The 70,162-nt window shown below is 40.2% G+C and overlaps 1 pseudogene; it reads left to right on the top strand.

The window, feature by feature from the left end:
• The first annotated feature begins 18,463 nt into the window (after window positions 1–18,463).
• LOC125483228 lies at window positions 18,464–18,583 on the top strand (annotated as a pseudogene).
• Window positions 18,584–70,162: the final 51,579 nt, after the last annotated feature.

Below are 70,162 nucleotides of genomic sequence, written 5' to 3'. Positions count from 1 at the left end.
ACCTACCAACCCAATCTACAGGGCAAGGTGTCTTACTTGCAGGTGTTCAGTAACTCTGAAGAGCGTGTTTCTCAGAGACAGTCACACACTTCCATGACAGGCTTTGTCAGGTGATAGCCTCTAAACGTGCGGGTGGCCACACAATGCCTCAAGAACTGCTGTGACACTGTAGCCTTTGCCTCCAGCTCATTCCAGACAGCTTGTGATCACCCTGCCTAAAGCCCATCATTGCATTAATGTTTTCACAGATGCTATGTTCAAACCCATGAATTCATCTCCTTCACATTTGGCAAGTCAAGTCAAGTGGAAAGAACCAGAGGCTTAACATCCCTGGCTAGAGATTTAAGGATAACTTTTTACACCCACCCATTTTTTAGTTAAAGCCCCATCTGGTCAGCCAAGGTCTGATAAACAGGAAAAGCTGTCACTTCATCCATGTCCAGAATGTGAGCAATCATAATCAGTGATCCATGTACATTATCCAGGCAGGAACCACAACAGATAACCTTAGAATATCTAAGGTTGTCAGGGATATTCCAATGGGTGGATGGCTGCTCAGCAATAGAAAAGTGTATTTGTAAAGGAGATGGCTACTGACATCAAGATATAATCAATGGCTCAGGCTCTATCCATGCATTGGTCAGGAACATGATTTTTGTTGTCTCGAAAGATCAGGTGACATTTGGCAACATGTACCTGAGAGACTGTCACCGATGTTATCTGCTGTACACTGCACAATAAAGAGGATAAAGTCACAATAATGTTACGAGACCATAGGGCTTCTTTCTCAGTCAAGAGATGGCTGCTAGTGGTTTCACTTGATGGTCACCATGCCTCAGGCAAGGGAAGAGGTTGAAAAATGAGTCCTTCATGGTAACCTCAACTGGTACAGGAATGGTACAAGAATTCAGTGTTGTTAGAATCACTCTCCTTTGCAGATCAGATGTCAAGCTAACTGGGCTAGCCAACCCTCCAAAAAGAGAAGAGAAGGTCTGGCAGAGTAGATTTTCTAGAAATATCTCCTCTAATCCAATGAGGACTTTAAAGAAGGGGGAGCCTTGCCAGCCAAGTATATATGCCAGTCTGTGGTGTGCCTAGATTGCCTGTTGACATGGAAATCCCTTGCAATGCAAAGGTTCCAGTTGTAAGCTGAACAGCCTCTTCCTGGGTCTTGGGCACCTTTGACTGTTATCTCCTGTCATCAATACCCAGGGCCATGTGAAAACAAAAAAAGTGACTCACCAGGCAACGTGGAGCAAAGAGGCAATTATGAACATAAACGTCCAAAATGCAACTGAAAATCCAATTCAACTTTGTCAGGTCAGCCATAGATTGTACACATATACAACTAGGGCACCATGTTAAAATTACATGTGTACACAAGTGCCAAAACAATGTTAGGGAGAGAACAATTGTATAGGCACATGTGACTACTGTGGACTTTGCTTGATTCTTTTCTGGGGGTTGTATTGATGTTAGTCTCACCTACCACCCCCTCACTGCCTGCTGTTCTGGAGATGGCTGCTGACCCAACAGCTCATTTTCTGGCATGACTTTGTCAGTTGCTCTTTGGTTCCCCGAGACTGAGGGCTACTTCTAATCTGACACTGACACAGAAGCAACTATGCCAATATCAGAGGGCAGGAGGAAAGACGGTCCCTAGCAGCAGTGTTGTGAAAGGTGTCTCCCTCAATGATGTCAACTCATACAGTGCCATTAAGTCCATTATACTCCCCCTGCTTTCCCAGAAGCTGTAACTCCAGACTCCCTGTCCATCCATTACCCTGAGCTCAGAGGCACGGTGATGGAATGCAGGTCAAAGTGCTTAGCCAGTGTTTCATCGATGAGCTGCTGGGACTGATATTCTAAGGCAGTTGTCAGCCTCTCCATGCACTCAGTAAAGCAGGTGACTGCAGTGCTCATGACCAGGATGAACTCTCCTGGTATCTCTGCCAGAGAGTGTAGCTCCTTTGGTATTTCCGCTACATTTCCACTTACCTTTCACTGGACATCCAGCAATTGCTCCATGAGGGGTGACTCCAGCATCTTGTCTTCCATCTGGAGCACAGCATCCAGGTCTTCCCCAGCACTCCAAGTTCCAGAGGCCTGCACTGCCTCAACCGCTGACAACTGTGCTGAAAACTGCTCTTGCAGAAGTAGATTGCTCACAACAAAACCATACATACCCATTGTGGAATGTCTATCTGCACTAACATTAGGTGCAAAGCAAGGCTGTGACATTGTCCTGTCTGAGGCTTTAGCTTCCTGAGAGGATACAATTAATCCCTCAGGGCTATTGCCTGCAACTGCCAATGTTGGGGAAGCAGAAAGGAGCAAGAATGGCACCTTCTGCATTTGAGTTGAATTTATAGTGGTAGGTTTCCTCAAAGTAAACACTAACAATAGAGATGGTAACCAGTGCTTGGACTTTAGTCCTTCAATGGAGACACCTTCAAATTCAGCAAGCCTCCAAAAAGCCACAAAAACCATCAATGTCAGCTTTGTCAGATTCCAGAATCATCCCTAACTCAACATCTTTGGCATAGTTTGCAGGAATTACACTTTTATTTGTAAGTTGAAAAGCACCTCCCCCACAACTCAACCACCTTTTACTTCTATCACCCTTTCAATATACAAATCCCAGAATGTTATGCTGCTAGTCTTGTCCTTTTCTCACCCAAGTTTCTAATAGCTACAACATCATTACAGATCTTGGATTAATACACAAGTTCATCTGCCTTACCAGTCATACTGCATGTATTAAAACAAATGCACTTCAGATTGCCAGTCCTGCTATGCTCAGTAATTTCCCCATGTCTCTTAGTCTTACTGGCCTTGGTCATTTTACTGCTGACCTACTTCTTTTGGGTGGAGGTGAAGGGTGTGCCACCTCCCCCACTACACTAGTTTAAACCCTCCTGAGTAACACTAGCAAAGTTCACTGCCAGGATATTGGTGCTGGTCCAATTTAGGTGCAATGCATCCTTCTTCTGCAGGTTCCACCTGCCCTGGAAGACATACCTACCATCCATATACCTGAAGCCCTCCTTCCTGAGATTACAACACTAAAACCAAAGCATTTTATACATAGATAAAAGGAGCAAGAGGGTAGTGAGAGAAAGGGTAGGTCCACTTAAGGACAGAGAGAATTGGAGTGGGGCTGGAGGAAGTGGGTGAGGCCCTTAACAAATATTTTGCTTTAGTATTCACAAAAGGAGACATGGTGGATGATGAGGCTTGGGAGAGGTAGTTGCTATTCTAGGGAATGTCAATGTAAAAATGGAGCAGGCTTTGGGTTTTTTTGAAAACATTTTGATCAATAAGTTTCTATGACCTGAAATTTATCCAAAATGCTGAGGGAGTTGATGAGGAAATTGCTGGGGGATTGTATGAAATCTTTGTATCCTCTTTAGGTACAGGAGAAATCCCAGAGGACTGGAGAATAGCCAATGTTGTTTCTTTGTTTAAGAAGGGCAACAGGGATAATCCAGGAAATTATAGACTGATGAGCCTTACATCAATGTTAGGGAAACATCAGTAATAGGCAGCATGGCTTTGTTGGGGGCGGTGGGAGAAAAGGTGGTGTCTCAAACTTGGTTGAATGTTTTGAAGAAGTGACAAAGATGATTAGGGAGGGTGGGGCATTAGATGTTGTCTATACAGACTTTAGCAAGGCCTCTAACAAGATCCTTCATGGTAGGCTGATATAAAAGGCAAAATCAAATGGTATCCATAAGGAGCTGGCAAGATGGATAAAGCCTGGGATGAAGACTGGGGGAGCTGTGGATATTGAAGTGGATTGCCAGGATACAGCAGGATGTAGATAGGCTAAGAGACTTGGGTACAGAAATGGCTGATGGAGTTTAATCTGGACAAATGCAGGGTCATACAGGCCCTTTGGCCTACAATGTTGTGCCGAACTTTTACCCTAAACTTAAGGTCTATCTAACCTCCACCCCTAGCTTATACTACTATCCATATGCCTATCTAATAGCTGCATAAATTCCCCTAATGAGGCCGATTCCACTACCCTCTCCTGCAATGCATTCCACGCCCCTACCACTCTGATGTCTCCCCTATATCTACCTCCACTCACTTTAAAACTATGCCCCCTCGTAATAGCTACCTCCACTCTAGGAAAAATATACTTTGAGTGATCTAATGCAGGAGAGAACTGTACAGGAAGAGGCAGAACCCTTAGTAGCATCAACATGTAGAGGGATTTAGGTGTACAGGTGCCCAAAGTGGCAACACGAATGGATCATATGGTCAAGAAGGCAGATAGCATGCTTGCCTTCATGAATAGGGGATATTGCATCTGTATAGAAGCTTAGTTAGGCCCCATCTGGAATATTATGTACAGTTCTGGTCACCACACTACTAGAAGGATGCAGAGGCTTTGGAGAGGGTACTAAAAGGTTTACCAGGATGTCACCTGGTTTGGAAGGTATTGGTTATAAAGGAGAAAATGGACAAACTTGGTTTGTTTTCACTTAACATCAAAAAGGATAAGGAGCAACCTGATAGAAGCATACAAAATTACGAGAGGCAAGGATAGTCAGAGTCTTTTTCCCCCAATGTTGAAATGTTAATTACTAGGGAACATGGGATTAAGGTAAAAGCAGCTAAGTTTAAAGGAGATGTGAGATGCAGGTTATTATTTTAAAACACAGAGGGTGGTAATTGCTTGGAATGCATTCCTAGAAGAGGTAGTGCCGGTGGAAGCAATCGTCATGCTAAAGAAGCATCTTGAAAAGATGTGTGAATAGGCAGGAAACAAAGGAATGCAGACCACGTAGCCGCAAGAGGTTTGTAATTTAGAAATGCACCATGTGTCACCACAGACTTGGTGGTCCAAAGGGCCTGTTCCTGTGCTGTACTGTTCTTTGTTCTACAGGATATTGTTGCAAAAGTCAGTCACTGTATGGAAAATGTAAAATGCATCAAATAACAAGCTGCAAAGTTGTGAACTTCAGTGACAGTGTTTAATTCTAAGTTCTGTCTCAAAAGGAAATTTACATTTGTCCATCACTCATGGGAATACTATACCGCTAATTATTACTTTGAAATGCGTGGGGGAAGAAAGACAGATGGAGGTTCTTAAAATGAACTTCCTCTTAGAGCTTCCTAATTATCAATCAATGTTTAAAACACCAGTGACACATTCAGGCTCATGATTATAGTTTATCAATATCTAATCATCATGACTCTCAGATTTTGAAGACAGACACAGCAGTACTGCATAAGTGCTTCTTCCCAGATTAATTCTTGGAATAAGAATTCCACTGCAAGCAAACAATGTTGCAGTTGCCCACCTCCTCCCAATTTCAATTGGCTTTCTCTATCCAGTGTAATCTTGAATATCTACATGGTTTCATCCTCAACCATGATTACTGGAGCCAAGTTCACATATGCAACATTCAAAATAATCCTCCTGTCTGAAATTTCCTAAAACTTAAGTTATACATCTGGGAGGTTTAAAATGTACAGAATTCATGGCTTGAAATCATCCAGCAGGATATTTTAGCTTTTGCAGCAAATGAAATGTGATAAAAGAAACTGGGAGTGGCATTGAAGAATCTAACACAGATTTATCATAATTAACTCTTATATAGAAGCATTATATTAATATCTAAAGGCGTCTAACTGCCCGTGCAAACATTAAACTTATAGTTCACAAAAAGCAACACAGCCCTGGTTGGATGTTATGCTTCAAGTGATCCCAAGGTAAAATGGAGATTTGATCCAGTTCTCTGTGTGAAGACAGTTCAAAGCCACAGCATCATAATCTCAAGCATGGTGGAGCTGACATGCACTAGTGGATGCTCTAGTTCCTTTCCCTCCAATAGCTGATCGGGACTATCTCCTGCTTTTGCCACCATTGAATGGCATGTGTCAGAAGGATTTCCAAGCCAATATCTGACTTGTTTGGCCATGTTATGAAAACATCATCCTTGATCATCAAGTCCTAGAATGGGACTGTACTTGAAGCTTCAGTCTCAGAGACAGGCATAGTAGGTACTCATTGCACCATAAAACCTTCTACTTGTGAAGTGCCTCACCTAATATGGATTTGTTTTTCCATGCTGGTCACCTTTTGAGATAGAAAGTTGCTGCAATGAAGCATATTGAAAGCCATAATACCCTTCCTAATGTGAGAAATTTAATACCAACAATAGATTTTATTGTAGGGGTCAGTTAGCCAGACTATTTGTTCATGATACAGAATAATAGTATATTTCAAGTCCCACAATGGCCAAGGTGACTGTGAAGGACTGACCTTCTCAACTTCTCCCCTTGCCTGAGGTAAAGCAACTCTCAGATTAAAATCACCATCAAGTCATCTCCCTAAAGACAGGGCAGCCCTATGCACTCTTAGCACATTCATCCTGGCCTGCCTTTGACATTACTTTGAAAGTGATCCAGAAGGTTTCTGCCCATGTCTTAATTTACAGCAAATTGTGTTTACCCATAACCACGGCTTCCATTGACCAATGTGAGGTCTGAACATAGATTTTAAAATCCTTACCTTTTCTTTACATCCTTCTAGGGCATTGCCATCTCTGTAAAATTCTTCAGCTATATAAAACTTCCCAGATCTCTGCACTTCCCCCAGTTCTGGTTTCTTGCATATTTCCAAATTTGATCATTCCACAATTAGTGGTCATGTCTTCAGCTGCATTTATAACAGCAATGACAACATAATTGCCAACTAATTATGTCAATAGTTGTGCTACCTTCACCCATTGGTATCATAAACCTACCTTATCAAACTTATTATCAATTTAAAACCTCAATTAAGAAAAGTTTCTGATCATTAAAGGAAAGTAGTCATCGTTACCAGCTATAAAATGAGTCCTACAATAAAATGTCCTCCCCAGCATTGTTAAATTAGATAAATCTCAGTGTAGAATAAATTTATAGGCAGAGTAAAACAACCTTTTTAAAGATTACCAAAATCAACACTTAGAATCCTTACTTAAGAATTCTAGGAAACTGTCATCTAGATGTGGGCTTGTGAGGATATAGATACAAGACTCCAACTCTTATAATTGCATATGAATATTAATTACAAGAATCAAATCTAACTTACATTGTTATAATGAAAACTGCAAGATACACTATCGAAGACAGCTACAACAATTATTCCACTTTAAATTTATTCACAAGATTTAAATCCACCTTAAAAACCTTTTAGATATACATGTGCTAAAGTTTATACTTCAATCTAATATGCTTTCCTTAGAGATTTTTTGTCTCAATCTTCAAAGGGAGAATTATCTTAAAACTCAACCTTGTCTGCCTCCCTGTTTGCATGCGTGTGCATGTTGCCCTTTTAAACTTGTGGTCTGTCCCTGAGGCAGAAAGAGAGAGGGTTTCATTGCGCACTGTATTCCATCATTACCAAGGTCTTATTATTTGTTCAAAGCTGGCAATTTTTTGAATTCTTACAAGTCATTGTTTGTCTGTTTTCTATTTTACAGGTGTTTGGCAATTTTCCAACAGGAATTCTCCAAGGTTCCTGAAAGACGTATCCTTTTCTACAATGTATTCCCAGTTGTTTTTCAGCACCTGGACAAATTCTTTATAGAATGCATTTCTTTTCCATGAATTCCAATTAATTAAATTAATGGTTTAATTTCTTCACTAAACTAGCCACCTTCTTTACACTTATAAGACAATAAATATATAATAGCTATCCTAACAGTTGTACCTGGTACCAACTTGTGGTTGAGGTAGGATGCTGTCATGCTGGTCCAAGAGACTGTTCAATAGTCTGTAGTAGAGGATGATCCCTCCAGCTTGCTGTGCTATTTAATATCGCAACTGATCTGATTATGGCCTCAATTGTATATTTCTGTCTAGCCTTGATAATCTCTGACTCCCTTATTTGTCAGGAATCTATCTTCCTTTGTTTCCACTTCCTTTGCAACAGCATCCACAGCTGCTTCAGTTTTGACTTATCTTCATTTGCTCCACAAACTCTGAGAAATAGAGTTGCAAAAACCCAAGACCCTCAGAGAAAACAAAAATCTCCTCATTTCTGTTTTCGAATAATAGAGTTATAGAGATCTACAACACAGTAAAAGGCCCTTCAGCCCATTGTGCTTGTGCCGGTCAAAAGCAACCATCTAACTATTCTAATCCCACTTTCTGGCACTTGGCCGAGAGCCTTGCATGTCTAGTCATCACAAGTGTACATCTAAATATGTTAAGAGGATTTCTACCTCTATTATCCTTACAGACAGTGAGTTCCAGATTCCCGACACCTTCTGAGTTAAAAGGTTTTCCTCACATCTCTCCTAAACTTCAGCCCCTTACTTTAAAGCTATTCCCCCTGGTCATTGATTCTTTTGCCAAAGACAAAAATTTCTTCCTGTCTATCCTGCCTAAGTCCCCATAATTTCATACATTTAAATCATGTCCCCTCTCAATCTCCTCTGCTCTAATGAAAACAGCCCAGACTATCCAATTTTTCTTCATAATTAAAACAGTTCAACCCATGCAATATCCTAGTAAATCTCCTACACACCCCCTCCTGTGCTATCACATCCCTTCTGTAATGTGGATTCTAGAACTGCACACAAAAATCTAGCTGTGCCCTAACCAATGCTTTATACTGTTTCAGCGTAGCCTCTATGTCTTGACTAATAAAGGCAAAAATACTGTATCTATGGAATTCACTGCCACAGAAGGCTATGGAGGCCATGTCATTGAGTATATTTAAGATGGAGATAGACAGGTTCTTGATTGTCAAGGGGATCAAGGGTTACTGGGACAATGGGGTTGAGAAAATTATCAGCCATGACTGAATGGTGGAACAGACTCGATGGGCTGAATGGCCTAACTTCTGCTCCTATATCTTATGGTCTTATGCTTTCTTCACCACATTACCTATCTATCCTGATACCTTGATGCACCAGTGTGCATGCACACCAAGGTCCCTCTAATCTGCTTCCCAACATCCTACCATTCATCATGTATTCCCTGCTTTATTTGTCCTGCCCAAATGTATCACCTCACATTTCTCTGGATTGAATGGGAGGCCCCCTTATTTTTAAATTGTGTCCCCTAGTTCTAATTTCTCCTCAATGAGAAACATCGCTTCAACATCCATCCTGTCAAGTCACCTCAGGATCTGAAATGTCTCCACATGGTCACCTTACAATTTTCTAAACATGAAATAGTACAAGTCCAACTTGTCCAACATTGTCTAATAAAATAAGTTGTTTATGATCAATGGCACCCCCAGGATATTAATACTTGCTGTATCCAATTTTCTTTTTAAACTTACTACTGATTCTGACAGTGCATTTTAGTTATAACTCATTGCATAAATATCTTCCTCATCCCTGTGGTTCTTTTTTAGTCATAGAATCATGGACAGGATTTTTTATTTCACTCGGGTTCCCACAGCCTCCAACAAAAGTAAGTGGAGAATCTGGCATATTTTGGCAGCTTGCCCTGTAGCCACTTAATACTGGAGGACCGTGAGTTGGATCAAGTCAAGACATCTGCTCATATCAGTGAGGAAGAACAATCTCCAATGCCACTGTGAACAGTTTTCACTGCTGGTACTGCCGCCAGGTCACTGTAGAAATATTCACTGGTGCTGCACAGAGAGTTACATTGGGCACATTCTTAGCAGGGCAAGGCTAGGAGGCACTGGTGGGGAAGAAGAACAGGTTAAGGAAAGAAGGTGAAAGAGTAGTGTTGAGAGGCTTCTATGGGACACAGGAGCCTGGAAGTAGGTCAGCCCCATCCCCTGCCAATAGCAGGAGTATGACCTGGCGAACATCAAACTTGGCTCCAAATTCTACAGACTTTGGGAAAAAATGCAGCAGACAAGGAAAAGGCTTCTACAAGCTTATTAATTAAGCACTTGTGAGGCTCATTTGTACCGAGGGACGTTCTGCTACCTGGCACATCTCCACCATCTGTAAAATTGCAGTGGGGTTATGGGACATGGTAACTGTTGAGAAAAACACATGTGACATTACATTCATTTGTATGCTTGCTGCTGGCCTGACAAACTGCACCTGGGGAACATAAGATTATGCCTAGAGGGGTCATACACAGCTGAGTAAGAGGTTGTTTACCCCATTGATTAATGGGAACTCACTATGGGCTATTCAACATACTCTTAGCCTCAGAGGTTTATGTTCCTTAAATGCCCATTGCAGTTTTCTTTCGACATTTTTCAACATCCAGTTTCCAACTTCCTCTTATCCAGTGTAAACCAGGTCATAACCATTTGCTGTGGGAAATCATTACGTTACTCATGTATCTCTCACCCAAACTTTAAACCTATGTCCTTCACTCTTGTAACATCAGCTAGTGAGAATAGATTGTGTCCCTTATCTAAACATGTTCAGACACCTCTACACCTAAACATCTCTACTATATCTCCCCTCTATCTCTTTCATTCTGAGGAGAAGACCAGTTCCTCAACCTAAACATGCTGCTAAAATTCCTCATCCCTGGAACCATTCTGGTAAATCTCCCCAATATCATCTCAAGGACCTTCACACCCTTTATAAAGGAACCAGAACTGGATACAGTACTTCAATTGTGGCTTGTGAAGAGTTTCATAAAGCTTCAAGGGAACTTCTTCACTCTTGTCCTCAATTTCTCTATTAGTCAATTTTCAACCTGTGATTTATCCACATTTCCAAGTGGAAACATTTGCTGTTTATTTACTCAGCCAAAGCACTTGCTTGAAAATAAACTTCTGTTTCCTAATGGAAAACTTACAATACAATAGCAGTTGTTGCATCATGATCTGTACTGGTGCACAATATAAATAGATTGTTGACACTATCCTCCTTTATACTGGGATCATTAAACTGTTTTGTTTTAGGGAGGTATAGTAAAACAGTTGCAGTCAGAATCTTGCTTAATCTCGATGTAGTCTATTGCATGAAAGCAACTAGTACAAATTACATTGATACATAGACAATTCTATACACACTAGTGGGAGATCCAGACAGTCTGTCTCCTTCGAGTCCCAAGATGTTCTGCCTTCCCACTCAAATTCAAAAGACATCATACTGTGTGGAACTTAATGCAGGCTTTAGGATGAACCCTTTCAGAAACATCATCTTACACAAGAGTAGCACTCAGGAAAACTGAATTGGAAAATAAAAGAAAAGAAATAGGATGTAACAAAATAGAAAAAGCGCAATAAAAGCTGCAAGGCAATAAAAGAGGAAAGAAAGGAGTTTGGAGGGAGTAGTGGAAGTTGTTAATTCCTAATCTGTGTGCCTCATGACTAATTCTTCTCACATTTAGTAATTTATAAACTCACACTTAGCATGAATTCAGGAAAGCCTGGTTATATTGATTCCTTGAAAAATGTAAATTCATTTGAATCTCGGAGAAAGCTATCCACAACGTTTGGAATCCTTTCGAGACGAACTGTTTTGAAACCAGCCATGGGGCTGGGTGAGTAAAGAAGGGAAGCCAGTTCATGCCTCCTCACCCAGGAACCTCAAGTTTGGGGTATCTCCCCTCCAACTGTAATATTGTTTAAGGGAAAGCCATGCCAGAACATTACTTTCGACTAATATCTGAAGAAACCATTTTGGACAGACCTTCTGTTCAAGTTAAATATTGTGACTTTGATGGATATTGTTCCATTAGGAATCATTATATGTGCACATGTGAATGGCTGACCCCTGGATATTTTATGAGCACTCTGTTAGCTTAGCACAATTTTTTTGATATTGATAAAAGAATTAATCAATAAAGACAGACCACTTAAATGAGATTTAAGCATGAAGTCCATTTTTAGCAACATTTTACTGACATAGTTTGTGGTTGTTTAGAATATGCACCTTTCTTTCCAACATAATGCAACTGATTTATCCCAGTGTATAGGCCTTCACATCAAGCATCAATGTTTTCCCATCTATCCTCAGGTGGTATTTAATTGAATACACGCAGGGAATTGGTGTAACAATATTTCACTTTCAATTTAAGCTCACTTACCGTTTCATCAGCCAGCTCATGAAGCATTAAGCTTGACTGAGGGACAATAGAGCTCTGCCGAGGCTGGATGTGGAGTTTAGTCATTATAAATTTGTTGGTAATCAAGTTAAAAGATGCTTAATACTGTGTGAGGCATGGTGGCAAAGTGATGTATTGTGTTCACATCCCATGGTGCTGGGAATACCACAGCAATGTATTTGTTCACACCTACAGACACAAATAGCAAGCAAACTCTCAAGTTCAACATCGTTCTGTTTTATGTGATAATGGGGCATTCTTTGCTAATGGAAGCCAGTGGAAGAATTATTGCAAGGACTTACTTCAAAGATTTACTGAAAAATCGAAAAAAATTTAAAAATTGTATAGCATCCGTTATGATCACAGGACATCTAACCCTCTTTGCAGTCAATGAATTGTAGTCACTATTGTAATGTATAGTATGGTTCTAGTTTGTAATCAGTAATTTTCTGATTTTAAGTGGTTCAAATCACCCCAGATCCCTGGTTCTAGACACTGGATCTATTTAGAGAATGTGAAATGAAGAAGTTGGTAGACAGGTGTTTCAGAGCAAAATAATCTCTGCATCGATTTACAATACAAAAGTAAGTATAACACAAGAAATATAGGCAGTTGCAATAAGCAAGGAAATTGACACAATCAATTTTACAAAGGACAGTAATGTTATTAAATACACTATTAGACACTAATAAATTAAAACACTATTAGAACCTAAAAGCAACAGTTTTAATTGCAGAATTCTTAAATGAGGCTTCCAGCCCTTGGGGTTCCATGCACTGTCATCACCCACCTTCCCTCTCTGCTGGCTAGGTTGGAAACTTTGGGGTCTCAGGAGTTTCAGCTCACCACTGAGGAAAACACAATTTTGAAGTACAGCTGACTGTTCCTGCTTGCCAATCCCAATGCCTGGATGAAGACTGAAAACAAAAAATGCTGCAGATCACAGCGGGTCAGGCAACATCTATGGAGAGAAAACAAGCTAACATTTCAAGTCTAGATGACTCTTCATCAGAGCTCTGCATTTTTTGTTTTCAGTTCAGATTCCAGAAACTGCAGTAATTTGCTCCTGCCTGGATGAAGACTTTGGATTGCATAGGCAGTCTGCTAATGCGTTAAGGTACATAGTGGATCTACTGGGTAAGTGCTTGGTTTTCCATATATTCTGCTGGCTTTGCGGGCCGGCTTTTCACATCAAGATATATCTGAGGCCTTATGGTATCGGTTAAGTTGGTGGTTTTCGGAGTTTGTCTGTTCTTAGATCCACCAGTCATGGTCGGTTGCTGTTGGTTCCCCTGATTCAGAACAGGCCTGTGTTGGTTGTTCCTGGAATTGCTGCTGGAATCCCCCTTTCTGTTGATAGCTCTTGGAAAAAGCTGCTGGAATTAGTTGTTGGCTTTTGGAATGTTTCTGGGGATAACTCTTTGGAACACTCCCAGGGATAGCTCCTCAAGTGAGATTGGGGCCTGCAATTATACTGATTGTGGCCCCTTATCTTTGCACTAAATCTGTGCTTTCTATTGTGTTTCTGGTGTTCCTTTTGAAGTTAATTTGTTTCCCAATTGTTACAAGAATGTGTGAACAGATTTTGATTGAAGTTCAATGTCCAGTATCTCTATGAATGGAATTCGATTGAAGTTGAATGCCCGGTATTTCTGTAGGCCCCTTACTTTCTGTGCTGGGTAGCCTGAGGTATAAAAGTTTGTTCCAGTCCAGGTGATGTCCAGGAATCTTTCCTGAAGAAGGGTCTAGACACAAAACGTCAGCTTTCCTGCTCCTCTGATGCTGCTTGGCCTGCTGTGTTCATCCAGCTCTACACCTTGTTTTCGCAGATTCTCCAGCATCGGTAGTTCCTACAATCTCCGGTCCAGAGTGTAAGGATTGGTTGATTATACTCTTAGAGTGGAGGTGTAAATTGGAATTCCAGGCTGAACAATAGTCCCAAACAAAAATCATTCTGGTTCTGTTCTGTGTTTGCAGCTGAGCCCAAGGTTTTGTCTAGTATTTTAGATGTTAGAAAAGTCCAGGGTCTTGCCCAGTATTTTAGATGATGGGGAGTTTTGCTCAATTCTACAGTAGGAATCATGCAGTAATCTCTTGAGGATTGCACTTGAAAAAGTAACATTCCTCTTGCCAATTGGCAACAGTTGGTAATTAACCAGATTCTGCATTGCAAACCTGGTTTAAAAATCCAAGGGCACTTCAGAGTGGCAGCTTAGTTTATACGGAAGATGGAAACATCCAAATATGGAATTGTACTTCCAACCCATCAAGACCATAAGACATAGGAGCAGAAGTTGGACATTCATCCTATCAAATCTGCTCCACCATTCAATTAGATCATAGCTGATCTGATAATTCTCAGCTTCACTTTCCTGCCTTTCCCCTCGAACCATTGATTCTCTTCCTGATTCTAAATCTTACTACCTCAGCCTTGAATATACTTAATAACCCAACCTCAACATTCCTCTACAGTAAAAAAAAATCCACAGATTCACTACCCTGTTTTGTTCTCATGGGGTCTAAATGTAGCACCAGAAATCTCATTTTATGTGTTAAGTATCAAATTTTAGATGAACAAACCTACACACTGCAGTGAAGCTGGTATTGGTTTGAGAAACCATTGATTCCTGTGTAACTTTCACTTAGACATAGCATTTGCCAGACAATCAGAGAGGTTGAGTGGGCTGGCACGCTGAATCTGTCACAAAATGGACTTTTCATGAGGTTCAGGTTTTCATGGCAGTTTGGTGCTGACACCAGCATCATCAGGACACCATTCGAGCCTGGCAGAGCTTAGAATGACTTGCCTATACAGTTGAACCATCAGGAAGAGTGGAAAATTGGGGAGGCAGCCCCTGAGTTTCAGACACCTAGCTGGAGGTCCTGGTGTGGGATTTGAAGGATTGAAATGTTGTCTAAATTTCTAAGAGGGAAAGGGAATGTCCATTCCATCAAACTTAGCTGGGGTAGATGGAAGTGGCCGAAATTAACACTAAAAAATAGTGGAAGTGTCCGGGCAACTTTTCAATACGAGGCAAGTGATTCAAAAAGTGACAAGGTCAATGTTGCTTTATAGAAGCATGAGTTTTTTTTTAACAGAATGCTTTAAGTAGCTTTTAATCATAATGAAACGTGGTGAAAGTTTTCAAAATACTTAAAGCATAGATGGCAAGAAAGTTATTTAATTTGTATCATACAAACAAAAACAAAAGATGCAGCAATGTTCTCTTTAAAATTTAACACTTGTGCTAGCCAGTTCTTCCAATGTATGGTCCCTCTCAAAGTGTTTGTCTCCTAACCACTGAAGCCCCAATCAATAGCCTGCACTTCCCTGGGTATGTGCAGTGATGCATTTATCATAGAATCCCTACAGTGAGGGAACACAGCCTTTGGCCCAGTAAGTCCCCACCGACCCTCACAGCATCCCACCCAGACCCAACCGCCATAACCCACCTAATCTACACATCTCTGAACACTATGGACAATTTAGCATGGCCAATCCACCATACCTGCACATCTTTGGACTGTGGAAGGAAACTGGAGCACCTGGAGGAAACCCATGCAGACACAGGGAGAATGTGCCAACTCCACACAGACAGTTGCCCAAGGGTGGAATCAAACCTGGGTCCCTGGTGCTGTGAGGCTGCAGTGCTAACCACTGAGCCATTGTGCACCACATGTAAAGTTTGTGTGAAGAAGTCTGTGCTCGGAACCATGCATTCCCCAATGAACACACATGCATAATTGCCCATAGTTCTTGGTGTCAAGAAACACTGGTATTTTAATTGGCCACGATGTTAGACACGTTATTCACTACTCTGAATGGAGGGGGCAGTATCACAATGATACTGATATACTCCAACACTACCATGCTCCCAGCTGTGCACACACACAGCTTAGGAAGAAACGAGCACAAGTTGAAATTTACTTAATTTCAAGCAAGACCTTATTTTGAGAATGGTGCACACACAGACATAAACCAATAATAATGCACAGCCCTGGCTTATAAAAGGAGATATTCAATGCAGGGAAATAGAATTGTAGAGATGGGTGGAATCTTCTCACAGATGTTGCAACATTCAAAACAGGAACATTTAATTGGGTGGCTGGTGGATAGACACAAACCCTACCATTTTCTTTCATTCAACAGAATTCAGTAACAAATCAATAAATCAAACAAAGTACTGAAACATTTGGACAACTTTAAAAATTGCCCAAATAGAAACAAAAAAATAAGTTCAGTAAGTCAAAGCTAAGCATCTCGTCAGACAAAAGCGAGTAGAACAAATACAATATTCATGAATTAGCACCAGTTGCTAAAAATCTGGTATTAATGGGTTAAGATTATTTGCACCTCACTCTGTCTGAAACAAACATTTTTGCAATTAGGTGAAATCCTTAACATATGGTGGAAGGCATTTTTGAAGTAAACTGTTAATATCCTCTCTACATCGATTTTTTTAATATTTATTTTAATTAACAATTTTGAAGATTGCAATAAATTTTAATCAGAAGTAAATCCTAACACAGTAAGTATTGTGGCAACAACAAATGTAAAGGTCCCAACCAAGTGTTTGGTACGCTTACCTTTGTTGGTCAGGACATTGATTACAATTGTTGGAAGGCTATGTTGTGGTCATTCTGGATATTGGTTAGGCCACTTTTGGAATACTGTGTTCAATTCTGGTAAATTCAATTCTATTCAATCGAGGACATACAGAACTTAGGGTGCTTAAACACAACAAGGCATACAAGGTTATACCTGCACAGGAGGTGTACAAAGCAAGATCAACATTAGCAAGATCAACATTATTTGAAGTTAGAGAGGTCCATTCAACAGTCTAATAACCGCAGGGAAGAAGCTGTTCTTGAACCAGTTGGTGTGTACTCAAGCTTCTATATTTTTTTGCTTCATGGAAGAGATTATTGAGTCATAGAGTCGTAGAGTCATACAGCACGGAAACAGACCTTTCGGTTGAATAAGTCCATGCCAGACATAATCCCAAACTAAACTAGTCCCACCTGCCTGCTCCTGGCCCATATCCCTCCAGAACTTTCCTATTCATATTTCCTTTCAAATGTCTTTTAAACGTTGTAATCATACCCAGATCCACCACTTCCTCAGGAATTTCTTTCCACACGCGAACCACCCACTGTGTAAAAAATTGGCCTCATGTCTTTTTTAAATCTCTCTCCTCTCACCTTAAAAATGTTCCCCCTAGTCTCGAAATTCCCCAGCTTAGGAGACCACCATCAACTCTATCTATACCCGTCATTATTTTATAAACTTCTATCAGGTCACCTCTCAATCTCCTACTCTCCAGTGAAAAAAGACCCAGCCTATCCAGCTTTTCCTTATAATTAAAACCTTCCATACCCAGCAACATCCTGGTAAATCCCCTTTCAACCCTCTCCAGTTTGATAATATCCTTTCGATAACTGGGCAACCTGGCGAACTTGTCACAGTATTTGAGATGAGGCCTCACCAATGTCCTAAACAGCCCCAACATAACATCCCAACTCATATACTTAAGGACTGTGCAATGAAGGTAAGCATGCCAAATGCCTTTTTAACCATCTTGTCTATATGTGATGCAAACTTTAAAGAATTATGTACCTGCACCCCTAGGTCCCTCTGTTCTACAACAATACCTAAGGCCTTACCATTAATTGTATAAGTTCTACCCTTGTTTGTTTTACCAAAATGCAATACCTCACATTTATCTAGATTGAACTCAATCTGCCATTTTTCAGCCCATTGACCTATTTGATCAAGATTCCTTTGTAATTTTAGAAAACCTTCTTCACTGCCTATAATGCCACCAATTTTGATTTCAACCACAAATTTACTAATGATACCTTCTCTGTTTCTTTCCAAATCATTTATATAAATGACAAACAAAAGAGGACCCTAAACCGATCCCTGTGGAACACAGCTGGTCCCAGGCCTCCAGTTTGAAAAGCAACCCTCCACCATTACTCTCTGTCTCCTGCTGTTAAGCCAATAATGTATCCAATTGGCAAGCTCACCCTGAATCCCATGTGAACAAACTTTACTAATTAGTCTACCACGTGGAACCTTGTCAAAGGCTTTACTAAAATCCAAATAAACAATGTCTACTGCTCTGCCATCATCAATCGTTTTGGTAACTTCCTCAAAAAACTCAAATCAATTTTATGAGACACGATTTTTCTCGCACAAAACCATGCTGACTATCCCTAATCAATTTTTGCCCCTCTAAATGTCCATAAATCCTATCTTTTATAATCACCTCCAATGATTTACCCGCAACTGAAGTCAGACTCACAGGTCTATAGTTCCCCAGTTTCTCTTTACAACCTTTCTTAAACAAAGGTACAACATTAGCCACTCACCAGTCAACAGGAATCACACCCGTAGATATAGATGATACAAATATTTCTGCAAGGGGTCTCTTAATTTCCTCCCTATCTTCCCTACGGCCATACTAGTCTGAAAACGCCCAACCATGTCTGATCTTGGAAGCTAAGGAGACTCAGACCTGATTAGTACTTGGAATGGGAGACCGCCTAGGAATATCAGGTGCAGTAGGCTTTGGGGCATCACAGTGGTTCAGTGGTTAGCACTGCTGCCTCACAGTGCCAGGGACCCATGTTTGATTCCAGCCTCAGGTGACTCTGTGGAGTTTGCACATTCTCCCCATGTCTGCATGGGTTTCCTCTGAGTGCTCTGGTTTCCTCCCACAGTCCAAAGATGTGCAGAGTAGGTGGATCGGCCATGCTATAGTGCCCAGGGATGTTTACATTAGGTGTATTACACATGGGAACTGCAGGGTTAGGGGAATGGGTCTGGGTGGGATGCTCTTTGGAGGGGCAATGTGGACCTGTTGGGCTGAATGGCCGGTTTCCACACTGTAGGGATTCAATGTTCTGGGATACATTAGATAAGGTCCTGGAGATAAATCTGCCTTTGTATTCTCTAAGACATCCTGAACCTCTTCTTCTGTAATGTGAACTGTTTTTAAAACATCAAAGTTTATTTCTCTGCATTCTTTAGACTCCATTTCTTTCTCCACAGTCAAAACTGACATGAAATATTCATTTAGTGTCTCGCCCATCTCCTGAAGTTCAACACCAAGACGACCTCCTTGATCTTTAGAGGTCCTGCGTTCTCTCCAGTTACCCTATCGCTCTTAACGTATTTGTAGAATCTCTTTGGATTATCCTTAACCTTATCTGCCAGTGCTATCTCACATCCCCTCTCTTCCTTCCTGATTTCTTTCTTATGAATGCCCCTACACTCTTTATATTGATTAAGAGATTCAATTGAACCAAATTGTCTATACCTAAAAGAAAGATTGTCTTTTATTCTTGACTAGACCCTCAACATCTTTATTCGTCCATTGTTCCTTAATCTTACCAGCCTTACCCTTCATTCTAACGGAAACAAAATGTCTCCGCACTATCGTGATCACACTGTTGAACACCTCCTATGTGTCAGACGTTCTTTTACCTGTGAACAGTCTACTCCAAGCAACTTTTGAAAATTCTTGTCTCATACCATTAAAATTTGCATAGTCTAATTAAAAACTTTAACTTTTATGGAAGGCTTATCCTTTTCCATAACCATGTTGAAATTAATGGAATTATGATCACTAAACCCAAAATGTTCCCCACTTTTACTTCAGTCACCTGCCCTGCCTTATTGCCCAAAGGAAAGTCTAGTTTTCTCTTTTTCTAGTAGGAGACTCCACATATTGATAAAGAAAATTTTCTTGAGCACATTTGGCAAGTTCTTCACCATCCAAACCTTTAACACTATGGTAGTCTCAGCCAATATTGGTATGTATGGAGTGAATTTAATAGTTACATGGGAGTTAGACTACATAACTATTAGTCTCAGTCTACCTGAGTTGCCATTTACTTAATTTCATCAGAACCCTCCAAATTGTCCAATCCAAATTTTTATATTTGGAGCATGCCAAGCATACTGGAATTGCCCAGTAGAATCTTCAATTTTGTGGACAATTTCTTCAGAGTCTGCTACGATGGAGATTCTACAGGATCCCCATGTGTTACTTCCACCTACGCTGGAATAACAACTGCCTGGCCAGCAGAAAATTTGGGCCAAGATTAAATTAGCTTCCAGCACCTTTACAGGAAGTGCATTCAAGAGAAATAGAATTTTCTATGTTCTGGAGAAAGATCATTGGACCTGAAATATTAACTCTGCTTTCTCTCCACAAATGCTGCCAGACCTGCTGAGTTTTTCCGGTAATTTCTGGGGTTTTTTTCTGATTTGCAGCATTTGCTGTTCGTTTTTTTTTAAAATAACATTGATTATTGTTTTTCCTGGATCTTTTGCCAATAATGTTAAGTCAGAAATAAAAACAATACATTCTACAGGCAGCCTCTGATGACAAAAGAAACCGAGTTAATATTTTACGCCTGTGATCAGAACTGGGAAAAGTCAGAAAGGGAAGTGAAAAGGGCAAAGTTGTATTGGCAATGAAAGAGAACAAAAAGTAATGCCTGTGATTAGGAACAAAAGGTTTCCTGGTTCAAAGCCAAAGGGTTAGTAATAGGACAAGAAATTAAAAAAAGACCAAGTGTGAATGGCAGGACAGCAGCTGTCTGAATGTAAAAGGGATTAAGAAAGGAGCAAAAAGGAGAGAGAGATATATAAAGCAGAAAAGCAGGAAGTGAAATGGGAGCAGAGGTTATGTCCTATAATTGCTGAACTCAGTGTCAAGTCCAGAAGGCTTCATAATGCCTAATTGTGTTCTGTGGTCGTCAAACAACAGGGAGCTATTCAAATTCTATCAGGTTAAAATGACTAAGCAAGATCCCAACATTTTAACTTCCTTATCTGTGTGTATGAGTCTTCCTACCAACATGCACAACTGATCTCACCATTTTTAAGAAGGCTACTCTGAGTAGCACTGACTTGGTTACTAATTATGTGCTCTCAGCAGCGAAGACTTTCCCAAAAGCTCAGTCAAGCTGAGAAATGATCAATGAAGACCTATTTATTTCCTCTGTGCATGCATGTGTTCCTGCAATGATAAGGAAGCCAGATATAGCCATGGAAATGCTTGTGGTTAATGGATTTCAAAGACCCAAGGTAAGCTAGCACCTAAGCTCTAATAGTGGGCAAGTAATCACTGTTGATTGTTGTTAAAAACCTATCTGGTTCTAATGTCTTTAGGGAAGGAAATCTGCAGTCCTTACCTGTTCTGCCCTAAATGTGACTCTAGACCCACAGCAACATGGTTGACTCTCAATTGCCTTTGGGCAATAAATGATGGCCTAGCCAGAAATACCTACAAAATATTTTTCTAAAACACCTTTCTGGATGCAGACTATCTGAAAAGGAAGAGAAAAAAAAAACTGGTGATTATCATTTATATTGAAAAAAAGTGGATAACTGACATATCATAGAACGCTACAGTGTGGAAACAGGACATTTGGCCCAACAAGTCCACATTGGACCTCTGAAGAGCATCCCACCCAGACCCATCCCTCCTACCCTATCCCTGCATTTCCCATGGCTAATGCACCTAACCTACAAATCCCTGGACACTATGGACAATTTAGCGTGGCCAATCTACCTAAAATGCACATCTTTGGACTATGAGAGGAAACCGAAGCACCCGACGGAAACCCATGTAGACATGGGAAGAATGTGCAAACTCCACATAGACAGTCACCTGAAGGTGGAATTGAACCCGGGTCCCTGGTGCTGTGAGCCACCGTGCCTTTCAATGGTGAATAGAACAAGTGTTTCAAGATATTCTAAATTTCACAGCTAGCCACCTGAAAATTTAAAGAGGCAAACATCTAGAAGACAGAGTGAAAAACAGACATGTTAATTTTATAACTTGATAGATTCACAAATATCTCAACTGCAAATTGCAATCTAGGGATCAGCAGCAACAAAACAACATCCGCCAATACTCAAATGCATCTTCATCATCCGTATGAAGATCATTGTGGACTAAATAAATTAGATATATAGTGTACATGCACATGGCCATGGTATAAAACTTTTCTGTTTGTCCATCACTTAACTACCTGCTGGTAGCAGCCACTCTGTGTTTTAAAGAAACTGCATTTTCGTTCCTGGTGAGATTCAATACAATTACAACTGGAAAATCCTTGCTCAAGTGAATTGTCTATGTAATAATCAAGATTGAAAATAAATGTACCCTCTTCATAGCGTCAGGCTTGGCTCAGAGAAATAAAAATGGCATTAAAATGATGAATTTATTTCTGGTGTGACTATATCTGCCCAAATTACCCTCCCATGAATGATTGGTGCCAACTCTCCAGCTGGTTCTCAAACTGGCAAGTTCATAAATGAGATGGACAAAGCTGAACCCAACTGTCTCCACAGATCAACTGGAAGCAAACAAATGTTCCAAAGGACACAGAACAACAGGCAGATGGCCATCGATTACTGTGCCTTTATACTATTCAGTAATTCACAAATGTTTCTATTTTGTTATTAAATGCAGCAGCTGTTGTACAGATAATAGAAAATAGGACTTTCATTTACACTGGAAAACTGAAACTGAACCAACTGTCAATACACTGCACCTCACCCATCTTTTTTTGTTTATTTGATATCTTGGCCATGGAAACCTGTTATGATAAATTCTGATGGTGTCTTCAGATTGCCCAAGATATATGGCACTCAAATAGACTATTCAGCCCAACTAGTCCATACCAGTGTCTATGAGCGAAATGAGCCTCCACCCATCTTGCCACATGTAATATGCCATCAGAATATTCTATTCCCTTTTCCCTCTGAAGTTCTCCTAACCTCACTTTAAATACATCTACACCAATCACATTGTCTTGGTAGCGCATTTCACATTCTCAACATACTTTAGAATTGTAATAGGATGCTTTGGTCTGGGGTTCAGATAGCTCAGTTGGGTGAATTGCTGGTTTATACTGCAAAGCAGTGCCAACTTGTGGGTTCAATTCCTGCACTGATGACATTGCTTTGAAATGCTTTCCTTCTCAACCACTTCCCTTGCTTGAGACATGGTGACCCTCTGATTAAACCACCACCAGTTGTCTCTCACTCTCTTATGAGAGAGCAGCCCTATGGACAGGTTGATGATGGAAACTTTAACGTACGCAGTGGTCTGCATTGTATATGTCCTCCCTTGTTATTGACCATGTCTTCTCAGGTAGTGTGTTCATCATACTTGTTGGACAGATCAGTGTCTGTGGGACCTTCTTTTTGACCTCTTCTATACGCTTGAAGCTGCATTTTTCTCCCAAGTGTGTGACTGTATTTGGATAAAATCACTAAGGACCTCTTCCCTATCCCTTATACATCAAAATCTCAACAATTCCCACTGCAACTCAATATTTTGATCTCAACCGCTTTCTGTGGCAGAGGATTCCACAGGCTCAACACTCTGTGAATGAAGAAATTTCCCCTTGTCTCATTCCTAAATGCCTATCCTATATCCTTAGGCTCTGACCTAAGTAACTGAAGGACATTATGGTAATGTTCCTTGGAACCAAAACTGAAGGGATGTAGAAGAAGTCAGGGAGGGTTTTTGGGCTGAAACTTTTGAACTGGATAATGCTAACAGTTAAAAGCTGTTTTGGGAGGTGTGATGGATGGTAAAATGGCGTCAATACTGTTAGGAGGGCAGTCCAATGCATTTCTGCCATGAGGCATGTACCAGGAGCGGACACCTTTCCAGTCCTCCTACCAGCCAGTCAATTTGTTACAATTAAAGGTGCAATTAAGCATCATCTTCAGCCCATGGCTGCTTGCGCAAATGAAGATGTTAGGTAAATCCTGATGGCCTCCCTGGTTCCTGGAGGAGTCCCTGTTTTACATCTACTCCATTTGCCACGGAGAGTCTCCCATATAACAACGGCAATCTGGACAGTTAAAAGGGCCATCAATGGCAGGACCCAACCATCACTTCAAATCTGGTGCTGTCATGCTTAAGAAGAAATCCTTCCCTTACCTTGAGGGCACTTGCTTTGGAGACTGTCCCTCCTTCAGCTTGCAGCCTCACGGACGCCTAGTATATCAATGGCACAACTGAGACTGTTGAGTTGCTGAATCCCTAGTTGAACATGATAGCTCTGGAAACTGAGCCAACATATTCAATTGGATATTCCCTTGTGAGAGATGGCCATTGCCTGACACTGGAGTAGCGTGAATGTTAATTTCACTCATTGGCCAACGTCTGAATATTGTTTAAGTTTTGCTGCATATTGACATGGATACTGCTTCTGTATCCGAGTTGTGATTGGTACTGAGCATTGTGCAGCCATCAACAAACATCCTCACTTCTAACCTCATAATGGAAGAAATATCATGATGAATTGGTTGAAGACAGTTGGACATAGGACACAACCTTGAGAAATAAAGCAATGACCTCGGACTCAGGTGATTGACAACAATTTCAGCCATTGTCCTTTGTACTAGAAATGGCTTCAATCAGAGGAAAACTTTCCTCTGATTCCCATTGACTGCAGTTTTGAATCTATTTGTCATTAGCTATTGGAAGGAAAATGTTTAGTCTTATTGAGCAACACAGCAAGTTGGAAAGGACCCACAAGATATATAATTACCTTTGACCCACTGGGTCTTGCAAGTTAGTGGATTGTGCACTGGACATATTCCAGGTCTGCAGCTCACACTTTATAATCCTTGAAGGTCTAAATACTGTAAAAGATTTATTGTAATCATTGAATCATTCATTACTGAATAGGCTCTACAACCCATTGACTCTATTCTGTCAAAAATACATAACCTACACTAGTCCCATATTTCTGTACTAGGTAATTAGTCTTGAATGTTATGACACTTCAAGGGTTCATCCAATTTTTAAAGGTTTCCCACCTTAACTACTCTTATAGAGGTGTATTCCAGACTCCCACTATCCTCTGGGTGAAAAAAAAAGCATTTCCCTGAACTACCTATAAATTTCCAGCCTTTCACTTTAAAATTATGACCCTTTGACTAAGGGAAACAGCTGTTTTCTATTCTTTGTCTCCATGCTGTTGTAACCTTATTCACCTCTATCAGGTCCCCCCTCAACCTTCACTAGTCCAAATAAAATAACCCAAACTTATCCAGCCCCTTCATATCTGAACTGTTCAAATCCAGGCAACATCCTGATGAATCTTTTTTGCGCCTCTTCCAGGGTAAACATATTATTCCTATTGTGTGGTGACTAGAACAACACAGAACGTTCCAGCTGTGTCCTCACCAAAGATCTGTACAACTCCAACGTGACCTCCCTACCTTTATAATCTATGCCAAGGCTGATAAAGACAAGCATTCTGTATGCCTTCTTAATTACCCTATTTCCCTGACCTGCAACCTTTGGGATCTGTAGGCAAGCACTCCAAGACTCCTCTGTTCATCTGAGCTTTATTGTGTCTTACCATTTATTGAGTGTGCCCTTATCTTGTTCCTTCTTCCAAAGTGCATCTCCTCACAGTTATCAGCGTTACGTTCTATTTGCCACTGATTTGCCCATCTGCTCAATAATGTTAGGCTTGGGAAAATTGCACACTGCAATGACCACCTTTAACACTCATTTAAGGATCTAATTAATTTCTGTAACTTCAGTTTTTTGTTTGTAAAAACCAAATGTAGAAATTGAATGTCCTTTACTGGGTATCAATTGTGCTCTTTTTAAGAAAATGATTAAGGAAAATTCTCTTTAAAAAAGGAAGACAATGGTAGCATGATATGTGGTCCCATAGTTATGAACAAAGTACACCTCAATGATTGATCATGTGTTAATTGGACCCATAAAATTCCTATGCTCATACCTTTCAGTAGCAACCAATTGATGAACAGCAATTCACGTAACCTGAGAGGAGATGAGGTGGGCTGGGGTAGAATATAATCTCCTATGTGAGATTAATCCATGATTAAAAGAACTACAAGACAAAAAAGAACTACAAGAAATAATTAGAGTTTGAGTTAAGTATTAAGCATTATTCGATGAGTTATACTTTACAAACATTTTATTCTGCTATAAGCAATGTAAACCTTGCAATTAATGTTCTATGCAGATAAAGAAAACCCACAAAATTAAAATAATGGTGTCACTCACTCAGCCACACACTTAAGATTTCAAACAGAATATGAAGCATTCTTAGTTGTTTTGCCAACATAATGTCCTTCTTAGTTTAATTGGTACCCCTGTTGTGTTGCTGCTCATTTCTCCTGATGAGAGATGGTGAGCTGTCTTTTGAACCACTACAGTGTATATAGTGTAGATACACACACAGAGATATCAGGAAGGGTATTCAAGGATTTTAACCCAGCAACTATTGTCACAACTCATTGGGGTAGTGCATTGGAAATCAAGGCCTGTTACTTCCTGAGTTGTCATATGAGTTAAAGGTTTTAAAAGAAATATGTCAAATCTCAAACTACTTGATTTTCAGATCCAGGTTTATACGAAGTGTGGACCAGGTTGCTGCACTTATCAGGAATCACTGTTCATTACAGGTAGCTTATTTCTAGGTACAGATAAACAATTAATTAAATTAAGTGAACTCTAAAAATTAAAACTCTAATTCCCTTATAAACTCCCCCTTACATACACGTACTGAAAAAGAAACAAGAAACAGAAACACGTGATTAGAGGGTAAACGAGAAAAAATAGTTCAGTAGCCTTGTTTACAAGATCTGTTGGGTTGGTTCTTACTCGTCTGAACATTTTTCCTTAATCTCCTTTGTCAAAATCTTTCCACTAGTTTGCAAGAGGCATAGGGTGGCTGTTTTACTTGTGAAAAGCCTCTGATTTTTCTGTTCAAGGTTTCAGCTTGCAGTATCTACTGATACATTGATTTGCCTCTGGTTTAAATTGGCTTATTGCAGAGAATTGAAAAAGAGCAATTTTTGGCTGCTGCAGACGTCCTGGTTTCTCTTCTGGCCTGATAAATCTTCTCAGTCTTGTTCACAGCTCAAGTTGTTCATCTACCTGACAACCTATAACATGGTTGTTGGCAGACAGGGGATCTTCGCTTCAAAATGATCGGTTACCTAAGTCGCAACTTTTCTTCCACAATAGGCCTGTTGTTTTCATGATTGTTGTAATAAAGTTACCTTAACAGTTTCTTGACTGCTTTTTCCTTTTAATGGTGGAAAGAATGTTACATCAGCAAAGTGTCATTGGCCTGTTGATGACAGATGTCACAATTAAACAAAATATATCTTGCTTCTCTTTGAAATTTAATTTTAAAACATAAAAACTATTTAAAACAATTGTATATAAACATTCTCTCAGTAATTTTCATTTCGTGAAAAGCATAGTTATGTTGATTGGTTGGATAGATTATGAAAATCTCAACTGTCTATCTGCCGAGCTTCCTAAAGAACTTTGCTTATTTAAGAGGTTGAACTCACACATGGCTCTAAGTAACACCAATAGGACCCAGTCCACATTCCAGCTAAGGTAGTCTCAGGGTCTGCCACCTCCCCTTAGCAAAATCACAGAACATGTACTTCAATAAGTCTCAGATGACCAAGCATGCTACTACAAGAAGATTGAAGTAGCACCTTCACTTTGATATAATCTCTCCATGGCTTTGTTACACAGACATCTTATTTAGTTATGCAATTCTTTTTGCTGTTTGTTGGATGCCACAAAGTTGTTTCCCCTTGTGGGACAGAGCAGTGTTGTGTATAGGCATCAGAGCCCTGGAGCAATCTTACAATGATGCTGTAGAGCCAGACATCACTAGGTATAAATAGCACAGAGTTGACAGAGTTTGTACTCTCCAGAAGAAGATTACAACAGAACATTCCAGAATGAGAGAGAGTCTTGAGAGTACATGGACATGAACACATGAAGATCATTAAAATATCTGAGATCTAATCAATACTCAAAGACTGCTATATGTTTGATTGCCATGTATAACAGAGTTCAGTATCAATACCTAATAAGTTGTATTGGTTTGAAATGTACCCTGAAGACCATTCCTGATTTTGCCTTCTCCTTAATAAATCTGCCATAATCCCAAACTCATAGTATAGCAGCAAACCACGTGATTAAAAAAAGTCTAGAACAAGAGGAAAAAGTTTAAAAATAAGATATTTCTGATTTAAGATGGAGATGAGGTGTTATTCTTTCCTTCAGAGGCTCATGAGTCTGTTGAATTCTTTTCCCCAGACAGCAGTTGAGGCAGGGCCATTGAACATTTTTAAGGCTGAGTTACATAATTTCTTGCCTGACAAGAATGTTTAATGTTATAGGTGGTCGACAAGAAGGTGGCCTGAAGCCACAACCTTATCTGCCATGATATTATTGAATGGTGGAGCAGCTTGAGGGGCCGAATGGTCTTCTGCAGCTCCAAATTTGAATGTCTGTATGTTGATAGCACTATCTGGACTTGCTCCTTTACAACAGTACAGTGATTTTGGGTAATTTTTAAATGAGCTTTAATTTCCCTCTTATCTCATCTGAATGTGCATTGCTTTTAAAATAAATTTATAAAGGTAAGTCATGTTAAAGAAAGAAAGAATCGGTCCCTTCAAAATCCCTTTGAAAACTGCCATGACAACTGTGATCATGGTACATGCTTCTGACATAAGAAAAGGTGTAAAATAATGTTATCTGTCTACCCGCTTGTCATTTCTGCATCTGTTATCATCCAGAAAGACAATAAATCTGGGAATTTTATTCAAAATGCAATGGACATACATTAGAGAGATAAGTATCTCTATTTTGAAGGTGATATACAGATGTGTAAAGTGACAACTCTTCCTTCCATGATTGTGATGCACAAAGTATTTCTGTCTCCCTTTTATTTATTTTTCATCCACATCCATGAAGTTTGTGTGTGACACTTACACCTGGTGATTAACTTTGTGGTGTTTCTTCACACCCGTCTGATAGTGCACTACCCATTCGGATTCATCCCACAATATATAACCTTGGAAAATAATTGCTTGTTATCTCTCCAGTTAAGGGTTAGCAGATACCCAGCTCCAGCGTTATATCACAAAATGTTCACCTTTGTCTCCTTCCTTCACAAAGGCAGCATTTACCACAATGAGAGCCAGGTGCAGAATTCCTAGAAATAAAGACATCAGAGTTGGACATTTAGAGCACAAGAAAAAAACCCACTGATATACATATCAAATTGGGCTGACTCTTGGCTCAAAATCTTTAAAGTCTTGGATCTGTTTCTTGTTTAAGAGAATGGTGTGTGCACATGGTTGAGCATTCATGCAGGCATTAGGAATGGAGCCAGAAGATTGTTGCTGACAGCCAAACAGACTTTAGACTATAACATTGGAAGATAACTGTAATTCTGCAGTTCATATTGAGGATGTGACAGTCCCTGAGACATTTGCTGCTGACTACTGTCACAAGGCCTTTGAGAGACAGCTTGCTCCTGACATACGTGCTAAGACTTCCAGACTGGAAGGTGCAATCACTACCAGCTTCTAAATCCTTATAGAAGAGTATTATATGGTGTGCTTATTAGACCTCCTTGTATCAGGTTGGTGATTACACTGGTGGAATACTATGGTGGAGTAGCATGAGTGGATATTGATGATGGTACCAGCACATGAGATAAGTTGACAGCATATTTTGTTTTCCTCATTTATGAGATATTGATGTTGCTACCTCGGCCAGCATTTATTGCCCATCCGTAATTGCCCAGCAGTTTATTAAGATCAACCACATTGCTATTGGTCAGGAGTCATATGTAGGTCAAATGAGCTAAGGATGAATTTTTGTGACAATGATAATTATATGGTCTAGCTTCTTTTTAATTCCTGACTTTTGTTGAATTTCACTATCTGCCATAGTGGGATTCAAACCCATGTGCTCAGAACATTAACCTGAGCTTACTGGATTACTTGTCTAGTGACATTATCATGATGCTGTCAACTCGCCTTGCAGTCTCCCCTACCTGCTCTCATCAGTGTCCCTTTCTAAGGCTGCACAGGATTCAGAAAACTCCTAAGTCCATGCTGCCCTTGCAGTTATCACTGGAGTGGATCCATTCAACATTTTTCCATTATTAGATAAGAACCACACAAGAAGTTTTTGTTGCACTGCGAGGGATGATCACCTTATGCACTCATGTAGCAACTCACCTAAAGCACCAAGATTAAAAGTATATACTTCAGGCGTTGTGTACCTTCTGTTTACTCACAATGGTGGGATGATTGTTTCTGCAGCATTAACTGAAGCTGTGCATGTGACCATGCAGAATCTCATATGTAGCTGATCCTGAAGATACCCATGAGCAATTCTCCTGCATCTGAATTCTTAAAAGTCTTCATTAAATTTGGCAAGTTTGAAGGGATCTAATGTACTTAAGCTAATAGCTACGAGGAAATGTTAGAAGATAAAAAAAAAGACTGTAACTCCTGGATAGCTATTAAAGGAACACAGAACACACTATTTGCTTCTCCAATGATGTCCCCAGTCAATCCTATACGTTTTTTGGACAAGCGACCTCACTGTCACCATTCTGATCAGAGCCCTTTCAACGCAACTTCAGATCATCCCCCACCCTGGAACCCAACAACATTTTCACCCCCAGCTACCAAACTGACATCCTGGATTGGACAACTCCCTCCACCCTGGACCCGACATACTGTGGCCAATGGGTTGACTACCACCCCCCAACCCCACCCATACCACTCCTAAGGCTACCAACCTGACCTACTGGACCCAACAACTCACTCCATGCTAGACCCTTGGACCTGACAATTCTCCCCAACAACTTGTTGGCCTAAACTTCCAGACACATCATGCACTGCCGTCTCCCCTCTGGACCCCACAACAGCTTACCTGCTGCAAGAACTGACACGCCAATTTCTGAACCTTACTTTTGCCTGCACAATGACCCCCAACCTCCTCAACCCCTGATCTACTCTCTCAGTCCATCACTTTCCTGACTCTCTACCAATTTAGCAGCCTACTTACCTGGCACCCTAGTCCCTTATCCACTTGTGACTCCGACCTCACTTTTATATATATACACATTCACAGGAGCTGTCTAAATTCTCTTATTGGACATTCAAATCACAGAACACAACAATTGTAAAAGCTGCAAAAGGGGTTGGATCCTCTCAATTTTCTTTGTTGCTGGATTCATGGTTCATAACAGGAGACACTATGGGCAATTTATCATGGCCAATCCACCTAAACTGCACATCTTTGGACTGTGGGAGGAAACCAATGCAGACACAGCAAGAGTGTGCAAACTCCACACAGACAGTTGCCCGAGGCTGGAATCGAACCTGGGTCCCTGGCGCCGAGAGGCAACAGTGCTAACAACTGAGCTTCTGTGCCACTTCCACTTTTGTAAATGGTAAATTGAGATCTCCTACTGCCTCTTCTGGTGCATGTTAAAGATCCCACGATGCTGCTTCAAAGAAGAACAGGGGAGTTATCCCTGGTGACTTGTCAACATTTATACCTCAGTTAGCATAACTAAGGAGAAAATAGATTATCTAGTCATTACCACATTGCTTTTTGTGGGAATTTCCTGTGCATAAGGTATTTGTCTTATATGACTATACTTCTAAAAAAGTACTTAGGGCAGTATTTTATTGGTTTTGGCTATTTGGTGCTCATGAATTGTTCTAAGGAAATGCAGATACTTCCTTCCTGGTTAGATGATAAACACAAAAATAATGATACATAAAATCTAAGAACTGTAGATCAGTAGAGAAACAAGTGGCTCCTCTCTCCACGGATGCTGCCAAACCTGGTGAGTTTCTCAAGTATTTTCTGTGTTTGTTACAAATATAATGAAGTAGGGTTATAGATTCGAAGCAAAAAAGGGGAAAAAAAAGTTTTTTTCACTGATATTGAAAATTAAGCTTATTGCAAACATACATTTCTTTTATCATAAAAATTAACGAAAGAGATTACATAGTAACTTGCAAAAAAATAGCTAACTGAAGCTCCTTGGGAACGGGGAACTAATTTGTTGTTCTACCAGAAAGGTGATATAGGTTTGATAAGTTGAATGATCACCTCCGGTGTTGGTTTCTGTTGGCATATGTAATTTATTGTACTTAAGTGACATTACAAAATTTGTAATTTGAGTTTCCTCTCTCCTCTCACCCATACCTCCAAGTTTTTTGGTGTGACCCTGTGAACCATTGCATAAGGGTACATGGAAAATAATCTACTTTACCATTTATGATCTGACACTGTAATTGACAAGTTATTATTCTACATGACCTTCCATTAAGCTGTGTTTCAGAATCCGTGACCAAGCTGCAGAAAATATCAAAGCAAGAAAATTCTTTCAGGATGCTATGATATAGCTGTGGATTGAATGGGAAGATCAATACAAGATTCTATTAGGTTGCCTATAGAGCATGCCAGTGCAGTGAAGCACAGAATTAGCAGGACTTGCTCAGGAATGGAATCTAGAGCAATTCTTCACTGCTTTGAGTGGCTGATGAAAATGTTAGCTCTGCCACTGACCATTTTCACTTCAGAGTCAGTGTGATATAATTACAGCATTGAAATGCATCTGATTGGTGATCCTTTGGAGAGCAATGAATTTCAACAAACATAGCCCATGCATCCAATAAGCATGTACCCATTTCATTCTGCATGGATGGTGTAAAGTCAACTCTCAATTCTACCTTTGCAAAAGATGATAATATTCTCATATATCTAAGGACGTTAAATGCTCTCTTTTGGAGTGTTTTTTTGGCATGTTGCACATTGCTTGGGTGGTTCAACAATATCAACCTCCTATTTTGTCCCATGTTTCTCATATGTCTGTTGATTTCAATTCAACTTCCCAATCCTTCTAACTTATTTTCGGAAGTCCAATATTGCAGAATTATATGGAGCTTCCTAGCAGGAAAATTATTGTAATGTTTAGGGTTAAAATTGTTTAACCTGAAGTGCAATCTGTTAACAAACCTGAAGTGCAATTGAATGAAAGTAACAAGCAAACACATTGTAATGAGGGTTTATGTTGATGGACATAGGTATTGTCAATTAATTGAAAGCTAATCAATTATCAAAATAATGTTCAAAAAGGAGGCTTGTGAATTGGTGATAGTGACCCTACCTCTAGACTAGAAGGTCCACATTCAAGTCTGGCTTCAAAGCAATCAGGGATGAGCAATAAACAAAGGCCTAGCCAGTAATACCCACATTCCATGAATGATTAAAGAACAGGATGTGATTGGCATTGTTGTTTGTCGTAAGGCATCCAGACAGGCCGATTAAAGAAGGATGTTCAGCTCTTTAATATGTCCAGTTATATTTAAAAGATTAAACAGCATCAATTCTCAGCACATTAGTGACTAAATTCTATTGACCTTGAAAATTGGTCAGGCATGTGGGTAGGGTGTGGGGAAGAATCATGATACACCCAACATGCCAACTTTGTTTTACCTGTGCATTTCAATCATTTCAGTGTCCAGTCAGCATTACTGACACTGTAGAATTTCCCCTAAAAAAATCCACCCTAGATTAATGCAGAAGTACTTTGCAGCTGGTGTAAGTACTAGTATCATTCAGAAAATAAATCTTACTTATTTAATATTGATTGATTATACATTGGGATAAAGCAAGCTCCAATGGTTTCAGAGGCCAGACTGCAAGATTTGGTGTGGGAGCTTGGATAAAGGAGAAATATCCCAAAGCCACCAGGGTCCTTTGGCTATGCACTCAGAAGGCAGTGGGAGAAGGTGATCATGGACAGTCAATGTCTTGTCCTTAGGCAACAAGATGTGCAATGAACTTGCACAAATAGTCAAAATCAGGGAGTGCGGCTTGAAACACTCTACATTTACACCATTTACCTCACACACTATCCAAACACTACACTCCTCACCAACTAACCACTCAGAACCCACTGGAGAGCTTCAATCCATCACTGACAATACCCAATTTATTTGAATGTTATTTTGTGGCTAAGATGTGGATTTGTCAGTGAAACAGAAAATGCCAAAAACATGCAGCAGATCAGGTAAAATCTTTGAAAGGAGAAGCAAAGTTAATGTTTCAAGAGTTAATTCTGTTTCCTTCTCCACAGGTAATCCCTGACCTCTTGAAAATCTCCTGTGTTTCTCTCTTCTTATTCCAGATGTTCAGCATCTGCATTATCCTGGTATTGTATTGCACCACAGTACTGCCAACCTACCAAAGATGGATATGAACATTCCATGACACTGTATGAGAGAGACATTGGGCATTGTTAATCCATTAACGAGTACCACTTAATTTCACTGGTTACTCATCTCATTTCCATGACCAGCATGTATATAGACTCAAAAACAGAAGTTGCTAGAAAAGCTCAGCAGGTCTGGCAGCATCTGTGAAGAAAATATCGAACTTAACGTTTCAGCTCCGGTGACCCTTCCTCAGATGCATACAGACTGCTGCAATTGCTTACAAAACAGTGGTTGTATTTCAAAAGCAATAAATTGCTCAAACTTTTTGGGATATCCTTAGGGCATTAAATGTACAACATAAAAGCAACATCATGTTTTGCCAAGATGAGTATAAGTTTTCATCTAATTTCAATGGAAAAAACAGTGAGAAATTTTAAAATACTCCATTGGCTTTAAAAATGCTTGGAAACATCCACCGGCCGTGAAATGAATAAATACATGCAATTTTTTTACTTCCTTTTCTTATTAAATTTCACCTAAAAGGCCAGGAAAGTAAAAAAAGTTTTTAAAAAATGCTTCAGAAATTGAGTAGATCGGAAAGAACACAGGTAGGGGATCAGTAACCTGGGGACAAAAGTTTAAGGTAATTGACAAAAGATCCAGAAGGAAAGTGAAGAGATTTTTTAAAAGATCTCATCAAAATACCTGTATCCCAAAATGCACTGTCTGAAAGTGCAGTGAAAGTTGATTTAATAGTGCAAATGGAAACAGTGTTTCATTGGTGGGTCAATGGGGAAAGTGTTACTGTTTTAGCGAACTGGCTGAAGCACAGTGGGCGCAATGGTGTCCTGTGCTATTCGATGAGACAAAGTCAAAAAATAACTGAACTCAGTGGAGAATAAGAGTCGCTGACGAAAAGTACAAGGAAGATCACTTAACTGATAATAAGGTATGCAAGAGCCAAAAGATGCTCGATAAACCAGAAAGTGCTTTTGGGTTTGATATGTGACATCCACTTACCATGAGAGAATGAAAGCAATGCTTCGGAGAATAATCAAATTCATTCAGCTAGTGAATGCAGCAAAGAAGTTTCATAGGTTTGATCAACTATGTCTAAAATCTGCTGGAGATGGGAATAGCATGGCCAGTAACTCTGGGCAGAATGTAACCTTATAAGCCTCTGAACCCCACTTTTTGGGTTGTAACAAAGATCACAAGCTCACAATGTGTGAGTTACACATTGGGTAAAAGGGCTGTGCTAACCGGAAGGTAGATTTTCTCATAATAATTAATAATGGTTTAGCTATCGAATGTGCGTGGGTGGGACATCTCTCAAATTGGAGTCCAAGGAGAGGTCTTCCTGCTAAAAAGACACGGTAGACTATAATGGAAGGGACGGCAGGGTATCAAGACATTCCTGCAGTGCTAACCCAGTCACCCTCCAAGCAGCTGAATTGGTACGTTCATCCAGGGGAAGCTGGAAGTCAACTGGAAAACCATGATTGACTTGTTTAATTTCCCTTCACAGGCCTTGATTGAGTTGCATTGATGACCCACTGCATCGTGGGGCAATTCAACCAACCACCACTCCACCAACACCCCACCTATCTATCCAATTCCAACCTAATCCAGCCATTGGAAAAAGGCTGGGAGTGGATGGTACCGGTGAACTGGCACATAGGTTGTTTGCAATATTGTTTTGGCACCTGTGCAACCCAATAAAGCCCAAGCTACCAGCCCCCTTCAATAGTGCTTAATACTGAAGTCACTGTAAGTGGTGCAATCTGTAACACTGAATACTAAGCAAAGCTTGGTCGTGTTGAAAAGGTTCTAGCTAAAGCTGCAGTGAGAGACATTGTAACAGGCTATTCATGGACTCAGCACTAATGACAGGACCAAACTAGTAATTATTGGGATGAGTCCTGTTATTGGTGATTAGTAATTTGTGGAGAAACTGTTTTCAGTGTCAGAAAAATCGTTAATGACAGATACAAATTTAAGATAATTGCCAACAAAATCAGAGGTGATAATATTTTTAAAAGCTGCGGTAATTTATAATCTGGAAGGCTGGTGAAAACAAAATCCATAATGACTGTTAAAGGAGAGTTGGATAATTACTTGAAGGGATAAAGGTTGCACAGGATGTGGGCATGGCTGGCAAGGTCATTATTTATTGTTCATACCTAATTGCGCTTCAGAAGTTGGTGGTGATCTGTCCTTTTAAACTGCTGGAATCCCTGTAGTGCAGTGGCACATGCAGTGCTGTCAGGCAGGGGGGTCCAAGATGATGACCAGTGACTGTAAGGAAATGGTAATATATTTCCAAGTCAGGATGGTGAGTGCCTTGGAGGGGAACTTGCAGGTGGTGTTATTGCAATATTTCTGCTAACCTTGTCCTTCTAGATGGTAGAGGAAGAGTTTGGGAGGTGCTGCCAAAGTGGATTCAGTGATATCCTTCAATGCATCTTGTAGATGGTCAAACAGCTGCCACCATGTATCAATAGTGAAGAAAATGAATTTTTATAGTGCCAGATCAGTACCAATCATGCAGGCTGCTTTGGATTGGATCATGTTGATATTGTTGCTGTCATTGAGCTCAGTAGCTGCTACTATGTTCTGGGCTCAGAGTCATGGGACTACTTCATCACCTCCTGTGTTGATGGCAGTGATTGGCAACAGTTTCAAATATTCTCCCTTGTGCATCATTTTGCAACAAAAATGTTTTAATATGACTGACATGATGTTTGCTGCACAGCAGTTCCGTGAGGAATGCCAAGAGGACAACTGCAAGCAAAATGTAACATTTGTTGAAATGACAAAAGCCTTCAAAAATGGTTAGTTATGACAGTCTATGGAAAATCATAGCTCTTCAGAAAGGTTTATATTGTGGCAGCACTCCCATAGTATTTCTATGTTTGCTCATATACTGAATGGTGTGGAATGCCCTGAGAGCTTTATCATCACAAATAGAATGACATAGGAATGAACGTTGGTTCCTACACCACTCAGCATGATGAAACACTCTGTGTGAAAGAGAGGGTATCTTTATTAGATATCACAAACAGCAAAGTCTTCACTTCGAGGAGAAACCAAAACCAACGTGCGATAAGCTGTGACCAATGCCTTTCTTGTCACTGGTGACTTGCATGTAGAATTTCTTTCCTAATCAAAACATTAATATTGCATGGACCTGCTTGTGATCTTATCTCAAATACAGAGGGCAACTTCAGTCTCACCATCTGCACCAAAAAGTTTGAAGTTGTGTATCAGCTTTCCCTGCAAAAGCAGTGGGTGGAGCCAACATGGTGAAAGGCTTGAAGCAGTTGACAAATTTATAACCTTGGCAGTAAGCCTGTCGAAAGTGGTTCACATTTGATGACAAAGTCAACAATAGAGTAGCGAAGGTTTGCATTGCCTTTGGTAAGTTACAAAAAGTTGTGCAGATTGGCAATCCTCCCCAATTTTGTGTGTGTCTTGTGATATGTGGATAGTTTACTTCAGGCATCCAAACAAGCTGCATTATTTTCACATGGTCAACTTGAGGAGACGACTCCAGTTCAAATGGAAAGGCAATGTTCCAAGTACTAACATCTCCTCCCCGCCAGCATGCTCTGCTGAAAGACAGCTCAGACGAAATGAGCAGAACACATTGCCAGAATGCCTAATGGAAAAATAGCAAAATAGACTCTTCTGTGGTGGACAATTTGAAGGGAAGTGGTCAAATGGAAGGTCAGAAAAGCACTTCAAGGACACTTCAAAGGTTTCACTGAAGAGTTTCAACATCATCCTGAAACATACATGAACTTTGGATTGCTCTACATTGAACAATCTCACACAAATAAAGTAGCACGAGACAATGGAAATGTGAGCTTCACAAGTCCAGAGCTGCATGTACCACTTCTGCACAATACCAACAATACAGCTGTGGATGTATCTAGTTGTATCATAGTTAAGGAAGTATCCCAGTTAGGCTCAATTTCGATAAAATTTTGTAGTTTCCTGTGATTTGCTCACATTAAGCAAAAGTGTTTATATTTTCCAAATGGGATATGATCCCACTTTATGTACAATGTATTTTTAATTTACTTAATTTCTTGGCTATTACTCACACACAAAAAAATCTCTTCAAATGCACAACCCAGGCTGAACTCATTGCTCCCAAAATGTTTACAATGTAACAGAGACGCTATATCTTTGTTTCTTTTCCATTTTTCCAATCTCTCTCATTCTGCAGTTGACATTGTAAAGTAGCTAGCCTTCTGATGTAAAAAGACAATATATTTAAGAGGATGCAGAAAAGATTCACAAGAATGATTCCAGGTTTGAGGAATTTCAGTTACATGGGTAGATTGAAGAAATTGGGAGTGTTCTTTTTTTGCAGAACGTTGAAAGGAGATCTAATAGAAGTGTTCAAAACATGAACACAACAGAGGGATACAGAGAAAGTGTTCCCATTAGTGTAAGTAAGGATCAAGCCCCAAAAGGCTCATATTTAAGGTCATTGGCAAAAGTAGTAATGGTAACTTGAGGAGAAACTTTTTCATTACAGTAAGTATTTGGGATGTGGCATGCAATGTCTGAGAGTGTAGTGAAGGTAGGTTTAATTGACGCTTTGAAAGAGAATTGAATAGCCATCTGAAATCAAAATGTTTGCAGGTTTAAGGGGAATATCACGGAACTGTCATTAAGTGAATTGGTCCTCCAGAGACCTAATATAGACTGACAGGCTGAATGGCCTCCTCGGTGCTGTAAGCATTCTATGATTCATTGGTCTGTTTGTAAGTTGTTGAGACTTCTTGCTCTGTCATATGTACGCCTGCTCTAGACTGTGTGTATGGCACGTGCTCTTTCTTCTTCATTTATGTAGCCATTTTCGTGAGCTTCCTTTAAATTGAAACCCAGGAGATGTAACAAATTTGCAGATCAGAAACGCATGCTGAGATCAGGCTTTGCAGAGGCTGGTCCAGGTCCAGGTTGGAATGTGGCCCAGAGCTTTGGTTGATTTATTTATGGATTTTTTAAGCCTCTTAATATACTTTGAGAGGGATTACAAGCAGCCTGGACCTTACTACATTTTTGGGGTTGTATTACTCCTGATAGGACGTAGGGGAGAAAAGGTAAGGAGGTGAGGCATATCAAAAGGGGCATTGCTGGGATTTGGGGTCATAAGCAGTACGAGTTCCCAATACATACTGATGAGGACAGGCAATAAATGCTGACCAGCCGACGATGCTCACATCCCACAAGTGAATAAAAATAAACTTCATGACAAAAGAGCTGAGATATGGCAGAAATGGAGACTGGGAATACTATATCAACACCTTACCTATACAGGCAATAGTGCACAACGGACAAATGCTGAAGCAATAATTTTGGCTTTATACTGACTTTATTTTAACAATGTCTACACTAAACTGGAACTGAATATTATAAAAATAGAGAAAGACTGTGGAGAACTACAGCACAGAGGAATTTGGGAGTCCTCGTACACAAATCACAAAAAGCTGGTACAAACGTTCAGCAGGTGATAGGAAGGTGAAATAGAATGTTGGCCTTTATTTCAAAAGGAATGGAATATTTAAAAAAGGGATGTCTTACTAAAATGTCAGACCACAGTTGAAATACTGTGAACAGTTTTGGTCTCCTTATTTAAGGAAAGATATATTGGCATTGGAGGCAGTCCAGAGGAGATTCACTAGGCTGAATGCAGTTGTGGGGGACTGTTTTATGAGGAGAGGTTAAGTAGGTTGAGTCTGTATTCATTCAACATTAGAAGAATAAGATACAACCCTATACAAACATGCAAAGATTCTTCTTGGGGTAAACACAGAGAGATTTCTCCTTGTAGGAGAGTCTAGTACCAGAGGGCATAGTCTCAATATAAAGGGTTACACGTTTAAGAAAGTGATGAGGAGAAATTTCTTCTGAGATTAGATCTTTAGGAATTCTTTACTGTGGAGGGCTGTTGAGGCTGGATTGTTAAGTAAACTCAGCACTGAGATAGACAGATTTTTAATCAGTAAGGGAATGAAGGGTTATGGTGAAAACACAAAAAAATGGAGTTCAAGATTATCAGATGAACCATGATCACATTGAAAAGCAGAGTAGACTCGATGGGTTGAATGGCCTCCTTCAGCTCCTACATCTCATGGAACACAGCACCTGGAGGAGGCTATTTAACTCATTGAATGTGTTGTCCCTTTTAATAAGTCCATAGATGATCAATGCACCACTTCATAGACCATTCTTTTCACAAACTCCCTTAATATTATTGGTTAAGGAAATCTATCAATCTCACCATTGAATTTAACAATTATCTTAACATTAATTCCTGAAGTGCTAAAGTGGAGATGGTCAAGAGCTGCAAGTTCCTTAGAGTAAACATCACCAATAATTCTCTTGATCCATCCATATCAATGCTACAGTCAAGAAATCACACCAACACCTCTACTTCTTCAGAAGGCTAAGGAAATTTGGCATGTCAACAATGATTCTTACCAGTTTTCATAGAAGCACCAAAGAAAGCATCCTATCTGGATGCGTCACAGCTTGGTATGTCAACTGCTCTGCCCATGACTGCAAGAAATTACAGAGAGTTAGGAACATAGCCCAGTCCATCATGAAAACCAGCCTTTCTTCCATTGACTCTGTCTATACTTCCTGCTATCTGGGGAACATAACCAAAGACCACCTCCCACCCTGTTATACTCTCTTCCACCCTTTTCCACTGGGCAGAAGATTAAACAAACAAAAGTTTGAAAACATTAAGGGTGGCACAGTGGCTCAGTGGTTAGCACTGCTGCCTCACAGCACCAGGGACCCAGGTTCAATTACACCCTTGGGGCAACTGTCTGTGTGGAGTTTGCTCGTTTTTCCCATGTGTGCATGGGTTTCCTCCAGGTGCTCCAGTTTCCTCCCACAGTCCAAAGATGTGCAGACTAGCTGGATTGGCCATGCTAAATTGCCCATAGTGTTCAGGGATGAGTAGATTAGGTGGGCTATATGGGGATGGGTAGGTGTGGACTTGTTGGGCTGAAGGGCCTGTTTCCACACTGTAGCAGTTCTATGATACCAATGAATTCAAGAACAGCTTCTTCCCCACTGTTATCAGACTTGTGAATGGATCTCTCATATATTAGAGTTGATTGTTCTTTGTGTCTTCTCTGCAGTTGTAACACTATATTCTGCACTCTGTTCTAATACTCTGTTTTGCTTACGTAAGGTTTTATTTGTCTGGATAGCACGCAAAACAATACTTTCCACCGTATCTCAGTACATGCATCAATAATAAATCAAATCAAATCAAATCTTAATTCCCAGTTACAACAGACAAAATTCTACCACCCTTTGTGTGTAGAAGAATTTCCTGATTTTGTTCCTGAAAAATCTACATATAATCATAAGTCCTCATCCTAGCCTGGCCAAACAGTGGAATAATTTCTCTCTAACTATCATATCAGTTCCCCTTAATACCTTGAGAACTTAAAGATCATTCCTTGAATTTCCCAATGACAGGAAATACAACCCTAGGTTGTGCGACCTCCCTACACATTTTAAATTTCCTCCAAGGACAACCTCGCCTTTCTAAAGTATGACATTCAGAGGACTCTAACTAAGGATTTGTATAGCAGGGAAATGAATTCTATCTCTTGTATTAATGAGTATGATGCCTCGTAGATTCAGTGGAAAATTATTCACAGCCTGTACTTGCAAGAACTGGTAATTAAAACGACCACATACAGTACATCACAAGATATCCTTATCACATTCAAAATACTTCAAGTTGGGAACTTGACAAGACAGTACCAAGTCTGTGATGTTGAGCTGATAAGATATAATATACAGCATCCAGTTGAATCCCACACAAATTTCAGGTTTAGAAACTTCCAGTAACTCTCATATCTTTTCTATAGGTCTGTTTTTGTTAGACTTCTTTATCTAGGCGAGGGACGTCTGTTTAGGAGTTCTGACTGCATAGTTACTTGTAGTTTTGGAATTTCATGGATATGCATTCAATATCCTTAAACTTTTTGAAGATTGTCAATTCATGGAAAGCAGAATGAGAGAATTGTTATTTGTACAGAAGCAGGCTGTTCAGCCCATCATGTCCGCATCAGGTCTGAGCATTTGTACTTTGTACCAAACTCCTGTCTTTTCACCTTAACCTTGTACATGAGATAGAACCAAGTAATCATACAATGCCATCTTGAGTGTTGAACCTCCTTCTAGCAAACTTCCAGGTAGTACATTCCCAACCAAAATTCCTCACTGTGAAAAAGGGATTTTTTTAGTCTGAGGAAGGAATGGCCTAGAATTGGAATTACCTTTACTGTCTAGTGGTATTAATGTTGGACTATGATACCAGAAACTCAGCTAATGTTCTGGGAACCCATGTTCAAATCCCACCAAGGCAGATGGTGAAATTTGAATTCAACAAAACAAGCCTGAATTAAGCATCTACTAATAACCCTGAAACCATTGTCAATTGTCAGAAAAACCCATTTGGTTCACTAATGTCCTTTAGGGAAGGAAATCTGCCATCCTTACCTGGTCTGGTCTACATGTGACTCCAGATCCACAGCCATGTGGTTGACTCTCAACTGTCCTCTGGGCAATTGGGGATTGGCAATGAATGCTGGCCTAACCAGTGATGCCCACATCCTGTGAACAAATTTTTAAAAATCAGCTTGTATTTGCTTCTTTTGCTCAACAAATTAAAATGTTTTTAAAAAAAATTCAGTAAGCATAATGGCAATTTCCCTTAATGTAGAACATATTAAATGAAAGACTCTCGCCAGCCTTCTCAAAAACAAGAACTTTGATTTATCTTGCATCTTTAATGTATGAAGCATCCCCAAAGCGCTTCACAGGATCATTATAAAACAAAGTAAAACACTGAGGCTCTTAAGCAGATATTAGGTCAGATGACTAAAGTTTTAACAAAAACATATGTTTTAAATAGTGTCTTAAAGGAAGAAAGAGAGACAGAGAGATGGAGAAATTTGGGGAATTCCAGACCTTGAGGCAGAAGCAACAGAAGGCACAGCCATCAATTATGGGTTATAATATCAAAGGCAATGTATGAGAGGTCAGAATTAGAAGAGTGCAGTTATCTGAGTTTCGTGAGGTTGTTTTTCGAGTTGAGGACGATCATGCTCATCAAAGCGGTTTGGTAGGATTCTGGTGCGCATTTAGGGAAGTGCTAAGACTGATTTGTGCCAGAAAATTCTGGTCTAAGTTGAACAGGATATTGTAGATGGTTGCATATTGAATGAGTTACTATCTTGGGAATTTATCTTCTTGCATTTTCTCTCTACTCAGATAGGTCACACTGTTTAATGCTGGGTCATGGACATACAGCAATGATGACAAATTTATCCCAGGAATCAAAAGTTACATTATGGTATCCAAGGGATGTCTATAGCCCTATAGTTCTTCCTTTGACCATCCTGAAAGTACACAAGGCATAAGTTCTCCATATAAGATTTGTTTAGGTAAGTGAGTGTGAGACATTCTGGCTACATGCTGAGCCCAACTCAATATAGCTCTTTCAATTTGACGTAGTGTGTGCCAGGTCAGCTTTTGAGGGAGTGGAGGGGAATCTCAGTATCCATTATTCTGTCCCACCATTGGATCATTAGAAGTTTTTGAAGCCAATTTAAAAAGTGAATAAGCTTCTTGGCATGATTCTGGCAAAATCAAAATTTCAAATGTTTAAAGCATAGTTTTATTGTTTAATGAGCTTTCAGTTTAGTAAACAGGCTTACTATTCTACACTCCCTATCTGATGTACAAAGCCTGCCAAAGGCAACACTAGTTTCGGCAATTATTTGTCCATACAGGCAGCATTAGAGTTTGCTGCTGGGATAAATTAGCTCATCTACTGATAAGGTTTTGGGCATGACTGAAATACTGGGCATTTCTGAAACAGGGTGGTGCATTACTTTCTATACAGGGCATTCAATGAAGGTTTGCTGTATAAATTCCTGGGATAGCAGGATTGGCTTGCAAGGAGAGATGGAGGAAGCTCGATCTATACTCCCAAGAGTTTTGAAGAATGGGAGATGAAAATTAAAATGTCAGAGATGGGGAGGAATATACAGATATGAATTGACAATTGTTTGATTTATTAATTATTGGGACATGAACATCTCTGGCTGGACCAACATTTATTGCCCATCCCTAGTTGCTCTTGAGAAGATGGTAGCGAACTGCCTTCTTGAACCACTGTAGTCCATGAGTTGTAGGTAGACCCACAATGTCATTAGTGAGGGAATTCCAGGGCTTAGACTGAACAACATTTAAGGAATAGTGATATATTTCCAAGGTGAGTGACTTGGAGGGGAATTTGCAGGTGCTGGCATTCCCACGTCTCTGCTGCCCTTGTTCATCCAGATGCAGCGTTCATGGGCATCTAGGGACAGAGAAACAGAGGGAAATTTAACATTGGGAAAAATTGTAATCAGTTTTAAGGAAGCAATAGTAGAGAATTTAGAATCTAATCAAGCAAAGTCTGCATGGAATCATGAAAGGGAACATATCTGACTATTTTATGAGAGATCTTCGAGGAGGCATCACAGTGGATAGAAGGAATCAGTAGATATGTTATACTTGGACCTCCACAAGGCATTCAACAAGGTACCTAACAAAAGGTTAAGTCATAAGATTAGAGACCATGTTGTTGCAGGTAGCATGTTGGTATTGATAAAGAATTGCTAAAATCAGCAGGAAACAGTGAATGGGGATATAGGGTTCTTTATCGGGTTGGCAACCTGTAACCAATGGGGTTCCACAGGGATCAGGACTACAACTGTTTATAATATATATTAATGACTTGGAGGAAGAAAGTGAATGCACTGTAGCCAATTTTGCAGACAAAATAGGTAAAGAGGCAAAAGGGTTACAAAAGGGTTATGGAGCAATATTTATAGGCTAATTAAGTGGGCAAATGTTTGGCAAATGGACAATAGTGTGGGAAAACGTGAGGTTATTGATTTTGGAAGGGAAAACAAAATAACAGAATATTGTTTAAATGGAGAAAAACTGCAGAAGTTTGCAACACACGGGACTTGGGAGTATTTGTGCATAAAACACAAAGCTAGCATGGGAGCATCAGGAAGGCTAATAGAATAATAATCTTATTTCAAGCGTGTTGGAGTATAAGAGTAGGGAAATCTTACTGCAACTATACAAGGTGCTGGTGAGACCACATTCAGAGTATTGTGAGTAGTTTTTGTCCCCTCATTTAATGAAAGATATAATTTCATTGGAAGCAATCAGAAGAGGTTCATTAAGATGATCTCTGGTATGGACGGATTGCCTTATGAGCAAAGGTCAAACATGTTGGCTCTCCACTCACTGGAATTTAGAAGAATGGGAGGTGATCTCATTGAAACATATAAGACTTTTTAAGGACTTCCACAGGCTAAAGGCTGAGAGGATGTTTCCCATTATGGATAGACCAGAAGGCATAGTCTCAGAATTAAAGGGCGCCAATTTAAAAATGAAATTAGGAGGAATTTCTTCTGAAGGATGTGAGACTTTTGAACACCTTGCATCGGAGAGTTGTGAGGGCAGTCCTTGTGTATATTTAATGCTGAGATAAGTCGATTCTTGATCAGCAAGGGAATCAAGGGTTTAGGGGAAAGGGTAAGAAATTTGATGTGAGGAGTGTTGGATCAGTCATGATTCTAATGAATGGCATAGCTGGCCCGAGAGGCTGGACAGTCTGGTCCTGTTCCTATTTCCTATGGTAAAGAGAAGTCTTAATTTCAGCCTCTCTAAATTCATAGCAGTCATAATACTGCTCCTTTGGAAATATAGTTGGCTACTGTTTTCCAGACTGAAAAACAGCCATTTTGCTTCAGTTTTCTTTCCTTAAGCTGAAATTTATAAACACCCAGTCTTTTTCATCAAATCCAATTTTGTTAAACTTGTATGTTTTAAATTCTTTCATAACTCCACATAAACAACACTTCTCATTCACCCTCTGTTACTTCAACAAAAACATTGATTGGTATAGTCAAATCAGAGCTCTAGTTAACTCAGACAGTTATCTCATATCCCTGTGAATCTTTTCCCTTATAGTTGTCTCAAAAGCCTTACCCACTACTGATGTTAAACTAACTGGCCTGTAGTCATGAGGAATGTCCTGTGTGGAACAAGAATTACCATGTTTGTTTCTCTCATAATTTTGCCTTACAATAAGCTAATATTTGCTTGTCCATTTAAAGTGAATTGACATGCTATGTGACATATTTTTACGTGTTTATGCAAGATCATATAATCTTTAAATTAAAGTAAACACTGCAGATTTGGAGTCTTCTTTAGATTCATTATTAGACTCAATAAAAATATTAACTGTTTCTCTCTCTCCACTGATGCTGACAGACCTGCAAAGTTTCTCCAGCATTTTCTGTTTTTACTATCACATAATCGTCATTGTATGTATTGAATGAGAAAAATAACCAAAATATATTTTCATTAGGTTCATACCACACATTTTGTGATGATGAAGCACAAGGCGTTAACAACTGTGAGGCTGATTATCAGGGTCTATCAGTGATGCTAGACAATGGCAGATCACATTTAGCTGTAACCTGAGAGAGAAAAGTTCCAAGGAAGTTCTGCAATAGTCTCCCTTGTACATAGAATTATAGCCAATACAAATACATTAATTTATAACTGCATAGTTATCAACTATTTTCTATTAAAGGCATGCTGGTCACAATCATGATATTAGTGCATAGTGGTAGCCATCTCCACTCCATTCTTTCAGAAACCCCGCTGAACTGTGGAGCAGGCACAAGGGACTGAAAGGTCTGCTCCTGCTCTTATGTTGGATATCCATATGTGCGAATAAGACTTTCCATATAAGAAAGCAACCTGGTCCTGAAGGCACATAAAGCTTGTCCAACATCTGGCTAATTTTGAGCGACCTGAACTGATGTGCATTTCCTGGGGCCACCTTAATCATAATTAAGCAAATCTCCTTCTTTTGGGAATTCACTATTTGTTGATCTGGAAACCTAATGTATTTGCAGGAATTAGTGACCTAATGAAGTTTATGCTGGCTGTCATGGTCATTTATTTATTTGGAGATTATTAAAACAGTGATAAGACAGAGCAATGGCAAAAGTAAGTAAACAAATCTTGCATTATCTTATGGGATGTCCTGGTTCATGTGCCCAAAATCTTGCGAATGAAGAATCAATCTGCTAAATCACACAAAAACCCAGTACAGAAACTCAGCAACCTGAAAAGACAGTGTCCTTAGATCGTGGGACAACCAACAATTGTTCAGCTAAAAGACGTAAAGAACATCTTTAAGAAATGTAGGAGGGAAATCAAAATCCCTTCTCCACATGTGTTCTTTGAAATTCTCCCAGAGGTCTAGAGGTGTGAGGTTAGCAGGAGAATGGAAACAATTGAGGTATTGCTCCTCTCCCGAAACAACACTTGTATCTGCATGCAGCTTGTTGATTCTGGACTTTGGATGGAACAGCCATTTGGCCCTTTGAGCTTGTTCCACCATTCAATATGATCATGGTTGATCCTCCAAATCGGTACCCTGTTCCCACTTTCTTCACATATCCTTTGATCGCTTTAGCCTTAAAAAGAAATCTACATCTTTCTTGAAAATGTTCATTGGTTTGACTTCTATTGTTTTCTTTGGTACAGAACTTCACACACTCACCACTCACTAGCTAAAGAAATTTCTTCTCATCTCCATCCTAAAAGGTTTTTTTTTTAATCCTTAGACTGTGAGCACTGGTTCTGGTCTCCCTGACTATTGAGAACATGTCTCATTCTGTTAGAATTGTACAGGTTTCAATGAAGACCCCCACCATTCTTTGAAACTCCAATGAAATTGATCCAGTCTCTTCCCGATTCAGTCGTCCCAGAAAACAGAAATTCCCACTGGCTATCGATGAAGCCATCGAGAATGGAAGCTGGAGGGGTGTCACCATTTGAGGAGCAAGTTTTAGACTGTTATTGAGCTCGGTTTTCCCAACATGGGACTTGACGATCAAACAATTTGCTCATGAGCTCTCAAATCCTTCCAACACACATCAATGGCAGGCCGAATCAGCAGGAACAATTCCTGCTCAGTCACGTAATGGGGAAAAAAAATTGGAGCCTCTACCATCACTATCTAGAACTCCAGTCTGCAATGTCTGTGTAAAATTACATGTTGCCACAGCAACACAGACTTAATAAGTGAACACACCAACCCCCAAGCTGAAGACTGAACAAAAACACAGCAGAACAAGTACACAAAGGCTCATTAATATCAAAGTGAAAAAAAAAACAACAGAATTAGGGCTAAAAACTGAGTTTATTTTAAATCTACAAATGTTTACTAAGCTTTTCATATCCAGTTTACGCTTTGCACTGCTGACTGCAGCTTATCGTACAGACTGATGATCACGAACCACTTAAACATTGAAATCACATCCTTTTCATGTATACAGTGTCCTTACAGATAGAAACATGTAAAGCTATGATCAACAAGCTTGAATCCACCATGGATTCATTGTCCCTTCAAAATTTCAGATATCTCATATGGTTACCCAGAAGGAACATGGATAAGGCCTTATGCTCAAAGGCAGCCTTATGTCAGTAACCAGTTCTATATAGAAAGTTGGTTGGTTTGTGTACTGCCACTGCCTCTTTGGAGTCAAGCTGAATGATGTAAAGGTTGTTGTGACCTTAACAGCCATTGACAATGCAATGCTGCAGAGGTTAGAAAGCAAATCACTTAGAATGCAAAAGCTCTGCAAGCCATATCGCTCTGACCAATTTAAAAGTATGTATGCATGTACCCATAGGTTCTGGTGTGAAAATAATAAGTGAGGCAGAGTGCCTTTGCTGCAGTCCAATAACTTTTACCAGTTCTGTTGAAGGAAAGTACACAAGGAGGGGAACCTCAGTACATTGCAGTTGTGATGCTATATAAAGAGTGACATGGCCTAAGTAATTACTTTGTATCTGATTAGACTAAGAATAGGTGAATTTGTTTGGATAGAGTTTTTTGCACAAATGCTGAACTGGCCCTCAAATGCTTCCATAAGTCTTTCTCACTCTAATTAAAAGGTGGCTTGCAGAAACACATACACCCTAGAAATCTCAAGAAATCTGTTGCATATGGTTGAGTAGCTGGCACAGCACCATATGACTCCATGGAATTATATGCACAATTGGCAGCACAATTTGGCACCACTCATAGCTGGGGCCATAGATATGGATTTCACAGGGAGCCATTGGCCCATTGTGTCTCGACCATTGCAATGCCAGAACACCCCAATATTTGCATCTTCTTCCAACTGAAATTTTTATTATATTTTCTCTTAAAGATGGAATAGTTGTGGGTTCAACCATTCCATGTTGTAGTCAGTCCTTCTGTATTCAAATTAAAAGAAGCCAACATTTAAAAGAAAGAGCTTTCTGTGATTGACAATGTTCAGAAATTGGCCAAAACTGTGTTCCAAAGGCATGGAAAACCTGACACACACACAGTGCTTTCTTAAATACAATGCACAGCATACCATACTATATGTCTGTAGAAGTGTACATATGCATGTTGGAGCCTGTTGTCTGAAAATGATCCCATGTTCTTGAAAATGCTCATCCTCAAAAAGATGTAATTCATAACATCCCTTAACAAATGGACTGCTTTAACAAAAAAAATCTCCTGTCTTTAAAATGTAATTTCTCAAGGTCTTTTGTTGATTCAGGATGCTAAATTTAATTTAATTTTATCACAAATGCGGGTGTTCTTAAGTGTATGGCCAAGACTATCCTTTGGCTAACTATTCCAGCATTATCACATTTATCTGAACAGTGAAGTTGTATTGGGTCAACAAATTTGACAGTTGCCATTTTACATATCAAAATAATGAACACAAATATTAATCTCTCACTTCCAGTCTTTTGTTTTCCTAAGCTTCTTTTTTGATTGGGTTGCTAATCATCACAGGGCTGAATTTACAAAAACAAATCAGCTAATTGTCAATTTCAGAGAATTTCATGGAAGGATTTCACTCTATGAGCTTTAGTGAGTTCTCTTGCAATTGTCCACTGCTCACCTCATTATGCATCTACCATTCTTCTATAACACTGTGTTCGCACCATTATGTACCCACCAATGGTACAAGTATTTTCTATTGCCAAGATGTTTTGAAGTTCCACCACTGTCACCATACTTAAGTGTAGCCATGCGCCTAGTTAATTGCTGCAAGGCAGGAATAACTTTCACTGTTGACGTACTGGAAGGGAAATGAGAGAGAAAAGCTTCTGAGGGCTTAGTTCATTGTCCAAAGAATATCACATTCATAAATGGTTATGATAATTTCATTTATCATCTGTATAATCAACCGTTCATTTCAACTGCAGCTCCAAGAATGAAGCTATAGAAATTACCCTTTCCTGGTTCCATAGCATGCTATAATCCTACCTGAAGGAGAGATACGTAATGCACAGTGTAGAATAACTGTTTGCCATTGTTGAATGTGGGAGCAACATATAAGAATTCCTTCGAACAGTTGTTAATATTAACTTTTATGAAACAAAAGGGAAAGTCAAAGAACAAAAACAAAAATGCTCAGCAGGAACTGTTTGGCTTTTTGACCAACAATAAATTTATAGTCAATTAATGCCACTTCATCCAACTTGGATCTATGGGAATGAGTGTCCATATCACCCAAGATAGGCCCCATTACAAATAGGAACATGTGGGTGAATGCTTACAGTTTATTATGAAAGGAAATCTGGTCCCTGCCTTTGCGCAGACTTTGGATTGTCTTGGTGAATTGTGTTGTGGAAATGGTTAAGGTTGCCTATAATTACTTCTGCTTCTCAGAGATGACTACGATCAATCATGAATGACCATTGACATGATCAAGATTTTTGTGATTAGAAATTGTATCCCACGTTTCACATTCAGAGGACTATGACCATAGATAATTTTAACCCGTACTGTGTAAGTACCTGATTAATGCAGGCCCTCAAAGGGCCTCACATCACTCACAAGTAGAACCTACTTCATCAGAAAGGAAGTAAAAACTTACTTCACACACTGTGGTTACAGTAGTAGCTGATTTTAATTTCAATAGTGTGTTTGCAATTCAGCTGAGAATGGAAGACAAAATACGCAGAGCCTGGCAGAGTGTCACAGGCTGAGTATGACGATTAAGGGCTCCCCTTCAAACATTCCTTTCTTCCTTTCATTCCTCTTGACTGCATCAGTTTTGAGCTAAATTCCCAGCTAACTCTTTCATTTAAGTCAAAAACAGAAATTGCTGGTGAAACAGAGCAGTTCTGGCAGCATCCATGGGGAGAGAACATTACTCTACTTTACCACTTCAGTCCCAGGCCAATAACTTACTTCTTGCCAACCATTGAATACTATGATTCTATTGTCTTGCACTATCCCTCCATCAAGGCCAGGCTTGTGATGATCATCAATAATCTCCCCTCCCCAATCTGTTCATGGTAACCCTTTCTCTCTGAAGCTTGATCCATCTCCCTCCTGCCTGATTTGAAGTCTAAATAAAGTGTGGTAGATAACTGTCAACCATCCTTACTTGGAAATATATTGCCATTCAAGGGCAGCTAGGGAATGTGCACTAAATTTTGGACTCCAAATGTAATCTCATACAATTGACAATAAAGCTACCTGTTGCCACCTGTCTGTGGGCACAAAAGCTTCCTGTATGATACGATCCAACAGCATCCATCATGGTCTGCAATGGGTTAATGATCAACTAATACATTCCTACTTTTGAACTACTTTCCATTTCACATCTTGGTCACTCTCATCCTTCATTTGACCAGGAGTTGGTTTAGTTCAGTTGGCTGGATGATTGGTTTGCAAAGGAATGTAATGTTAGCAGCGTGGGTTCAATTCCCACACTGGCTGGGGTTACCATGAAGGACTCCCCTTCTCAACCTCTCCCCTTGCCTAAGGTGTGATGGCTGTCAGGTTAAATCACCACCAGTTGTCTCTCTCTCTTTCTCATGAAAGACTAGACCAATGTATGCTCTGGTAAGACAAGAGCGACATGCACACACACATCCCACAATGTAGAGGACTATGACCACAGATAATTTTAAACTGTACTATGTAAGTGCCTGATTAATCCAGGCCCTCAAAGGGCCTTACATCATTCACTACTGACGCACTGTCTTGGATCACAGCCTGTATCCAAGTGGTTCTTTTCAGATTCGGGTAAATATAGTTAAGAGAAGGCTTGTCTAACAACAATTTGAACGCTCCTTTCTCTCTTTTTCCAGTTATAACCAGCCCCAATTCTTGCAGGGGCCCTATCTGTGCTAACAAGTTAGCTATGGACCCAAATCCTGATTCTGCTGCATTCCATCCTGGAATACGTAAGATTTCTGAAGCATCAGGTTGCCTCTCTCTTCTCTTAAATATCTTCCTGAATCCCATCCCTCGTCGCCAAAAATGTCTTGGATCACAGAGTGTGTCCAAGTGGTTCTTTTCAGATTCGGGTAAATATAATTAAGAGAAGGCTCATCAACAGCAATTTGCTCAAATATGAATGTTTATTAAGTAATAATAAATTATTATAGTGGTATTAATAAAAGGAAGAGAAAAGGGGGAGAAAAGTCTCACACCCTTCTAGAAAAAGCCACACGCCCCACAACCTTCTGCCCACTGGGAGCCCCTCGATCATTGGTTGGTCTAGACGTTTACATTTGTTCCTTGCACCATCTGTGATTCTGACCCGAGGCAAAATCCAGCGACTTGAAACGAAACTCTCTCTCTCTTATACAGTGTAACAAACAGCCAGGACAGAGAAAGCAGATACCAAAAGACAAAACTGCTTGCTGGTACAGAAAACACAGGATGGGAAAACATGTTGCAGGTGTCGTCTTCTGCTCCAAAAAGAATGTTCACAGGACTCATTTAAGGTCATACAGCTTGTCAAGTATCATTCTAAACTTTCCCAGCCTATTTTCCCATCCTGTACAATCTATATTCCCATGTAGCTGTCTAATATCGTCATTACCTTTTAGTCCTTCAGCCCATCCTATACATTCACATGCCATTGGTTAGTGTGCCAGGCAGATGAAGGATGAAAGTGACCAAGTAAGGGTGGCTCTGCTACTCATCTCCCTCTCTGCACTCTAAGACACCAAGTGGTAATAATTCACAAAATCCCATTTCTATCAGCCAATCAGCTATTCAATTTCTTCAGTATTTCTACAAGTGCCTTTAGCTAGGGCATTCTTGTGGGTATAGGTTGGAATATTGTGGAATTAATCAAGCTTGCATTCATTAAGCTGTACTTTGAGAAATTTCACCTCCTACAGTGTGTACTACCAAAGTGTACTAAACAAAGCTGTTGTTCATCCTAACATCTACAAGTCTACTGTCAAAAATTCATTCAGAATAGGCAAGGTGCATGTCGACCAAAATATTCCCCTCCTTGGTTCAGTGTGACCAACAGCAAAAAAAATCAGAATCATGACATGGAAAGCTTTTTTTCTGTTTTCCCCTTAAGCTTTAAGCAATGATGTTAGAATCCCACTATTGAGTAGTGACTATCTTAATTCCATTAATTTGTTTCCCATCATTATCCCAACTTTCCTTATATCTACAGCACGCTTGAATGCATCCTATAATGTTGCGTGAGATAGCAAGAACTGCAGGTGCTGGAGTCAGAGATAACAAAGTGTGGAGTTGGAGGAACACAGCAGGCCAGGCTGTATCAGAGGAACAGGAAAGCTGACGTTTCGGATTGGCATCTTTCTTCGGAATAGAATTTTCTTGTGGGTACAGGTTGGAATATTGTGGAATTAATCAAACTTGCATTCATTAAGCTGCACTTTGAGAAATTTCACTTCCTGCAGTGCGTACTACCAAAATTTTTCTGAAGAGGGGTCCGAACCGAAACATTAGCTTTCCTGTTCCTCTGATACTACCTGGCCTGCTGTGTTCCTCCAGCCTCCACACTTTGTTATCGAAAATGTAACATGCTTTTTCAGCACTCACTCACTTTGCAATAACTTGGAGACTACCAACCTCTATGGTTTGCATTGTTTCTAACCTCTGAGGGAGAAGCAGACAGTCTTGCGACAGTCAGGAGCACTGAACAATTCAAGGGGGTGGACATGTTCTGTTCAGCACTGTGCTACGTTAACATCATACCTGCAGCATATGTCAGCAATTTCCATGACAAACATCATCCATTTCATTCCATACACGAACCACCCTCTATGTCTTTTTTAAATCTCTCTCCGCTCAGCTTAAAAATATGCAGTTTTGAAATCCCCCATCCTAGGGGAAAGACACCTACCATTAATGCTATCGAAACTCCTCATGATTTTATAAACCTCTATAAGGTCACTTCTCGACTCCGATGCTCCAGTGGAACAAGGCCCAGCCTATCCAGCCTTTCTTTAAATTTGGGCACAATTACAACATTTAAAAGATACTTGGATAAGTACATGAATAGGAAAGGTTTGAAGGGATATGATCCAGGAGCAGGCAGGTAGGACTAGTTTAGTTTGGGATTATGTTGAGCATGGACTGATTAGACTGAAGGGTCTGTTTCCATGCTGTATGACTGTGTGATTCTACATGCTTCAAGCAAATGTCCGCATCTGGAAGCCAAATGGGACAAGTCCTCATTGAAATGTAGGGCGATTCAGTCAAGAGTCTCTTCCAACCTCAGGGGTTGCCTGCATTCTGTCAGCCACTCACTCCTATTAGATTCCAGTGATCTGTTTTCTTGCAGTTCAGGGATTCAGTCACAATCAGTCCTGCAGTCAAGCGCAATCAGGGGATTACAGGTAGCTCAGTTGGTGTGCTGTGGAGATATCAGTCTTGGCACTGAGCCATTATTAGACAGGGTTATCCTGACAAGACAGTCCAGGGGTGGGCTGTAGTCAGTCATGTGGATTTGTTCAATAATCGACATGGGTTATCAGGGAAGTCATCCATGGATTCCTGGAGAAAGCAGGCAAAATTGCATTGGGTCACTCAGGTAATGAATCAAATGAAAGGCACTGGTGTGGATGGACGAGTGGAATCTCCTAGACTATAAAAGGAGATGGGCAGCTCCAGGAGAAGTCATTATTGCAGGTCACAGTGTTTCTGGTCTCTACATTTGTAGGCCAGTAAGACTAAACATGGCCCACTGGATTGCACTTTGAAAGGGCTGGCAGAGACTTGATGGGCCAAATAGTTGTTTTCTGTGAGATACAATTCTAGTCAATGATTGAAAATTGACACATTCATTGTTTAAAGTTGTGGGTTTATTCCTTTAGTTCTCCCAGGTGGGAACCATTTCTTCCTATATACTACTGAGTTCATCTGGGGGCTCCGTGGCACAGTGGACTATCCCTACCTCTGAGACAGGAGACAACACAGCACGGAGCTGGAGGAACACAGCAGGCCAGGCAGCATCAGAGGAGCAGGAAAGTTGACGTTTTAAGTCGGGACCCTTCTTCAGAAATGGGGGAGGGGGAAGGGAGCTCTGAAATAAATAGAGAGGAGGGGTGGGGCTGGGGAAGGTAGGTGGGATGGTGATAAGTGAGTGCAGGTAGGGAATGTTAAGGATTGGTCAGTGGGATGGTTGAGGCAGATAGGTGGGAGAGAAAATGGACAGGTTGTGTCGAGTCAAGTAGGCGGGATGAGAGGGAGGCTTGGACATGAGATGAGGCCATGGGTGGGGAGATTTTAAAACTGGTGAATTCCATGTTTAGGCCATCAGCTGCAGGGTCCCAAGGCTGAATAATGAGATGTTGCTCCTCCAGTTTGCGGATGGTATCATTGTGACACAGGAGGAGGCCAAGGATGGTCATGTCACCCAGGGAGTGGGAGGGGGGAGTTAAAATGGTTGGCAACCGAAAGGTGTTGTTGTTTGTCGTGTACAGAGTGCAGATGCTCTACGAAGTGGTGTCTGAGTCTACGCTTGGTCTCACTGATGTAGAGCAGGCCACATTGGGAGCAGCAGATACAATAGACTAAGTTGACGAATATGCAGGTGAACCCCTGTCTAATGTGGAAGGTTTGTTTTGTGCCTTGAATGGAGATGAGGTCGGAGGTGTAGGGGCAGGTGTACCACTTCCTGTGGTTTCAGGGAAAGGTGTTGGATGTGGTAGGGTTAGTGGGGAGTGTGGAGCAGAGGAGGGACTCGCATAGAGAGTGGTCCCTATGAAAGGCAGATAGGAGTGGGGAGGGAAATATATCCTTAGTTGTGGGGTTAGATTGCAGATGGTGGAAGTGGCGGAGAATGATAACGTTGAATCCAGAGGTTAGTGGGGTGATAGTGGAGTAATATGGGACAAGGGGGATCCTGTTTTTGTTTTTGTTACAGGGAGGGGGTGTGAGGGCAGAGGTGTGGGAAATGCAAGAGATGCAGTCGAGAACATTTTCGACCTCTGAAGGGGGTAAGTTGCGGTGCTTGAAATAAGAGGACACCTGGAATGTTTGGGAGTGGAACGCCCCATCTTGGGAACAGATCCGGCGGAGGTGGAGGAATTGAGAGTAGGGGATCGCATTCTTTTGGGAAGGTGGTTGAGAGGAGGTGTAGTCTAGGTAGCTGTGGGAGTCGGTGGGCTTGAAATAGATGTCAGTTTTGAGGCAGTTAGAGAGGCTGAGGAAGGAGGAAGGAGAGAGGTATCAGAGATGGTCCAGGTGAACTTGAGGTTGGGGTGAAAGGTGTTAGTAAAGTTGATGAACTGTTCAAGCTCCTTGTGGGAGCACAAGGCAGCGCCAATACCGTCATCGATGTAGCGGAGGAAGAGGTGAGGGATAGTGCCAGTGTAGCAGCAGAAGAGGGACTGTTCCATGTCTTCTACGAAGAGGCAGACATAGCTTGGGCCCATGCAGGTTCCCATGGCCACCCCCTTAGCCTATGGGAAGTGAGAGGAGTTAAAGAAGAAGTTATTAAGGGTAAGGACAAATTTAGTTAACCAGATGAGGGTATCGGTGGAGGGGGACTGGTTGGGCCTGCAGGAGAGGAATAGGTGGAGGGCTTTGAGGCCATCTGCGTGGGGGCTACAAATGTGCACAGATTGGATATCCACAGTGAAGATGAGGTGTTAGAGACTAGGGATTTGGAAGTCTAGGAGGAAGAGAAGGGCATGGGTGGTGTCCTGGATGTAGGTGGGGAGTTCTTGGACCAGGGAGGAGAAACAGAGTCAAGGTAAGCAGAGATCATTTCAGTGGGGCAGGAGCAGGCAGAGACAATGGGTCAGCTGGAGTAGTCAGGTTTTTGGATTTTGGGAAGGAGATAGAAACGGGCGGCTGTGGGGTTGGGGAACGATGAGGTTGGAGGCTATGGGTGGGAGGTCACCCGAGGTGATAAAGTTATGAATGGCTTGGGAGAGAATGGTTTGGTAGTCAGGGGTGGGATCATGATTGAGGGAGCAGTGGGAGGAGGTGACAGAGAGTTGGCGCCAGGCCTCGGCTATGTAAAGGTCAGTGTGCCATACCATTACGGTGCCTCCCTTATCCGTGGTTTTGATGGTGAGTTTAGGGTTGGAGAGGAGGGAATGGGGTCTGCGTAGCCCAATTTCAAGTCACACCTTCTGCAGTGGTGTGTTACAACATTTTTGAACAGGTTGGTTAGAAACAATTTCTAGCTTTTAGGGGAAATATCAACAAATAGCACTATTACAACTGCACAAACAGATGCCTGATTCTAATGGTTGTTGTGGTGAAATGGTAGCATCTCTTGCTCAAAGGGTTTAAGTTCAAGTTCCATCTGTCCTGAAGGCATATCATAACTTGCCTGAATAGGTTGATTGGTGTATTAAAAATAGTGAATTCAGCTGAGGGTTTCTTTACCACAGTGGTAGTGTCCCTACCTCTGAGCCAGAAGGACCACATTCAAGTCCCACCTGCTCTGGAAATGTGCAACTGAACAGGCTGAGTTGAAAATATTTAATCCTAAAGCTTTCCTGCATTGGTTCTGTTCCTAAAGTGCCTGAAGGGATTTGCTTGCTTCTATTTTATCTACTCTTTTCACAATTTCAATATGTGTTAACACACCAAGATGAACTTTCAAGATAGAAACAATAGTTTTCCTTTGTATTTTTTTCTGAAAAGTAATGAAACTCTCTACTGTCAAAATATTGGTTATTACCAAATTCATTCAGTGAAATTCCTGTCTTGTAAAGCCTCTTATCTTGAAAAGTACAATTCTTAACATTGAATTAATTCGGTGAAATTCCTGCCTTATGAAATCTCTTTCTTCGAGAGACGCTGTTCTCTTAATATTTTTGAAAACATATCTTCTTTGCTGCTGAAGTCAAGAGATATCTGAATGCCTGAAACCTCTCCTCATTTCACTTCATACCATATCAATCAGCATTTGTGAATTATCCATCTGTGGATGGTAGCAGGCTGAATTGAAAACCAAACGATGCTGGAAATGCTTCGCAGGTCTAGCTGTACCATTTAAGACAGAAGCAGAATTTAGCTTCCGACTCAGGTCTGATTCACAGCATCAGGTTTATTTCTCAAAAATAAGGAGATACTGAGTAGGCCTACTTTTAGCAAAAGTGGGGAGAAAAAGCATGCATTCCTTTATAAAGGGGCACAACTCATAGGAAACTTAAGGAAACACCACTTGTGTACAAATATTGGGGTAGAAACCCCACTTGGTACACAGGACTGCAATGATGTAGCACTGATGCCATGAGACTAGAATCCTGAGGAAAAACTGAGAGAAATGCAGATGTTGGAAATCAGAAACAAAAACAAAAAATGCTGGAAAAATTCAGCAGGTCTGGCAGCATTTGTGGAGAAAGATCAGAGTTAACGTTTCAGTTATCAGTGATCCAGTGACCCTTCTTCAGAACTTCTTCAGATACTACCAGATCTGCTGAGATTTTCCAGCAATTTTTGTTTTTGTTTCTAGAATCCTGAGGCACAGATTAATACTCTGAGGATTTAAGTTCAAATCCAACCACCTAAATTCAGTTAACAGAAAATCTGGAATTAAAATTATTATTGATTGTTGTTAAAAATAATCATCTGATTCACAAATGTGAGCTACTCTGAAATATTACATGTGAATCCATTGCCACAGGAAATGTGAAGGACTCTAATCTGCATCTGAAATGATCTGACAAACTATTCTGTTTAAGGGCAATGTAGGCCTACTAAGTCACTGAATATTTAGTACGTACATCATCAACCTTGTGTCCATTGAATTCTTCAGCTAAATCCTCTGCAGCAGAACACTTGTGAGACTTCACCCTTCAGGAAGTTGCGCTGTGTTAGTATTGTCCTCCTGCCCATTGATGTCACATGTCTCACCATATACAGATCCTAATTGTAAGCTTCTTCATCATCACAGCATCTTTTTGTCTTTCTGTAGGGTTGTCTGACCATGCTACTGATGCACCAATCCATTTGAGAAATAAAAAGAATTTCACTGAGGTATGTGACTGGGAACAGCAATTCTTAAACCAGCAGGGACAAGCATGGCTTAATGTTGTTCACTTCATACAACAGAGATAGTCTTTATCACTGCAGAGGCTACAGTTTCTCCACAGTCAGTATTGAAGATTAAACGTTCAAAATGGGAATATCCTCTTTTTTGCACTCCACTTCCTTCTTATCCTACAATTCCATCTGATTTTAAAGCTGCAAATGCCCTAAACAATTTCTTTTTGCTTCCCCACACTCCTCATTATAACCCTACACTGTTAATATTCTCCTTTGAAGATGCCCAAGACTGGACAGACAGTGATGAAGGAGGGAGAAGCAGAAAGACAAAAAGATGCTGTGATGATGAAGCTTACAATTAGGATCTGTATATGGTGAGACATGTGACATCAATGGGCAGGAGGACAATATTAACACAGTGCAACTTCCTGAAGGGTGAAGTCTCACAAGTGTTCTGCTGCAGAGGATTCAGCTGAAGAATTCAATGGACACAAGGTTGATGATGTACGTACTAAATATTCAGTGACTTAGTAGGCCTCAAAGGAAGTTTATGAATTTTGCACTGAGCAAAATTGGGCAGAACTTGGAGCTAGTAGTAGGAAAGGATAGTGTTCTCCATATAACACATGTGGATCTGACCATGTCTGATGTCTCACTTTTTACTACAAACCAAAAGCAATCCACTTGAAGCCTGTGTAAAACTGTGAAAACTCAGGCAGAGATCACACAAGATCAGCTAGTTGCTGAGGAAGCTTAAATATTTGCTGTGATGGCTGCAGACACCAGTGTACAAAGGTGTTCCCAGCAGTTCAGCAATCTGTCCTTTAACAAGCACATTGTTAGGACTGTTGAGATACTGCCCCAGGACTGTAACAGTCTCTATGTGGAGTATATATTTCTGCTATCCTCTCTTTCATGACAGCATTCATGTCCCTAATAATATCACTCTGCTAGTGCTCTCCTTGTGTTGCCTGCTAGCCAGCTTAGGCATCTGCCATGCATTTTGAGATAGCATAATCTCCAGCAGTTGAACCCACCTAGTCATCTGACAAGGCCACCAGCACTCTTCTCCTTAAGAGTCAGCCTCAGGCATTCTGCAACCACTGGGGAACACAAGATAGGAAGCGCTATGATGGGAAAAAGGCTCACCGAAGGCAGACTAGGGAAATGAACAAGTTTCATTCATTTACATCTAATTGAATGGTTCAGTTCATCATTTCATTATAAATTTTTTGTTTTCATTGTAACATATGAGAGAAGAAAAGTGAATCAAAACTTATATTCTGTTCACTGTTACAATCAGATGGGTCAATAACAGAAAGCTTGGCCAGAAAGGGAATACCTTGGTTGTTTTATCCCTTCTTGCTCCTATTGCTTCCTCCTCAGCTTCTTTACCATATGACTGATGGTGAGGTCTATCTGCTCATGTGGCATAATTGTGCCGCATGGAGAACTCCACCAAGAACCTTGACACCCATGCTGCTGAGGTCTGTAGGGCTCCTCCAGTGCAGTCCAGATAGTCAAATTGTTCCTTATAACCACACCAAGGATATGCTGTCTCTCATTCCATGGGGACCGATGGCGATTATTGTGGGCATGCTGCCTGCTCATGTGGGTGAGGATTGCACACTGGAGCTGTGACCCATGCTAAAGGTGGATAGCCATGTTGCCCACTAGCAAGGCTTCAGTTTTGTCTGCTGATCCAGATACAGATGACCAAATGACCTGCTACAGAGTGAAGACATCAAAATTGCTACTGGGATACTGATATTTCCCAAAATGGGATGTTCTGTATAGTCACACTTTACCTGGGCAGTTGTGGAATGCTAACCCTTTGAATTAACATAAATCTCAAAATCGACATAAGGTGGCCAAAAAGCAACATGTGAATGATCAATCGAAGCTTTCACCTTCAAGAAGTCAGCAATCCTGGGGATGCCACTTGCTCATTATTTGCAGACTTTTCTCTCTCAATTCTCTCTGATAAAGAGCTCCAATACCTTTGCTTTTATTCAATAGTGGACAATCAACTGCGAAATAACGGAAATGTCACCTGCTCCAGTCTTGAAGGAGCCCAATGATAAACACATGACCACTCTCATCAATGGAAAACCCGTCCATGCCCTACTATAAGGTTGTAGTTGTGTAAAATGCAGGAGGTGAGTCAGCAGTCGCTTGTAGCTCCCCTGTTTTTGATTTCCATTGACTTAAATCAGCTTGCTCTTGCCTATTTACACCATTGCAGAACGTCACAATCAATCCCTTGGATTACATTGTGTCTGCATGACTCATGCATCAGTTTGCCGAGCCTGTCAGGGATGCACTCAGATTTCATCAATGACCAGATTGAGCTCAATACACAACATGAGGACACACTGTAACTCGTGGTTCCAACACTGAAAAGTGTGAACCCCTGGAGTATAGTCCATTTCTCTTCTCCCTGATCATTGTAAACACTGAATCTAAGACTGGTAACAATAGTTGGAGTTGATTTGTTTCCGACTGTTTCCACATTTGTCACATTCTGTTCTGAAGTACGCAGCTAATTTTTACATTGTTTGTGTCTTATTTTCCTCAAGTATCTTGTCTGTTACAATTCCTTTTTATTCTAAGCACCATTTCTTATACTGCCAATTACTGAACAGTCATTATCCAATTCAATCCCATTTCCTCCTTATTACTATTATTTCCTTTTAAAATTATTATATGAGTTTAACATGAGTCACATCTTAGCTCTCCTACAGTGAAAATTGGAATATTTTACCCTGTTAGTACTTTAGAGACTGTTTTATCTTTCAGAACACAATCAGAGTACATCTTTTCCCTAATATATGGTAGCTGCAGAAGTAATTTTCTGAAATGCATCTAATTTTAGAAAACAGAATGACAGTAGCACGCAGAACCAAAGACTGTTTCTCACCATGCACTATCTGAGCAAATTAAAAATTGTAATTGTGTTATAATATACATGGACTCATATCATTTCCCAGTGAGTCACGATTACCATTTTTTCAATGTAGTTGCATCACTATGATCAAAGTCATTAATTCTTTAGTGCAAACATCATTGTCCATTTAGAATATTAGAACTTCAAATTCATACTGAATGGTTGATCTCATCTGAAAAAATATATTCAAAATTGAATCAAAACACTGCATAAAAATAATGTCATATATGCTGTTCCATTCCATGTGCACTCTGTCTGAAGGCAAACGCTTGGCTCATTGAATTCCGATGTTTCATTCTGAGCTCTTTCTTGTGTACTTTTTGTCAGTAGTGGCTTGCCATTGCCTTCAACTCTCAGTGGCAGGACGAGGAGGCAAGTTCCAAGCCAATCTTAGCCAGCATCATACACTTGGAGTTATTCTGAGCCATACATCAGTCATCTGAGCTAACAGCCCTCGAACATGTCATATACATGAAGGTATAAACTGTACTGCTGTGTTCAGTGGAACCAGCTATAGGTGTCACATATAATTTCTGTCACATTTTGTCCAGTGGTCCAGAGATAACATTTGAGTGTATCCTTTGATTCAATGTGAACAATGCCAAAACATCACAGATGCCCCACTCACCGACAGTCCCACATCTTACCTGCTCCACGTCATTGGCTACAATGTAATGTTAATGCATAGATAAAATACCTATCTGACACACAGCAGAAGTACTGCATTTGAACAGCATGATACAATCTTCTTCGAAAAGCAAAGTACTGCTAATGCTGGAGATATGAAACAAGAAAAGAAGTGCGAGGGAAGCTCAGCAGAGCTGGCAGCCTTCGTGGAGAGAGCCCAATATGACTCTTCTACCAGATCTCCTGAGTTTCTGCAACACTTCCTGTTTTTTTCTTTATTTTTGATAAAGTTTTGTTGTTTGGCTCTGTAGCAAAACAAAATGTACATTTGAGAAGGCAGGGACATTTCAAATAGCAATATCTCAGTTGAGAGTTTGTTTATTCAACCTTTGTGAACAACTTCTTCAGAATATCTAGTGGTTAGAAATTGATATGCATTACACTAATATTTAGGTACACATAGAAACATAGAAAATAGGAACAGGAGTAGGCCATTCTGCACTTTGAGCCATCTCTGATATTCAAGCAATTATGTCTGATGATCCAACTCAACATTCTGTTCCTACTTTTTTTCCAATACCCTTTGATCCCTTTAGTCTTAAGAATTACATACAACTCCCTTCAGAAAACATTCAACATTTTGGCCTCAACTGTGTTCTGCAACAGAGAATTCCACAGGCTTACCGCTCTCTATGTGAAGAAATTTCTCCTCATCTCAGTCCTAAATGGCCTACCCCAGATCCTTTGTTGCACTCCCTCCAGAACTAGTACATTCTTCTTCAGATAAAGGGACCAAAACTGCACACAATAATCCAGATCTGGTCTCATCAAGGCCCTGTACAATTGCAGCAGACATCCCTACTATCAATGTCAAGCTACCTAGCCTATAATTCCCTGTCTTCTCTCTACGTCCTTTTTTAAATAGTGGGGTTACATATCCATAGAAACTGTTTTAGAATCTATAGAATATTGAAGGTGACCACCAATATATCCATTATTTCTGGGGTCACTTCCTTAAGTTCTCTGGGATATAGATTATTGAGCCCAGGGGATTTATTAGCCTTTCGTCTCATCAAATTTTCCAAAATCAGTTTTCTACAAAACTAATTTCCTTCAGTCCTCCCTTTCACTAGACCCTTTTCCCTGCCAACATTTTTAGGACATTATTTGGGTTTTCCTTTGTGAAGGCAGAATGAAAATATATATTTAACTAAGCTGCCATCTCTTTCCTCCCCATTATATCTTCCCTGTTTCTGACTGTAAGGGACCTACTTTTGCCTTAACTAATTTTCAGAATAGACACAAAGCAGAACAGTTTAGCAGTGGGATGAATAGACTTAGCAGGTGTTGATTCCACCTCTAGATTTGTGGATGATTTAGTTAGTTGTCTGACCCAGATCCTTAGAACAGGCATTATGTCACTTGTTATATCAATTCATGGCCTTACTGAGGGAGCCCATCACAAAATTTTCCAACAATGGGTAAAGGGACAATACTGAGTCTGTACTATTTAGAAGCCTTTACACAACACATCCATCTGGATGTAACTCTGGTATCCTTGTTGTGATTTTGTTCCTTGGAATATCTGTCAATGAACTTGTCCTAGTTTCCTGACAGACTGCTGCTATTTGGCTGGCAAATCAACTTCCATTGACTGAGGCACTGCTTTGGAGAAAGGGTGAAGATATATAGACTCTACAAACTCCTAAGCAATTTGAAAAAAAAGACACAAGGCTTAATTATATTATTATTTGCAGAGCATAGGACCCTTAGAGCAATCTTCTGTCTTTTGGCATGGGTAAAGTTTAGATGGAAATTATTTCAAACTTAACTCATCATGGATCGTCATTGACTGAAGCCACAAACCCTGACAAAGCAAGTCAGGCCACTTCTTTGCATCACACATGCCATAAATTAATTTCTTGAGTGTGACAGACTTTGTGGATTTTATAGCTCTAGCTTATTCTTTTGCCAGTGCAGATATGTTCAACCACTCATGGCAGTAACACTAAAGGACTGATGGTCATGGCAAAGATCATTGAATTTGATTAATGAGAATAACAATGGCTAGTATGATGTGTTGTGGTTCAAAATAAAGAGACCAAAATGTATGATTTCTCTTTATTTTACTTATTTCTCAACTATATGCACATTCTCTTGATCACTGCAAAAACAAAATGAAATTGTTAAGAAAGATCACGCTGTTTAAAAGAACTTGATAATATGGCCTTACTTTCCCCGTATCTTTAACCAGTCATTGCCAATCCATTCATTTTTATTTTATATTTTAATACAGATGTGTGATGCAGCCCAAAAGGTTGCCTGGTTTTAAACAATTTACTTTATTAGTGGCTATTGTTATCACTGGAAATTATTGACTGCATTAACCCATTAATTTAGTGACCCCAATTATTCTATGTAGTTTTAAAACTTCTAATCTGCACTGAACAACTTTGTCAATACCAAATGTTCCTGAAATCAGTTTTGATTACCTCTTGCCCACTGAAATCTGGTGAAAAGTGTTTCATAATGTAAAACCATGGCACACTGAAATGAATCACAATCAATGCCACTCTTTTAAATGAATTATGATCCTCTTTTATCTTCTATTACTTATGTTGATCATGTTAAAGTTTGTTTAATGAAAGAGAGTTGATGGCCTTTTGGAAGTCAAGCTTTAATTAAATCCTGTCTCAGAACGCACAGATGAAACTGAGACATATCTAGAAGTGATTGCGTCTTAGTTGAGGTTAATCCAGTTCTATCAAACACAATAGCTGAAAGATTTTGAGCATAGCACCCATTTTATCTGTGATACAGGCATAGTTTTGACTCAGAAATAACACAAATGATGTATATATCAGGTATGGCTGTGCTGGCACTGTTTTGGCAACTGTGCAGGAAGTGTCTATCACAAGTATGCTGAGTGGACTGACATGAATGTTGGTCACTGTGCATCAAATCTTATAAGGATCTTGATTATGGAAAATACAATGGAGGTGCCAAAATAGGATCATGCCTGGCAGATAGAAGTCTCATTCTAGTGCACTTCTAGAAGGACAGCTATCAAAATGACTGCTGTACATTATTCAGTCTGGTAGTTTAAGGTTAGAATTTTCTACGAGGCATAGAGTTAAAATTATTAACTGTTACTTAAAGAGAATACTTACAAATGAATTTGAACTATTCTACCATTGTGGCTTTAAAAGATACTTATCTTGTTACAAAACTACTTCAGATTTGAAAAGGCAGTCAGTGTATGATCTTACTACGTGTAAATGCTCTGTTGAATTTGAAACCTGTTTGAAATCATGAATGAAATGTCTCCTTTTCAGTTCATGACAGAAATGTTCATATTTGAGTTGTTCATAAGAGTTAAAGAGAAATCACAGTCAACATGACACAATTTAAACATGACAAAAGGGAAGAATGTTTCAAGCATGATGGGTTCAATTTGCATTCTGTCGGTGTAGGTTGGAGGCCAAGTACAGGATGACATGGATGTATTTAGTTTGGCCACTTCACGACAGGCTGGCTGAGCCAAGTGTTCTTCTGTCCATTTGGAGAGATCTGGATAAAAAATCTGCCATCTCATTTCATGCCAGCATGTTACTTAGCAGTCAGTCTGAATCAGGATGAACAATGCCATAAGCATCACAGTCAGGTGCCTGCTTTTGATGTCTGCCTGCCCCTCTTCCTGACAATAATGGCTGTATTTTTCCAAGAAGAAGCGGGAGGAATAAACTAAATTCATAAAATAATGAGGTAAAGAATCCATTAAGCATTGAGCTGATCAGCCAAATGTTACAATTAAAAGGGGCACAGTCGTTGTACAATTCACCCAGCTGGTAAGTCAAGGATTACACGTAACAGTCAGTAAAAGCAGCAGTTTGCATTTATATCACGCCTTTAACATAGTAAAACATTTCAAGGTGCTTTGTGGCACCAATTTTCAAACAAGATTTCACATCAAGCCATGTAAGGAAGGAATGTTTTTGTTCAAGTTTTGGATTCTCGTTTGTGGCTGGAATATGTCACTTGCAATTTTTACGTAGAATTCAATGGTCACTTTATGATCACTCTTTCCCAGTGGATTGCTTATTATGACATTACTAATTACTTTTGCTTCATTACATAATACGAGATCTAAGACACCATTGGCCTATCTTGTATTGCTTTGATAAACCACTTTCTCTAATTATATTGTCTAATGCTTTAGTATCACTCTACTTCACGATTTCATTTAAGTTAACTTATGTAAATAGATCCCTAAATTTATTGGGCTTTCCTTGTTCATGGATTTTCACAACTTAAAAATAATATAAAAGCTATCCTTCTTTCACCCAAAATGGGCAACTTTACAATCACTTCTGTTAAATCCTAACAATTCCATGTGACCATGTAGGTAGAAAGCATGTTCAATTGCTGCTCCTGATTCTCCACATGGAGTGTTAGAGCTGTGGATGGACTCACTATGGAGCATTCATAATACTGAGAACATTGCAGGTAGCACATTTAGCAAACTGTTTACACCACAAGTAACGGCTGCACAGGCAGAAAAGTGACAACCAGGAAGACTAGTAAGTGTGGCACAGAGCGCATGAGTCCCCTGTGGCCATTCCCCTCTCAAACAGATATACCGTTTTTGATACAGTTCAGGGGATAGCCTCTCAGAAGTAAGTAACAACTGCCAAGTTTGTGGCACCACCGTTGACTCTGTTGCACAACAGGGGAGGAAAAAGACTTGGAAAAAGACTATCACCTATCTTCAGTGATAGGTGATTTTATTTTAAGAGGAACTGACAGGTGGTTCTGTGGCAGAAAATGAGACTCTCAAATAGAATATTGCCTCCCTGGTGACAGGTCAGGGAGGTCACAGAGTGGCTGCAAAATATTCTGAAAGTGGAGAGTGAACAACTAACAGTTGTAGTATATGTCAGTACCAATGACATTGGCAAAAAAAAGTCCCACAGCAGGAATTTAAAGAGTTAGGAGATTTAAAGTGAAGATGACTAAGGTTGTAATCGCTGGATTACTGTTGAGTGCTACGTACTACTGATTATTGAAATAGGAGGATAAGTCAGATGAATGCGTTGCTAGAGGGATGGTGTAGGAGAGAGTGCTTTAGATTTTTGGATCATTGGGACAACCTCTGGGGTAGGTGGGCCCAATACAAGTTTGCACTTGAAGTGGAATGGATCCAATATCCTTGCTATGAAGTTTGCTTGTGTGGTTGGGGAGGTTTTAAACTTAATTGGCAGGGGGAAGAGTCCCAAAGGAGGTGTAAAGTGAGGAGCAATGTTCAATTAGATATAGAAGGAATGTTAGGACAGTCCAGTAAGTGGAGCAGATATCGGCAAGATAAGACACAGAGGAAGTTTAGAAAGCTAAATTGTATCTACTTTAATGCAAGGAGCTTGAGTGGTAAGATAGATGAATTTAGAGCATTGATCAAACTTGGGAAGACGATATTGTTGCAATCATTGAGACATGGTTGAAGGAAAGAAAGGACTGGCAGCTCAACATTCCAGGGTACAGAAGTTTCAGGCATGATGGGTGGAGGGGGAGTTAAGAGAGTGGGGAGCATTGCATTATTTTTACAGGAAATCATCACTGCTGCAATAAGGGAGGATGTCTTGGAAGAACCTTCAAATGAGGCCATTTGGATACAGCTCAGAAATAAAAAAGGGGTTATTACCTTGTTGAGATTATATTACAGGCCTTCCAACAGTCAGATGGAGATAGAGGAGCAGAAATCTAGGCATATCAAAGAGGTGTAAGAGAAACATGTTTATAGTTGGAGGGGGCTTCAACTTTGCTAATATTAATCGGGAATACCTTAGTGCGTGAGAATTGGATGGGGTGGAATTTTTAAAGTGCATCTAGGAGAGCTTTCCATGCTTGTACGTAGCTAGTCCTACTGGACATGGGACAGTACTAGATCCAATCCTAGGAAATGAGGCCAGTCAAATGGTTGGAGTTTCAGTGTGTGACCATTTTGGGATAAGTGGCCATAACTTTGTAAGTTTCATTATGGAAGGGGTTAAGGAGAGTGCAAAAGTTGCATTTAAATTGGAGAAGGCCAATTTCAATATCATTACACAGGATTGGCTTCGTAGACTGGGAACAGCTGCTTGCAGGTGAGCCTACATTTGGAAAATGGGAGTCTTTTAAAAGTGGGTAAAATGAACATTCAGGGCCAGCCTGTTCCTACAGAAAGCAAGGGCAGTAAGTCCAGGGAATCCTGGATGTCAAGCGGTATCAAGAGTTTAATAAAGGAAAAGAAGGAAGCATATGTCAGGTAAAGAGCACAAAAAGCAGAGGACCCTTCAAAAGTATAGAGAATGTAGAAGGTTGCTTAAAAAAGAAATTAGGAAGGCAAAGAGGGACATGAAATACCTTTGGCAGATGGGATCAGGAAAACCCCAAGGCTTGTTTCAGTATATAAAGAGGAAAAGATTAGAAACTATTTGAGAACAAAGGGACAACCTGTACCTGGACATGGGTGATGTTTTAAATAAATACAGCTTACCTGTACTTACAGAGGAGAAATACATTGTAGCCAGGAATTTTAGTTAGGATGGTGAGGTTCTAGAACATGTTAAGATTAATAATGAAGAGCTATTAGATGCTTTAGCAAGTTTAAAGGTGCACAAATTCCCAGGGCCTGATGTGATGTATCTCGTGTTGCAATAGGGGGCAAGGGAGGAGATTGCTGGGACACTGGCAGAAATATTTAATACCTTACCAACCATAGGTGATGTGTCAGATGATTGGAGGACACTAATGTGTTTTTTTTTTCAAGAAGGGCAGCAGAATTAGGCTAGGAAATTACAGACCTCAAAGTTTGGCATCAATGGTAGAGAAATTGGAAAAAATTCTGAAAGACAGGATTAATCAATACTTGGAAAGGTAGTGATTGATCAGTTTTGTCAGCATGGATTTGTTAGATGGAGATCCTGCTTGATTATTTTAATTGATTTTTTTTTAAGATAGGTGACTAAATATATTGATGAAGACAGTGCAGTTGATGTAGTTT

Source organism: Rhincodon typus, chromosome 5, assembly GCF_021869965.1.
Source record: "Rhincodon typus isolate 14 chromosome 5, sRhiTyp1.1, whole genome shotgun sequence".
NCBI lineage: Eukaryota > Metazoa > Chordata > Chondrichthyes > Orectolobiformes > Rhincodontidae > Rhincodon > Rhincodon typus.
This window is presented reverse-complemented; position numbering and strand designations above follow the sequence as displayed.